This window comes from Pseudorca crassidens, chromosome 11, assembly GCF_039906515.1.
Source record: "Pseudorca crassidens isolate mPseCra1 chromosome 11, mPseCra1.hap1, whole genome shotgun sequence".
In the NCBI taxonomy this organism is placed as follows: Eukaryota; Metazoa; Chordata; class Mammalia; order Artiodactyla; family Delphinidae; genus Pseudorca; species Pseudorca crassidens.
This window is the reverse complement of record NC_090306.1, coordinates 3,961,003-4,032,733: the sequence shown is the minus strand read 5'-3', so window position 1 is coordinate 4,032,733 and position 71,731 is coordinate 3,961,003. Positions and strand designations below refer to the sequence as shown.

The window sequence follows — 71,731 nt, the reverse complement described above, 5'->3', positions numbered from 1 at the left end:
TAGCCAAAACCTTCAGCCACAGTAGAGCAGGACCACTTCACGCCCCCTTCCTGCTATGTACTCCTCTTACGCTCTTAGAGAAGGTCTTATTAAACCTTTTAGAGCTAACGCACCAGTGAAAATGTTTACTCTGGGAAAGAACTTCTGTTTTTCTTATATTTTAAAGATACATGTACTTATTTTTTTATGCATTGATTAATTTATTCATCAGTACGTTAAAGTGCAGAAAATAAAGTTTAAAAAAGATCGCCTCTCCACTTAAGGGAACAGCCATTTTCATGTAATAAAACAGCTATTGCTGATAGTACGTGAAACATGCCAATCCCGGCCCCGTGTCTGATGTATGTGATCAGATTTAATCTTCAGAACAAATTGATGAGGGACGTAATTACTGTCCCTATTTTATAAATGTGGAAAAGGAGGCTCAGAGACGTTCACCGGCCCAAGAACTGGTAAAGGGCAGGGCCAGGGCCCCATGCCCCGTCTGCTCCCCTGAACGCATGTTTCTACATCATTGGGATCCCCTGATGGGGTTTAATGAGCATCTGTTCACCACGCGGTGATGCGGGGCTTCCCTGTGGGAGGAAATCCTGCAACCCATCCCTTCTCATCCTGCACTAGTGATGCCCTGATTCCAAGAGGACCTGGTCTACCTCCATTCCTGTCTCAGGAGAGCCTCTGGGGGTGGAAAGAGGCAGGAATGGAGCCTCCTGCTGGTGGGAGGCCGGCTGTGCAGATGCTCAGGGGCTCACAAAGCAGCCCCGTCCTGTCCCGGGGCCCCTGGAAGCCTGACCTTGCCCTTCACTTGCTCAGGAGGAAGGAGGGGCTGATCTTACCCTCCTCCTTTGAAAGATCCAGCAGGGGAGTGGGAAGTATCAGAGACCAAGCTGGAAGGGAAGGGGAAAGACCGGCACAGCAGGGGTCCAGGCAATAACCCGCCTGGAATTTGCAACCTGGAATGCTGGGGGGACGAGGGTCAGGGGTTCAGGCACGGGAGGGATAAGGCTGGCTTCCCAGGCGTAGGATTTCCCAGGGAAAGTACTTCCTTAGCTCCTAGTGACAAGGTTTGGCAACAGCAGGAGCTGTGGCTTAGGTGGTGTCATTTCTGGATGATCGTTACATGAAAGGGAGCCAGGGTGCAGGAGTTTATGTTCCCACGTCTGACGATCCGTCCAGCAACACATGTGGCTGGGCTGTTCCTTCACACACTTTTGCTTTTGCTTTCCTGGAAGGAGTTCCAGTGTTATCGTTATGTTTAACAGTTATAAACACTCCCATGTATTACGAGCTTACTAAGCACCGGTTTCACTTCTCTTTGCCTGGGAAATTTGCGTTTATCACCCCCAACCAGGGCAATGAAAGCGCTGTACAAACACTGCTTTACAAGCTGGGAGTGACTTGTTAGTCTGCAGCTCCATTATAGCAAGTAAGCGATGCGGCCTCTCCGTCCCTGACTCCTCCTGGAGATGGAAGACTCCCCCTAAGGCAGAGGTAGTGACCCCAGGGAACTGAGAGAGCCCCTTCTGCCCTGTGTGGGGAGGTCTTAGGAGCGGGGAGAAGGTGTTTGCTAGTGTGGCCCAGGGCACTCCCCACAGGAAGAGAGATGTTCACTTCCTCCTAAGTTCTGGGCTGTAGCCTCACTGATCACTGTCACAGCTCTTCTCATATCACAGTTTTTTGGCAGCCTCTCCCCCAAGACTGTGAACTTCTTGTAAGCAAAGTCTCTGTATCTTTTCTGTATCTCTGCATCCCTAGCGCCATGTCTGCAGCAGGGTCTGGTCCCTGGGGAATGCCCAGTGCATGTGTTTCTGACATGCTCAGGAAGCATGTGAGTAGCTTATTTTTGGAAAGACTTGACTTTTCCTTGGTTACAGTCTCATCACAAGTCTTTCCTCACAACTCTAGTACTTCTATGACAGTGGTGTGATCCTGCAGTGTTCTGTTAAGATTACTCACTACAGTTTACAACTTACTACGGACAAGTTTCTCACAAATGGGGTGCGGGGGAGAGCCCGTCCTGCCTTTCCATGTGCTAATGTCTTTGCGGGTGTTCACCTGGTACTGATGTAGGACACACAGAAGTAGTTCTCCCTTACTAAGAAATGTAACTATACTATTTATCAGGTAAGTATAAACCTGGCCTCCGACCCAAACCTTTAGGTATAGGAAAGGTTGGACTAGCATAGGCACCAATGAGTCAGGCTCCATCCTGAACCAATTAGTAATTTTGTACATTCAGCAACTTTTCTCCAATCCCTAATCTGCCCTGGCTTCCGGAAGAAAGTGAGCCAGTTTGGGCTTCATTATCAACTGTGTTAGAGTCCCTTTTTTGTCTTGAAATATATCAAGATGTCAAGAGTTCAACTACTGGAGCTCACCTTTCCTTGACTCCTAAGATGAAAAAGGCACTTCCTGGTGTTAGGGAATTACCTCGATGTTCTTCTTTTTTTTTTTACAGCATAGAGATTTTTTTTTGGTTTAAAAACATTTTTTTAACATCTTTATTGGAGTATAATTGCTTTACAATGGTGTGTTAGTTGCTGCTTTATAACAAAGTGAATCAGATATCCCCATATCTCCTCCCTCTTGCATCTCCCTCCCACCCTCCCTATCCCACCCCTCTAGGTGGTCACAAAGCACCGAGCTGATGTCCCTGTGCTATGCGGCTGCTTCCCACTAGCTCTCTATTTTACATTTGGTAGTGTATATATGTCCACGCCACTCTCTCACTTCGTCCCAGCTTACTCTTCCCACTCCCCGTGTCCTCAAGTCCATTCTCTACGTCTGTGTCTTTATTCCTGTCCTGTCCCTAGGTTCTTCAGAACCTTTTTTTTTTTTCTTTTGGATTCCATATATATGTGTTAGCGTACGGTATTTGTTTTTCTTTCTGACTTACTTCACTCTGTATGACAAACTCTAGGTCCATCCACCTCACTACAAACAACTCAATTTTGTTTCTTTTTCTGACTGGGTAATATTCCATTGTATATATGTGCCACATCTTCTTTATCCATTCATCTGTCGATGGACAGTTTAGGTTGCTTCCATGTCCTGGCTATTGTAAATAGAGCTGCAGTGAACATTGTGATACATGACTGTTTTTGAATTATAGTTTTCTCAGGGTATATGCCCAGTAGTGGGATTGCTGGGTCGTATGGTAGTTCTACTTTTAGTTTTTTAAGGAACCTCCATACTGTTCTCCATAGTGGCTGTATCAGTTTACATTCCCACCAACAGTGCAAGAGGGTTCCCTTTTCTCCACACCCTCTGCAGCATTTATTGTTTGTAGATTTTTTGATGATAGCCATTCTGACTGGTGTCAGGTGATACCTCATTGTAGTTTTGATTTGCATTTCTCTAATGATTAGTGGTGTTGAGCATTCTTTCTTGTGTTTGTTGGCGATGATAATGGCCTGGAATTCATTCAACATCCAGGAGGGTTTATTGAGCACCCCGGGAGTGATGCAGAAACACTTCCCAAGGGAATTGGTAATAGGAACTGGGTCTTAAAGGAGGAGTAGAATCTGACTGAGTGAGGTGGCTGGGAATAATAGTCCACCTTGGGGAAGTGACCTTAGGACGGGGAAGAGCCCACACACACTGAAAAGTGGGCATGTCCACCTGAATGGAGAGAAGGCTGGTACCTGGGGAACATGGGTGGGATGGAATGTCAGGCCAGGTATGTTGGCTCTGAGTGGCACACTGAAGTGTTTGGATTCTAAACCAAAATGTATCCTCAAAACAAAAAAAGGAGGACCTACTTACAGCACAGGGAACTCTACTCAATATTTTGTAATAACCTATAAGGGGAAAGAATCTGAAAATATATATATGTGTATACGTATATATACACATGTATATATATCTCTGAATCACTGTGCTGTACACCTGAAACTAACACGACATTGTAAATCGACTATACTTCAATTCAGAGAAAAAGGTAGAACTATTTTACTGAGAGGACACTGAAAGCCAAGATAAATGAGAACAGTTAGTTAGAAAATGTTAGCTGGCTCCAGACGTAGAACAGAGACCATCAGACCTTGAAGGGGCCTTCAACTTCATCTGGTCCAAATGCCTATTTCCCAGATGGGGAAATTACAGCTGAAATAAAATCAAAACCTGCCCGCGTGCGCTCAGCGGATAAAGCCAGAGCTAGAAACTAGTGTGGTGTTTTTTCCCCGCCCCTGCCCCCTTAATAAATTCAAATCTCCAGACTTAGACAAATCACATCCCAGGTTGCTCAAAGAACTCCCAGAACCCTTGTCAATAATGTTTGAAAAAGCATGGAGAATAGCGGAACTGTTAACAGACAAGAGAAGAACAAAGTTGTCCCGATTCTCAAAAAAGGGGGAAAGGGGCACATTATAAAAACGAAAAGCCAGTCAGCTTGACAATTATCCCTGGCAGAATATTCTAGAACAGAATTTTAAAAAGCTATTTACTCCACGACCATTATTATAATGATAGAAACGAAGGGGGAAATAACCCACAATTTGACCACTTTAACCCATCAACTGAACAGATTATTAAGTAGACTCTTTGTAAGTCTTTAGAAAAGCAGAGATCGCTCAGAGCCAACCCGAAATCTCAGAAAACAAAACACGTCTTCATTTATTCCTTTTTTGATGGGGATGTTGGACTAGTAGAAAGCAGTGACGTCAAAACCATACTTGCTCTTAGCGCGGCGCTTGACAAGATCCATCATAATCTCCTTGTGGCTAAGACGTGAACTGGCTCCCAGCCAGTGGGAACAGCCATGGCTGGTGTAAGAATTGTACCTAGACTGCTGATTAGTGTGTATATCAGCCTGAAAGGACGCTATGGTGGTGAGCCATGGAGGTCTCTCTTCGCTCTTCCCTGAGAGTATTTTTGTCTTACAGGGGACACTTATCAGATTTTCACATGACATGGCCAAGGAGGAATAGCTAATATGAAGGACCCTTGCTGTGTTCTGTGAATTACGTTAACTATACTTTTCCCACAAAATTATCACGCTTAAATCGTACCACCCTGGGAGGCAGGTAGGAATGCTATCTCCATTTTAGAGATGAGGAAATCGATGATTTGAGATGAATCGGTTGCTTAAGGTGACACAGCTCAGGAGGGGAGGGAACAAAATTTTGAATCCAGGTTTTTGTCTGGCACCAGAGTCGGAATGAAAAGATCGTGTGTAATTTGGACAGACCACAGCTATGAGCTTAAATCCACATTGTATCACAGAGCTTAACACCTGCATTTTAATTCTAAAAATCAATTGCATATCCAAGGATTGGGCCGATCCGACCTACCACACCCATGGGAATGACCTGGGGGTTTTAGTTGCCCACAGGCTCCATCGGAAAGAAAAAAAAAACAGTGAAGAGAGTTAACCAAATTTTGGCTGCATTTACTGATAGTGTTTAAATCAAGGCAGCTAAGGGTCCTGCTGGCTATGTGATCAAAACATATTTGAAGATAAATGAGAGAAAAGTAACCAAGAAAGATGCAGAAACTATGTTGTACGAAAAATGGTTGAAGAAGCTGATACTATTTTAGGCTGAGAAGGCCGAAATCATCACATATTCAATGAGAAGTCATATAAAAAAAAACAGCAGAACGGGATCCGGGAGTAGAAGTTATGAAGGGCCAGGCTTTGGCGCAATCCGAGGACGAACTTTCTAACTGTTGGAACTGTCCGGAAATATAAGACAGTGGTCAGTTTGCAGTTACCATGAGAGTTAAACAGACTGGAGAGCCCTCGTTAATGTGGAAGTGGTTACCGTGGGAGCTGAGAGGGAGACAGAGGCCACATGTTCTTCCCTCCAAACCCCAAATCCCGACCCCGCTTAGATGTTCGCTTATCGGAACTTGGTTAGTCGTTAGAGTTCAAATAGTGAATTATTCATCAACTGACCCTTCAAATAATCCTCACACAGATCCAGATTCGTTAAAACAATATGGTTTCTTGGGAAGTAGGAGAGTTCCTACTGTAATTCCTAATTGCATTTGGGGCTACCCGAGTTCAGGTCAGCATCATCTCACTGGCAAAGACCCATCCGTATCAGAATAAGAATCTAAACCTTATCACCAGCTCTGTTTTTGGACACTACTTAGTTAAGAGATTTATAGTTCTTTACTAATACATTTACCCCGAAGTATATTATACGGCTTTCATTCAGTCCGGACCATTTCGCTGATTTAGGGTAAAACAGTACAGTGAGATCATCGCTATTCCAGAAAGCTATTCTGACATGTGCCTGACAAAAGCTGATCTTGGTCATCCAGAAACAAAGGAATTCTCTGGTTTATTAGGAAGTTTGTCCTCACATTTTAACATCAGAGCCATTCTTGCCTGTCTGCCAGCGCCATCTAGTGGTTCAATGAGCACATTTTTTCCAGCCTGGGAGTAACAACCCAGTTTTGAATAATCTAGGAGGGACCACCCTACTTTTCTGGACCCCAGAATATTTGGATTGGAAGAAACCTCTTGGGCCCCAATGTTTAATACCCGTGTATCATCCAGGCAGGCCTTCCCCAAGATCCCACCCAGAGATATCAATTTCTAGTCTAGTCTCCAGAGTGAGTATTAATCCAGGAGGCCAGAGCTCCCAGGAAGAGTGAAAATGAACAAATTGAATGGGAGAGATCATAGTGATTTTTCCCGTCTATTTCCTTTTCATTTCAATGTTTTTAGAACTCAGGGCAGGTTAAGACTTGATGCAAAGGCTTGTGACCGGAGACTTGCAGAGATGTTGCAGAAACAGCCCCGGAGAGTAGGTGGCACTAGATAGGAAAATGCACAAATATCCTACAAAGTGGTATAAGAACTTAATTTTTCTTTAGGGCACTGATTTTTGAGAAGTGGTTGCCGGGCAGATATTGTTCAAGTCTATGCCAATGACAAGACTCGTCTTAAACCATTTCTTATTTAACCCACTGGGCTTTGAAGAGAAGGATATTATGTGTATTCCTGTTCTTGTTTCAGGTTATTCAGGATCGAGGATAATGTTGAGGATATTCTATCAAATTATTATAAGCACAAGACAAGCATCCTCCCAAATGCTACATGGAGATGGAGGTGTTTGGATTGGATGATGCTAAGATCACTTTTCTCCTCTGAGAGTTTCTTATTTGGTGATTTGAGACCGTCCACAAGATCGATAAGGTGTGCCTTTGTATTAGGGGCACCCAGCCCATGAGATCCAGAACTCGGCAGGGTAAGAGCCTCCTTGTTGCTTTAGGCGCACAGGTGAGTCAAAGCAAGGTGAACTGGACCAGAGATCTGATCGCTCCTGATTCTCAGCTACTTCCTGTCCCTTGCATTCTTTACATGGTTTATCTTATATCTTTGTCAAGTCTTACATGTGGCTCTCTTTTTAGTATCCTCCAGTAAATGAAAAGTTCCTCAAAGGCACAGAGTGTATCTTTTGCTTCCTGTATCTCTTGCCTGGCATATCTGACCCCAGCATCTCCTTATGGCATCAAATCATGGGCTGTGAGACCTGGCAGCCACCTTGGAGATTACCTGGTCCACTTACCTCAGCAGATGAGAAACACAGGCCCCAAAAGGGATGTGACTTGCTTAACACCATTCAGCTCATCAGAACCAGAACTTGGATCAGCCCCTGAATCTCCTGACTGTCCTAGACATTAACACGGCACATCCCATAGTGGCAGAGAGGCAGGACGCCTCCCCACCCCCAGCTGGGAGCAGCTAACCACGAGCAAGAAACTGCTCCAAACCCTCATGTATGTGAATATTGCCTTCTACTCCGTAATATGTACGTGTTTGTTTTAACATTAAAATGTTAGAATTATTTTTTCTCGTAAGGAAAATTGATACTGAAGTTATAATGGGAAAGAGTCGTTTGTCTTCCTTGGCATAAAGCTGTAACCCTCAGAGTCAAAACAGAGTTGTAACTTTTATGCTTGGAGCTGAGGAACCGTGAACATCTTTCTGAGTGTGGCTCTGGGTCCCTGAGGATAGAGGTCAGGAGGAGGGGAAACCAGGGAGGGGAAAGCCAAGATCCTATCTTTTTAAAAAATTGATTGTTTTAACAGGCTTATTGAGCTATAACTCACATACCATACAATTCCTCCATTTAAATTGCATAATTCAGTGGGTTTTGGTATAAAGGTGCTTTGTCTTGAGTGAACAGCTACAAACACACATCCCCACACAGCGCCTGATGGAGTAGAAGGAAAGGCGAGATCTAGTTTTTGAATGCCATTTATGCTCCACCCTGCCTCCTCAAAATCTGTAGGGCGTTCTTAATCCACAGAAGCACCCCTTCACTGCTCCCCAACTCCCCTTCCCAAGCTGAACAGAAGCTCTATCCATAGACAATTATTTAATTTTCTGGGCAGAAGCAATGGGCCGCAGTGATGAACTTGCAGGAGAGGCAGTTCTAGGGTTGGTAGAGAAGCGAGCAAAGGGCCAGGGAGAGGGTTGTAGGTGATAAAGCAGGGAACAACACTGCTTTTTTAAAAAGAACATAAATTTGTCCTAGCGGAGTACTTGAATTCCAATTGCGATTGGGTGACGGGGCTGGTTGTAGAAGGGGATGGCTAGAAACCACGCAGAGTAGTGATCAGGAACACAGGTTCTGAGGCCAGGAACCGAGGTTCAGATTCTTGTGTTTGGACAGGTTCAATCATATCTCTGTGCCTCAGTTTCTTTTCGGGTAGAAGGGGTTAAAGAGAGTACCTACTTCACAGGGTTGCTGTGAGAATTCTATTTGTTAATTACATAAAGAGCTTATAACAGTGTCAGGCCCTAAGTTCGTGTTATACCAGGCCCTGTTCCATCTGCACACCTTCTCCTCAAACACATACACACACATACACACACACACACATGCTCTCTCTCTCTCCCTCTCTCTCTCAGTCTTAGGAACTCTGACCAGCTGTTCCCTCTGCATGGAATCCTCTGCCCAGATATCACTCAGCTTGCTCCCTTACTTCCTCAAATCTTAGCTTCTCAATGAGGACCATCTTGAATACTCTCACCATCCCTTACCCGTATCTGTGTTTTTTCTATAGCTCTTATCACCTTACAGCATACTATACAACGTGCTTGTTTATTACATCACGTTATCTGTGTCCATCCCCCCACACCCAAGCCCCAAGCCTGCCCCACCTCATCTTCCCCAGCACGTAAATTCCACAAGGGTAGGGATTTTCCTCTATTTTGTTCACTGATACAGCCTAGGAAGCTGGGGACAGTGCCTGGAACATTGAGGGAGCTTGCTAAATATTTGCTGAATGAAGAACCGAAGAGCAACTCATATTAGATAATCTGCTGTGGTTTCCTGACCTCCCTGGATGGGATTCTTAGGAATGTCTGCAGTGACCCAAGCACAGGCGGGACACCCTCCAGCCGCCCTTTCCACCACTCAGGGCTTGTACTTGCCTCCCTCTCTTCTAATTTTATAAATGATATCCTATTGACGTGCTTTCCTGCTTCCCGCTTCTCACCTTGAAGCTTCTCAAACGCTAAGTCGTTTCTGTTCTCTCTTTCCAGATCATTCCTATTAAGTTCTTTTTGACAATGCGATGACCAAAACCCTAGAGTGGCATTCCTGGAAGGAAAGCACCAGCCAGGAATGTCACAGCCCGAGAGCCTTTTCAGAGTTCTCCATCCTCTAATTAGGATGGCCACACATCTCAGCTGCCGCTTTGGACTGTGCTGTGAGCTGCATGTTGATGTCTACATCTTCCCCCCCCCCACCGCCCCCCCACACCCAGCAGCAAAAACTAATCATCAGTGGTATTTGCAAGAGAGCCTTTCCGTTCAGTACGAGTGAATTATTTAACACTTCATTTTTTTTTTTCAGTTGAATTTAATTCCTTGTCCTGTTTCCTAATTAGGAAGATTTACAGGATTCATTCTGATTTTTTGAAAAAAAAAATTCCTTCCTAGGGACGCTTATCTCGGCTTCAGCAAATGTTTCATCTGCTTATCTCACCTCTTAATTCCTGCTGGAGTTGTTAACTGTCAGACTCCAGCAGCAGGGCTGATTCTGGCGCTGCCTCACTGTTGGCTCTTTTTCAGACTGAGGCTGGGTCTTTATATTCAGGGCCGAGGGGCACAAATGCAGCTTTTTCTCCCTCACTCCTGGACCCTCTCGCGGCCCCTCATCTCTCCCTGTGCCTCTTCCCGTCTCCTGCTTCCCCCTTTCTGTCGAAAACAGCCTGTCCCCCATATACATTCCTAGCTAGCCCCCTCCATTTCTGGCTGTCCATGTGGCCGTTAAAAATAAAAAACAATTATGAAAATAACATTTAAAAAATAGATAATACTATATAATGCATCTCACCAGTTACTTGGTTCTTTTTTCTCTTTCTGTTGTCTTAGGGGAGGTAGAGTCCCCCCCCCCCCCCACCGCAAATTGACCTTGCCATTCTCTTCCTTCATCTGCCTGTTTTCTCCATCTGATTATTTTCTTGCTTTCCAGACATAAGATAGGTCTCCTCTGCTCCATTTCCCCCCCTCTCCTTTCCCCTTGGGCAATTCCTCCCTGCTCTCCTAGCATTCCAAGATCTAATCAACTCAACCAGGTGTGAGGGAGGCTGCCATCCCTCAGGATCCCTGGGCTGGGTTTAGCGTAGTTTAAGTTATCATCACCCAGAACACACACAGGACACACGAAAGATAAAGGAAAATGTCTTCTATTTGTCTGGCTTTCCTGAGAAAACTAGTGACCGTGGTCAGGATGCATAGTTTCTACAGCTGTGGCACTTAGCCTGGAACGATGATGCAGAGGGAAGCCGTCCCAGCCCCAGACCGTGTCACAGAGAGTCATCTCTTGGAAGACCATGAGAGGCTGAGCCCCATGTCTGAACCCTCCCTGGAAAAAGTTATGGGAAAGTGTATAATGTTGTTTCCTATGAGAACATTCTAGAAAGTCCCAGATCCATTCCACTTCTTCAGCAAAATAAGAGGTGGATTATCATCAATTATGAACCCAAATACCTAAGAGGCCCAGGAAGGTAATTTAAACAAGGAAAAGAGATACAGGTCAGGTAACTCAGGTAAAGCTAAGAACCCGTTCCCAGTCCAAAGGGGTCAGTATGACCAGTCGTTGGCACAGGAGGATGGTGTGTAAGGGAAGCTGGAGAAACACATTATTTAATGTGAAATTTCCCAGTTTTAAAATGGTGGGCACTTATCAAAACTTTTAAAATACTTTGTGGGCTAAAGCTCATTAGCTCTCTTTGTGACCCCTGGACTAAAGGATCTAAGGTCCCTTCCCACACTTGCTCTCTAACAGTGGTCATAAATCCAGAATAATAAGAATAAAGATAATTACCAGACTTTTCACAGCTCTTTTCAGTTTATGAAATGTGTTCTCTTCATATTAGGGATATGGCAGTATATTTTAAAAACATATCCACCTGAGATATATATCCACGTCAGCTGTGTTCTCTCCATCTCCCTCTCTGACCACCAGCCCAGGCAACCCCAAGGCTTCAAGGAAATGAAGTATAGCTCCAACCGCCCCCAAAAGTTAAGGACTTCATCCTAATCTTTCCAATTAAACTTGCTTTGTAAAAATCCACTCCACCTTCGAAGAAGAGCTAGTTCCTAAATTATTTAAATTGCTACTGTTCACTTTGCAAAACTTAAAGACAATCACCAAAACCCACCGATAACAATGGATCAATTTCATGACTTATAAATAAATTTTATTCCTAAATAAAAGATTAACAAATTGAATGCAGCAGTTTTTTCAAAGAATAATGAATATGTGACTAAGCAGAGTTTATTTCAAGAAGGTAAGGATGGGTTGAACATTAGAAAACCTACTAGTATAGTTCATTATATTAATGAGTCAGAATAAAAAAGGAATATAGTGATAGAGCTCAAGAGACAGTTGATAAATTTAACATCCTTTCCCAATTAAAAGCTTATAGTGAACTAGGAATAGAAAGGAATTTCTTTAAAGATGATAGCGTATTTAAAGAATATCTAAGGGCTTCCCTGGTGGTGCAGTGGTTAAGAATCCACCTGTCAATGCAGGGAACACGGGTTCAAGCCCTGGTCTGGGAAGATCCCACATGCTGCAGAGCAACTAAGCCTGTGCGCCACAACTACTGAGCCTGCGCTCTAGAGCCCACGAGCCACAACTACTGAGTCCTAGTGGCCACAACTACTGAAGCCCGCATGCCTAGAGCCTGTGCTCTTCAAGAAGAGAAGCCACAGCAATGAGAAGCCCGCGCAATGAAGAGTAGCCCCGGCTCACCGCAACAAGAGAAAACCCGCGCAGCAACAAAGACCCAACACAGCCAAAAAAAAAAAAAAAAAAAATATCTAGCACCAACCAGGGGCAAACGTTTACCACACCTAACTAAAAACTGAATGCTCATTACCTTGTTCTGCATTCTTCAAAAATTTTCTGAAATTTTGGCCAATGCAATACTAAGAGTGAAAACTGCATTATTTGTAGGTGATGTGATTGTTAACATAGAAATTGCAGAGATTGGCTGACAAGCTATTAAAACTAATAAGACATCTTCAGCGTGGTAGGATGTAAGATACACATAGCATTTCATAGCTTGTACGCATGTTACACACATATACACTTGAAATAATCCACTGTGATAGTTAAGTAGTTTTCAATTTTTTACTATTCCAAAAAATACAGCAATAAACATTCTTGTACAGATTATTGTGTACATTTGTCTATTTACCTCCTTGAAATTAGTTCCTAGAAATGGAATTGTTTAATAAAAGATTATGGAAATTTCAAATTTTGATACATAATGCCAAACTAGACTCAAGAATAGTGTGTGTTGGGCTTCCCTGGTGGCGCAGTGGTTGAGAGTCCGCCTGCCGATGCAGGTGACACGGGTTTGTGCCCCGGTCCGGGAAGATCCCACATGCCGCGGAGCGGCTGGGCCCATGAGCCACGGCTGCTGAGCCTGCGCGTCCGGAGCCTGTGCTCCACAACGGAAGAGGCCACAACAGTGAGAGGCCCCGCGTACTGCAAAAAAAAAAAAAAAAAAAAAAAAAAAAGAATAGTGTGTGAGCAACTAAGACCCAACACAGCCAAAAATAAATAAATAAATCTTTAAAGAAAAACAATTTGCACTCTCTAATTTATTCTGGTAAATGGATTGGGATAGGGATCTTCACTTTATCTTTTTTTTTTCCCCTCTTTAATTTTTGCCAAATGCTAAACCAGTTGCCCCAGTATCACTTCTCGAATAATCCTTTCTTTCCCCACTACTTTGAAATAGAATTACTCTACATATTGGAATGAAGGATAGCTATATCATAGTAGGTGAAAAAGTCTGTAGGTATTCTTTGATCAAGTAAAAAAATTTTAATGTGTGGAGGCATAGAAAAATTCAGAAGGAGCTTAAACTGTTCCTTTTTCATTTCCTATGGGTAGATGGTGCTTCTTTGCCTGGAAGATTCTTCCCCTCTTGTAGCTCAGGTAACTTCAATAGGAGGGCATCCTTGAAGTTTTGGCTTAAACCTCTTGGTGGGGGGCTTGGATTGGGGGGCGGCAGACACCCTGTCCTAGGTAGGCACCCTCTCAAAGAACCCTGTACTTGCCATACTACCTGTAGACCATCCTGCACCTTTTAATTTTATCTAAATTACTTCTTACTTTTTTCTCTAGACTCTAAGCTCCATGAGGACTGCATATGGGTCACTTGCTCATTGCAGAGCCTAGCACAGTGTCAGTATCTGGCAAATAACCGTCACTCATTGAGCACTTCCTGTATACCAAACACCATGCTAGGTGCCTTCAATGAGCACACTACACGCTTAGATACTATTATTATCACCTCTGAGCACGAGGAAACCGAGTCGGAAGCTTGTCCCACAGGCTATTAATTCCCAGGCCTGTCTGCCTCTTGGCCACTACACTCCCTATACGGTGATCAATAAATATCGGAGGTCATCAATAAATATCGAAGCTTGAGGATCACTTGGAGGGGACTTTGCTGGAGGGATGCAGCCCTGGAGGGTGGCTGGGCTGGTAGCCCTTTAACAACCGCATTACAACCCAGACCCTCGCAGGCCCCGCCCACTCCGCGCCGAGGCCGGAAGGGAGAGGCACTGGCGGGGGTGAGCTTCCGGGGGCGGGGCGGGGCGGGGCTGGCGCTGGTTGGCCGGCTTCGGCCGGAAGTCGGGAGGTTCGAGGGGGTCCGAAGACGCCGGTTTATGACGGGGAGGCTTGCGTGGAGGTTGTCTCTCCGTTCTTTCGCTCCCTGAGCCCTCGGGAAAAACCCAGCACCCCGACCCTGTGGCCAGCCCCTTCCGCCAGGCTCTCTCCGCTCGATTTCGCCACCGTTATGTGGGAAGCGAATCCGGTGAGTAGCCGGGCGGGACGGGGCGGACCGATGGGCGGGGTTGATGGGAGAGGGCGGGAGGGTTTCCCGGGAACTACGCCCTCCCCCCCAGGCCGCGCAGACCGGCTCGTGAGTTCCGGGGACGCGAAGGCCCCGGCCCCGGGGGCTCGGGCAGTCGCCTTGCGAGCAGTGGAGACGGTTCGGTGGGTCCCCAGCGCCGTGCGGCTGTCCCGTCCCACTGATTGGACTCGCTGTGGTTTCTCCGGCCCCGTCCCTCCACCGTCTTTGTAAACTTGGCGTTTTGCTCTCTGGCTGGAGTTCCTGGGCTTCGGACCTGTGACTGACTTAGGCTCAGGTGTACCTGCCAGCCCCACCCCCATCCCCGTCCAAAGCGAGGGGACTCGCCCTCTGGGTCCTGAAATGGGCCTAAGGGGAACCGCCGGGGCTCCTTTTCCCTTCCTGGTGGACAGCCATGGAAAACTGGGGTGGTCGAGCGTGTGTTCTAAGCCTCTAGATGGTGAGGTTCTTAGATTTTTTTTTTTCCAGTGGACAGAAACTGATGACCTGGAGCGTTTCCACTGCAAGTCTTGTGTCTCCCTCCGGTATTTGCATTGTGTCTGCATGCGTTTTTGTTTACCTTGCTTTTGCACATTTATTTATTTAATATGCCGCCTTCAAAGAGTGGAATCCGCTTGCCAAGAGTATTCCATTAATCTGTTAGAATTGAAATCGCCTAGTTACACGGCAAATAGACACTATTTACGCCTTTGAGTTGACTGGAAAAATGGCAGAATCACGTATCAGCAAATTGTTGACCTAAATATGTGCAACTACCCCACGTGCTGAGATAACTTCCTAAATTTAGTTTAATAACCCTGTTTCCATATTTGCAGTAACTCCTTTGCTGTAATCATTACTTCTTTTTTTTCCCATTCCTGGCATATATTTCCAGATAGAGAGTTTGTCTGTAAATTTGCTTCTGTTTTTACGTTTTTACCCAGTAGAAACTAGTCTGTTGGTCTGGATTTTTTTGGTTGCGTATCATGGTTACATCCCAGGCCATCGAATAGCGATGATCATTATCTAAGACCCCCCCCCTTTTTTTTTTTGGTTCAAACATACAGTCCTTTAAGGCCACATCAGAGGAAAGTAATTGCTGGGGTTCGATTTTAGCAAAGATAATTTCAAATTGTGAGAATGTGCTCTCTCCTTATATATTCAGTGTCACTATCTGTCATCAATAAGTTTCATTTTCTATTATTATATGTGTGTTTGTGTTGTATTCAGTTTTTATTGGCAGTCCTTCTCCTTCCTGGCTTCTCCATAAGATACCCTTTAGTCATCCAAGTACATGTCTTGCCCAAAGTCACATGTCTTAAATCCTTCACCACGTTAGAAGCTCCATATGGGCAGAGACTTTTGTCTGTTTTGTTTACTGCGGTATCCTCAGACTGGGGAACAGAGCCTGACACATAGTAGGCACTCAGTAAATATCCACTGAATTAACAAAGTGGTTGCATCAGTACTAGAAAGAGTCCTTTGCTCCCGTTGTTCATTCTCCCTCCTCCATCACATATACAACAGAACTGGCTACTGGGTCACTCATGTGTTTGTGAGGATTATAAAGGCATTAATGAGTATCTCATATATTTGCTTTGTTACAGCATTATCTCACTTCTTTGGAAGGAAGGCTTGGTTTTCTCCGAAATCTCCCTAATGATTTTGCTTGATTTCAGTAGAGCAGACTGACTTTTGTTAATCGTGGTGAACCTTCCACCTACAAGCCCACATTCTTCTTTTGACCCTTATCACGCTGCTCTGATAGATCTTAATGCTCCTGTGTTTTCTTACCGGTCCTGTTTTTCTTCCTCTGAGCATATGAATGTTGTCAATAAGGACAGTTTCATTTTGTAAAAGTACAGTGAACATTCTGCATATGGATTTCCTCTTGTAATTTGTTAGTTTCTTTCACTAGAAGAGGCATCTGAATAGTCTGTCCAGCTGTGCTTGTGGGATGAAAATTAATTTTAATGTTTCTCTAAGCCAAACACAATTGGAAAGATGAAAACAAACCCCACAGTGCATCCTAAAGATAAATACAGATGACTTTTGTATTACCCACCAATTTAAATTACTGTTTACCATTTCTTCCCATTGAATGATACAATAAATTCTGCTTTGTGGAGGAAGGCCATAGAGAGCTGCTTTAACTGAAGACTTCTGCTAGTTTCTCCCTGTATTTTTTTAGTAGCTTCCATGACTTTGATATGCCACCTGTGATCTGCAAATTTATCTCCTCTTGCAAATACGCCTTCAGTGTGATACTGTATTCCGCTCGCAAGTGTTTTGAGGAAATACTACACTGACTCTGGCCATGATAATGCTCAGAAGCAGTCGCCCCTTCTACGTGGAAAGTCTCCAGGACATGGTTTGAGTATGGAAAATCACCATTGAACTTGGAACATTTTCTTGGGCGGGGGAACCCAAAACAAGATAACCAAGGAGCTATAAATAAACTTTATCTCAGTACACCGTTTTATTTTATTTTTCAAGACAGTCATGAGGCCAGTGATGATTCTGTTCAAGCCTGTCACCGACCAGGCCCCTTGAGGTCCCTGCCGAGGCAGAAGCAGGTTGACAGGGCTCAGGCACTCTGTTTTGGTGTGAGATCCTGGCAGTTCTCCACCCACCTGGGGGGAGGGCATGGCCCTGGACTGATGTCCCCCAGTGTAGGAAAATGGCAGATCTGTAGGAAGGAGTTGGAGTGGATGCCGTCACTGCCTTGGCTCTGTGTACCCTGACTTTGCCCTGCTTTTTTCTGTATCTTTGCCGCTGTCTTCCCCCTCTTTGCAGGAAACGGAGTCAGTATCAGCATTACATAGGAGGAAGTTTCAACTTCTCTCTGACGACAGAAAATGAAAAATGACAAACATCTGTTACGATAACAAATCATCTGTTGCAGTGATAGGACCTTACTTTGTAAAGAGTGATAAACTCTTCAAAATTCCTTTTCGCTTATTAATTCATATGATTAGAACAATCTAATGAGTTAGCTAAGGGAGAAGGAAGTGACTTCCCCAAGATCTCGCAGGTGGGTGAGCCACAGAGTCGTTTAGCACCCGTGTCCTCTCTGGCACCACCCTGCCGCTCGGTTGGGGCAGTGATAACGTTTGTAAATCGGTCCAGCGCTTTACCTGCTGAGCCTCCCTTTTCTCTGTTATTTTATATTCACAGCTGCTTCCACGCTCGCTTGGCACTGTGATTCTCTCCTTCCTCTGTCCAGCCTCTTGAGAGAATAGTCTTGTACTTCTTGGCCTTCGTACTCAGACCTCAGCCCCCCCAGCCCCGCCTCTGCCCCAGCAGCTGACTTGCTAGGGGGTCACTGAGAGTTTCCGAATCACCACACACAGCGCCCACCTGCACACCTCACTCTCTTCTGTCATTTTGCAACAGTAATGCCACTGGAGATGTTTCTCAAAACTCTTTTTTTGATTTCCTGGGACTGTATTCCTTTGGATTTCTTCTCCTTTCTATGATTCATCCTTGAATCATAATCTTGGATGAGCTGCACTGCCTTCTTCTGCCCCTGAAATGTGCCACCTTAGCCTTTTTCTTCTCTCGGCACATCCTTTTTTGGTGAGGCCCAAGGCTTCAGATATCTCTTTAGTGACTCTACCTGCCAAATGGACGTCTTTAGTCCTGACCCCCTTTCTGAACTGGGTGATGGACAGCTCTACTGGTTGTCCCTCCGGGAGTTCAAAGTCAGTATGTCTAAATCCAGCTCCCTCAGTCACTGAGTCATTATTTCGCGCAGTCAGTCAACAAACACTGAATAAACATCTATTGTCTGGAAAACACCATTCCAGGCACTAGGAAGGGGCAGGGCAAACCTGGACCAAGTCAGAGCCTGCCCTCCAGGGCCTGGAGATACAGTTTGAGTGGGGACAGTGTTACCAGAGGGCATCTGGGGGCCTGGGAAGGTTTGTTGAAGTAAGTTACACTTGAGCTAGGTGTCCCAAGTCCCAGGAGTGGTCTTGTGGGAAGGGCAGAGGAAGCAGCATGGCCAAAGGCCACGGAAGTGAGAGACAGAATGGCCGCTACAGCTTGGATGGAGGAGTGACGTGGACAAAGCGCATGTCCTGTGGTCGTCTCGGTGAGGACATCGCGAGAGGAGGGTGGGACGCTGCAAGGACAGCAGCTGGCATCTGTGGGACATCCTGGCTGAGGAGGCAGCGTATGCTATAGACGTACCTTCGGGCTGGAGGGGGACAGAGGTAGGATGTGTTCCTGGCAGTGAAAGTTCTAGAGAATGTAGTGTCTATGAAGGTGTGTTCTTAGGGTCAGCGTACGCTCACGGGTTCATAACTGACAGTTTCATCTTCGTGGCATTCTTTGTAATTGTTCTAGCAATGGGTTGAGCTGAGCTGACAGAGGAGTGTGACGTGCCAGTGTTTGGTGGCTGGGGGCAGTCTAAATTGAGTATGGGGTCATCCAGTACCTCTGAGGTGGGGATTTATAAATGATTGTTCTCTTTTTTAGTGATGAGACTAAGGCTCAAAGTTGGGTGCACTTTCTGAATGAGGACAGCCAGGTTCTAAACCCAGAACTTTCTGGCTCCAGAACAGGTACTCTTCCCAGTCCAACTTAGGATCTAGGATTTAAAGTGAGTAGAAAAGACCCTGTGGGAGAGTCACAGGGACTCAGAGCTAAAGGAAGCGTTCTCGAACTGCAGGAAACCTTGACGTTTCTGTGACACCAGCTTCTGTGCACCTGGACCTTTGCTAGTGACGTAGCCCATGAGCAGGAGAGAAGTACTGTGGCCTCTTCCCAGGGTTGGCACGGCAGATGCTGCACAGGCTAAGGAATGAGTCTAATAGTTCTTGGTATCAGGGGAGAAAAAGAGTTTGGGAAGCAGGCTGGAGGCACGTGTTTGTGGTCGAGGCCTGAGGGATGGGGTGAGGCAGTTTGCCCATTGTGACCCACCTGGTCTGATGCTCAAGCAGGCTGCCGAGGTCTTTGGCTCATGCAGCTCCCCCTCTAAGAGTTAGACCTGCTTTGGAAATAATGTCTGAGGGCAATACAATACTCATGTATTTATTTAGCACCTACTATAAGCCAGTCAGCTCTAAATCCCAGGGTTTACAGTGGTGAGCAGAACAGAACAGGCCCAGCCCACACTGATTTGCAGTCTGTGCAGGGTGGCGACGTTAAGCCCGTAATTACACAGTACCATTGAGCTCCAGTTGTAGTAGAAGCTCTGAAAGAAAAAGTACGGTGACGTGTAATAGGAGGAGCTAGTGCTGGACTTGGAGATCAGGTCAGGCCACCCAGTGAAAGTTACTTCTACAGAGATCTGGAGGACTGAGCAAGAGTTAGCCACGGAAAGGCTGGGTGGGAGGGGAGGAGGGCTGTTCAGACAGCCGAGACAGCCTGAGCAAAGGCCCCGGGGCAGAAAGGAGCTTGTGAGAGAAGCCGCCGTGGCTGGAATGCGGCGAACCAGGAGTTAGGGCCAGCGGGTAGGTCGGAACAAGCCATGTGTGGCTTTGTGGCACATGTTCAGGATTTGAAATTTATCCTTGGAGGAGTGGGGGCCATCGAAGTGTTTTACACAGGAAGTGACGTGAACGTACTTGCGTTTTGAAAAAGATCATTCTGGCTGCTGTGTGGAGCACGAGTTATTTATTAGAGAGTGTACGAGGCAGATGATGGCCTGCCACCGATAACCGTGTCCGCGTCACCGGGAACTGGGAAAGTGTTCGGTCCCAGAGCAAAGGGGAGTTAAGATTGCTGATCAGCCGACTACTGACAGGGAGATCATCTTGGATTATCCAGGCTGGGTCCTTAAAAGTATCCATAGGAGATGCAGACAGAAGGGAGTCAATGTGAGGATGTGAGGATAATCAAAAATACCAAGGGCAGCCGGGGGGCGGGGGATTGGGAGGTTGGGTTGACACATACACACTATTGATGCCATGTATAAAATAGATAACCAACGAGAACCTACTGTAGAGCACAGGGAACTCGACTCGGTGCTCTGTGGTGACCTAAATGGGAAGGAAATCCAAAAAAGAGGGGATATATGTATACGTACAGCTGATTCACTTTGCTGTACAGTAGAAACTAACAGAACATTGTAAAGCAACTCTAATCCAATAAAAATGAATTTAAAAAAACAAAGATATACAAGGTTGCTGGCTTTGGAGATGAAGGGGACCACGAAGCAAGGAATGTGATAAGCTTCTAGAAGCTTCCCAAGGAATGTGATAAGCTTCTAGAAGCAGGAAAAGCCAAGGAAATAGATTCCTGCCCCCGCCCAGCCCCCCCACCGACAGCCTCCAGACAGGAATCACTAGTTGATTTTAGTCCGGTGAGTGGTGAGTCCCACGTCAGACTTCAGCAGAACTGTAAGATAAGAAATTGTGTTCCTTTAAGCCACTAAGTTGGTGGTAATTTGTTCCAGCAGTGATTAAAAACTTAACACAGAGAGGGAGGGAGATGCAGGAGGGAGGAGATATGGGAACATATATATATGTATAACTGATTCACTTTGTTATAAAGCAGAAACACACCATTGTACAGCAATTATACTCCAATCAAGATGTAAAAACAAACAAACAAACAAAATAACAAAACTTACACAGAGAGCATCAGAAGGTCTGTTCGAAGACACTTAGGAACCTATAGTGTAGTCCGGGGTGAGGGTGAAGGGGACTTGGACTAAGCGGGAGAGAGACAGGAGTGGATCAACCCAGGCTGCATTTCGAGTGATGGAGGCTGGGTTCCTGGCCCAGGCAGCCGGGAAGAAGGACCACTTCCACTGAGATGGGGAGACTGGGAAAGGGGAAGATGTGGAGGGGACCAGGAGTTTGGTTTGGGGCCTGTGATAGGTTTAACGTGCCTGTGAGGCGTTCAAGTAAAAAGTCAAAGGGGCAGTTGGATAAGTGAGTGGAGCTCAGAGGAGAAGGCCGGGCTAGAAATGGCTGTTTATGGCCTCAGCCTGTATAGACAGAAGGTGCTTAAAATCTTGGGAGCAAGTGAGATCCCTAGGACAGTGTTTCTCAAATTTTCGGCACCCATGCAGATCACCGATTTTAAACAATATTTTATTGTTTATTTTAATTTTATATTGTGTATTTTAAAAATGCATAATGTTTTTATTGTTAAAAAGATGACATTTTTGCAGCCTCTTACAAAGTATCTAACTTGATAGGTAGCTTGAGATGTGGGTTAGACCCAGACACTTGAATTTTTTACCCTATATTTCTATTAAAATAGGAAATCCCGTGCTGTAATTATAGATTGTCAAGATTTGCAACTAGTGTTTGCTGGCCCTGTTAGATGTTTTGGAATACCAAGATAAAACACAGACTGAGAAATTGTGGGAATTCTGGGACTATACCTAGTCCCTGAAGACTGTTCCTAGAGCTGTGGCAGTTGCCAACTTGATGCACTTACAATATTAAATAACTGTAGGGGTGGATGTTTCACCCAGCCGGAATGTTTGGAAGCAGGGAGTGAATGGATTCTGGGACTACTTCAGTCTCCGGAAAATATCTGTTCGTGTTTTCTTGTGACGTTGGCTGTGTTCTTTATACAGCCACAATAGTAAAGTCAGTCTCACTCTCTGCTGAGTAAAGAAAACCATCAGATTCTGGGAAGAAATCGCAGCCTAGCAATCGAGCCATTTGCAGCACAGTTTGCTGACTTTGAGAAATCTGGTATCTTACTCTCAGCATTAAAATTTGGGGTATTTTGGCCTTGAAATAGTAGGTTCCAGTTATTTACGTTGCTGACTGTATTTCAGCGTCTACTTCAGTAGGCCTTAGGAAATCAAGAATGACCATTGGTATTATTAGCATCATGAAGAAACGTTTTTATCTCATCCCTCCTTTCAGAAACTCTTGTCAGCACTGCTGTCCTTGACAGCTAGTAAACTTAGGTGGGAAGAGTAATCTTGCACACACTGCCGTTGCTTTCCGCAGCATCTGAGAGCACATGCTCTGAGTTGCCAAGATTTGCTGGTATTCAGTTTTCACTGTTTCCTTCCACACTCGGTTACAATCAGGAGGCACGTTGGTGCCTTCTGACTGGTCCAGACGTTTAAAGCATCTTTTAGGAACCCAGCCGCACCTTTCCTTGCTATTCGTATAGCTCATGCTCTGTCAGTCTTGAAGGGATTGCACCTTTTTCAGCCCATGTCACACCTCACAGAAATACCATCGCCTGAATGAAAACTGACTTCCCTTGTACCGTGAGCTTCCACCCACAAGCAGAACAAAAAGTTGTCGAGTATTTCTACCCCGTTACATACTACCTGTGCTGCAAGAACGCATTTGTATTTTTGCTCAGGTAGTTTGTTCAGTTTTAAAACTAAACATGTTGAAACACTCAAGTGGTAATAATTGCTTTTCTATGTCATGTGCCGTTGATAAGATGTGACTTCCAACAGAGTCATTTAATAAAGAAATTTTGTCAGTAGTTTATTTTTTTTTGTTACAACAGTTAAATTGGGCATTAAATTTGGATTGACAGCTTCTCAGCAATATTCAGATTTTTACCGGTTTTAGCTGGGTGATGACCCTTTAGTCTTGGTCCTTTCTCTATCCTTTTCAACAAAGCAAATTGACTTGGGGCTCTGTTAGAAGATTATGTGAAGATTTATTTGGTTTTACACCATTGTATTTGCTGAACACTAGCTGATATGAACTCAGTAACACAGACTGAACATATTGAGATGCTATGAAAATAAAAGGATTTTTGTGAAAATTGTAATTCATCTTATATTTCAGCTTTGCAAACTGTATGTGATCAAATTTCTTTCATTACTTTTTTTGTGTGAAAAATGCTTTTGAACTACTTCCTAATTCTTGAGGACCATGTTTTAAAGATGCTGAGAAAGACAAAAAAGGGCTAAGACTGAGCCCCAGTAACCTACAAGTTATAGGCTGAACCGAAGTAAAGTTGCAGAGGATTGAGAGTTTGTGGCCAGAAATCTAAGATGACCTGGAGAGAGTGATTTCATGGAAACCAAGAAAAAAGTAATACAGGACAGTGGGTAAACTGTGAAATGTTACAGGTCAAATAAGACAAGGTCTGATAAAAGTGCATGGGATTTGGTAACTTGAAGCTCATTGGAGATCCTAGCACGTGCTTCCTTCTGTGTGTGTGTGTGTGTGTGAGAGAGAGAGAGAGAGAGCGAGAGACGGTGGTGGGAGATATTAGCCCAGAAGCTAGAAAAGCTAAATTAGAGTGGGTTTTGGCACGCATGGAAAGTGAAGAAATAAACAGTGTGTGTAGACACACAAAGAGTTATAAGCAACCAAAGGAGATAAAGTGGAATCCTGAAAAGAAGGTATATGATAAGGGGAGCAAAGAACAGATGGGACAAAGCAAGATGATAAACTTAAACCTAACCATATCAATAATCATACCAAAATAAATGCTCTAAACACCCCAATTAGAAGGCAGATTGTCAGATTGGATTAGAAAGCAGGACCCAACTGTAAGTTGTCTACAAGAAACAGACATTGAAAGCAAAGACACAAGTAGGGGGACTTCCCTGGTGGCACAGTGGTTAAGAATCCGCCTGCCAATGCAGGGGACACGGGTTCGAGCACTGGTCCGGGAAGATGCCACATGCCATGGAGGAACTAAGCCCGTGCGCCACAACTACTGAGCCTGCACTCTACAGCCCACGAGCCACAACTACTGAGCCCGCGTGCCTCAACTACTGAAGCCCGTGTACCTCGAGCCCGTGCTCCACAACAAGAGAAGCCACTGCAATGAGAAGCCCGTGCACCGCAATGAAGAGTAGCCTCTGCTCCCCACAACTAGAGGAACCCTGCGTGGGACAATGAAGACCCACCACAGCCAAAAATAAATAAATAAAAAATAAAATAAATAAATTATTTTTTAAAAAGTAGAATAAATAGAAAGAGATATACAGTGCTAACACTAGAGAGAAAGCTTGAGTGGTATGTTAATATTAAAGTAGGTTTTTAGAGATAATATTAGTGATAAAGAATGTCATTTCCTAATGATAAAGAGGTCCGTTAATCAGTAACAATCCTAAACATTTATATACCTAATAATAGAGTGTCAAGATACATGAAACAAAACTAATAGAGCTGTAAGGAGAAATAGGCAAATCCCATTATAGTTGGAGATTTCAATACCCCTCTCTGAATAATTGGTAGAATTAGTAGGTAGAAATAAGCAAGGATGTAGAAGACTTGAACATCATCAACCAACTTGACCTACTTAATATTTATAGACCAGTACACCAGCAACAGCTGAGTATACGTTTTTTTCAACTACACAGAGAACATTTAACAAGATAGACCGTATTCTGGGCTATAAAAGGAGTCCCAATACATTTAAAAGAATTCAGGTCTTATAAAGTACACTATCTGATTAAAATGGAATTAAATTAGAATTCAATAAAAGAAAGATCTGTAAAATCCTCGAGTATTGGTAAATAAATAGCACGCTCTAAAATAACCCATTGATGAAAGAAATAAAAAGGGAAAATAGAACATATGAAAGCATATCAAATTTGTGGTGTGCTGCTACAACAGTTCTTAGAAGGAAATGTATAGCTGTACTGATGCTTATAGCAAAAAAATGTCACAAATCAATGACCACAGCTTCCTCCTTAAGAAATGAGAGAAGAGCAAGTTAAGCTCAAGCAGGAGCAAAGAAATAAAGTTTAGAGTGCAAAGCACTAAAGTGAAGACAACAGAGAAAATGAAACCGAAAGGAAAGAGGGGATACAAATTACCGATATTGAGAATGAGAGAATATCACTACATAGTCTACAAACGTTAAAGGATAATAATGGAATGTTATGAACAACTTAATGTCAATCAGTGTGACAGCTGAGATGAAATGGACATATTTTCTAAGACACAAACTACCAGAGCTCCCTCAAGAAGAAATAAATCACATGAATGGCCCAATATCTACCAAAGAATTTAAATTTAAAGAAAAAGCCTACCCACAAAGAAAACTCTAGGCCCAGTGGTTTCACTGGTGAATTCTAACAAACATTTAAGGAAGAAATAATACCATTCTGCACAAACTTTCAGAATATAGAAACGAAGGTAATACTTCACAACTCACTCTATGAAACTGGCATTACCCTAATTCCAAAACCAGTCAAAGACATTATAAGACAACTACAGACCAATATCCCTAATGAATATAGATGCAAAACTTTGCAAAATTTTTGCAAATCAAACCTAACAGTATATAAGAAGGTTAATGCATCATTATCAAAAGATGTTAATCCCCCAAATACAAGGTTTGTTTAATATTTGAACAGCATCAGTGTAACTCATTATATAAGCAAACTAAAATGAAAAACTGTGATTATTTCAATACATGCAGAAAAAACATTTGACAAAATCCAGTATCTATTCCTGATAACAGACCCTCAGCAACCTTGGACAAGAAGAGAACTTGTTCAGCCTGATACGGGGTGTGCAGAAAAGGTTAACTCAGCAGGCCTGGGTTGCTCAAACCTTGCACATTCTCAAGAAAGGCCTGTTTCCATGACTGTCCTTTGCCTAGCTCCAGAGAACTGAACTCCTGGAATGGTTTGTCTCATGAGTGTATCTGCATGCCTGAGAACTTCAGCCATGCTCCACCAGTCTGTCCAGAAAGTTTATACTAGCAGTGTGGTTTATGGTGAGTTCCTTCCCTCTGGAGATCTGGAACTTCAGCAGCTGAGGACATTCACACAGGCGCTATAGGCTTACATGACCAACTCCCAATAAAAACCCTGGACACCTAGGCTCAGGTGAACACCCCTGATAGGCAACACTTTGCAGTTGTCACACATGGTTACTGGGAGAATTAAGTGTGTCCTGTGTGACACCACTGGGAGGGGCCGCTTGGAAGCTTGTACATGGTTTCCTCTGGACTTCATCCCACCAACTTTTTCCCCTGTGTTTATTTCACTTTGTATACTTTTACTGTAATAAACTGTAACCATGAGTAGAACAGTTTCTGAGTTCCTGTGAACTAGAGTGATCTTGGGGACCTCTGATACAAGGGGCATCTGCAAAATACCTGTATCTAATATCAAACTTAGTAGTCAAAGTCCAAATGCTGGGGCTGCCCTGTGGCGCAGTGGGTGGGAGTCCGCCTGCAGATGCAGGGGACGCGGGTTCGTGCCCCGGTCCAGGAAGATCCCACATGCCGCAGAGCGGCTGGGCCCGTGAGCCATGGCCGCTGAGCCTGCGCGTCCGGAGCCTGTGCTCCGCAACGGGAGAGGCCACAGCAGTGAGAGGCCCGCGTACCGCAAAAAAGAAAAAAAAGTCCAAATGCTTCCCCACTAAGATCAGGAACAAGGAAATAATGCCTGTTCTTTATTCAGCATTGTACTGGTGATTACAACCAGTGCAGTAAGGCATGAAAAAAAAATAACAGGCATCTATATGCTAGAAGAAAGAAGTAAAGCTAGCTAGCTATCTATCTAATGCCTATAGAAAATCTGATGGAATGTCCAAAAATCTCCTAGAACTAATAAGTGAGTTTAGTAAGGTTGCTGGATACAGGAACCATATCCAAAAATCAGTGTATCACTATGAACTAGCAACATTCAATCAAATTGAAATTTAAAATGCAATTCCATTTGCAATAGTATCAAAAATATGAAATACTTAGTCGTGAATCTTGCATAAGTGATATGCAGGACTGTACACTGAAAACTATAAAACATTGAAACAGTTAAATAAGACCTAAATAAGTCAAGAGATGTACCTCATTCATGGGTTGGAATACTGCATATTGTTGAGATGCCAGTTCTTCCAGATAGGTCACTATGCAATCCCAATCAAAATTGAAAAGATCTAACCAAAGCAGTTCTGAAAAAGAAGAATAAATTTGGAGTGCTAACACTACAGTGTAGTATTGGTATCAAGATAGAGAAAATGTTTATTAGAACAGAATAGAGGGTCCAGAAATAGGCCCACAAACAAACAGACAACTGATTTTCTATAGAAGTAAGACTCAGTGGAGAAAGGATAGTTCACTCAGTGTTTGGTCAGAGGTTATGTTTAACCCCCTTGTGCCAGTGAGGCTGCCCCCTGTGTTGAGGGATCTGTGTGCAGCCTTGGGAATGCTGTCATGTCTGCCCCGTGACCTGTTCTGACCGCTCCTGGGTAGACACAGCCTAGAGCTTGTGCACAGCCTTCCCGACTCCCACCGTTGACTATAATCCCAGGAGGGCTTTCTTGGCTGTCCCTGGTTCTCTATATTAAATTTCTGCCTACTGTGCCATTCTGCTTGTATCAGAGCTCCGGGCCTCTCCTTAATTGTTTTTCATCAAAGATTTCCATTTTTTTCGATAATGCTCTTAGACGTGAGGTTCTCTATACTCGGTTACACGTAGAATCAGTCCCCTCAGGCAGAGTCATGGATCTCTTTGTCCTTAGGATGTGCTTTTCCTCCTGCAGTAGAACCCCTGTGTCACTGGAGCTGGAGTTGGGACCCCACTCTTCCCAGAGTGACACCCTGGGCGGGAGGGGTGGTGGCAGCCCCTGGTCTACCTGACTTAGCCCTCCTGCCATGAAACCACTACCCTAGAAACCACCCTGTACCTGGGTGGGAGCAATCAGGGCCCAGTATTCACAGCTGGCTGGGCTTGGACTGGAGCTTCCACCAAATGAGTGGGGACCGGGTAGAGGAGAGGAGATCGGTCCTCTGTGTTGCCTGCCCAGAGTAGACCTTCTGCACTTGTGGGCAGCCTGACCCTTCCAGGGTCAGGAGGGAAAGGGAGCTGGAGGAAAGGGAGCCCCTGTCTTCTCATCTGCAACACTGAGCCGGTGGGGTGGGGAGTGGTGGACCAGATCTCGCCCCAAATGCCTGTTCTGGAGATCTAGTAGATTTTCTTGAATAAATATTTCTCTATTTGCTAGATGATCTTAAGACAGTTTCCAGAGACGTTAAATGTTGTTGTTCTTTTAAATAATGCCCACCAGTTAAAATGCAGTTTTGCTGGGGAGGGGCCCACTGCACTCCTTACTCTGTCATTCCAAAAGTTCCACCCTGTTTGTAAGCTTTCAGTATCCAGTTTTGGACCTTCTTCCTATAAGAGACAAGGAAGTTTGCATTACAACTATGATTTCCTCAAGGTGTTACGTTTATCCTAACAAAATAAATTATATTCTGTGTATTTTAATAAACTCATCAGAAAGGTTTTAACCAATCTGGAAGGTGGCATTATTTTTCTCCCATAGAGCAGGATTTTGATTTTAAGCCCATCTTCCACCCGGCCTTTCAATTTGATGATCCAGATTGATTGCTCCCAGGCTCCATAAATATTGCGGTTGGAATAGCTAGCATTGTAGACAGGTTCCACCAGCATACCCATTGCACTGGAAAATTTACAAAATGCTTTTCCAATTTATACTAGCTTTTTTGTCCTTCTTAGCCTGAAGTGCAGGAATTATCATCGTCTGCCAATTAAAAACCGGAAAAGCATGGCAGATTATGGTGTCGTGGCTGATCTAATTCATTCCACTAACATTCATTCACTGCCTTTTCCCTGGTGGACACCTGGCGCACACTCCTTTTGTTGCCTGTAAGTGTATTCTATCCTAGATCCATTACTACGCTGGTTACAGTATTTTAAAGTTACGCGTTGAAGCTTAACTTAACTCTTTGAGCCTAATTATACAGAATAGCCATTCCTTTGGAGGATGAACTTGTAGAAAACCATGAGTCAGTCTTATGAACTGAGTCTGAGTCTTTGGAAAGAAAACCATAGCATCTGTGAAGCAAAGCAGTCACATTCAGCTTTGGCCCCAGAGGAAAGAAGGAACAACTGTCCATGTAGGAAAACGAGGCAGGGGACTGACAACTTAGGGAAGAGCTGACAGTCCGGAGGCCTCGGGTGTTTCTAGAATCTTCTTTGAACTGCCAGCTCCATGATCCTAGACACATAATTGTATCTTCTCTGCTTCGTTTTTTTCCCCTAAAGTTAATTAGAGAATGACTTCTCCTGTGCTTTGGGTTGTAGAGGAAAAAATTAGTGTAAACTGACAAGGAACTTTATAAAATTTGAAGCACTTCAGGGCACTGGTGGCTGTCTGTGGTGCTGCCCTCTCCGCATAGGGATGAATATGAGATGAGTCTGTCCTACCCACCTCCCCCTGCGAGAGCTGCTTATGACAGGATGCTCTGCAAGGACTTTTGTGAAACACGTCCACTTGTAACCTGGCTCAGGGTGTGGTCTTGGGAACAGTGTGACGTAGCAAAGCACACATGTTGCATGTATGCTGTGTAAAGGGGGCTCCTATTTCCCATTCCCTTTTCTCCTACATGGAACTCATAAGCCACATACTTATCTTAACTATTTCCTTGAATCTCATCCTTCCAAATTTTTCTGGTTATTTTCAGAAGAAAAATAAATTTAAGTCACTCTCGCTTTCTTTGTCTCTCAGTAAAATGAGCAAATTATGTGAACAATAAGTAATAGAAGGAAGAGCAGGTGTTGTGAACAGTTAACCTACACAACTGATCTTAAATTTTAAATCACTGCCTTTTTTATTGGGTTAAAATAGATAAGGTAAATAGTGGGCCCCAAATCTGCATCTCTTGCTCCTAGGGTGTTCTGGTTTTCATTTCTTAGTGGCCAATCCACTTTAAAACATGAAGGAAAAATCCCGAACATAATCACAGAGCATCCCTTGGAGAGAGTTTCCAAACGTGAATGAGAAAATAACAAGTCCCATTCCCTGAGCTCAGGTACTGTGCCTGGTACTTCACTGCGGTACCGAGCATCACCTCTCCCAGCAGCCCCGGGAGGAAGGAGCCTTTCATCTAGGTTCTGTGAGGAGGAAGCTGTGGCCTTAACAAGGCCATGGAAGCTTATCCCACGTTACACCACTTCTGTACACTTTAAACAATGAAATGTAAAGCAAATATTTTCCAAATTACCCAAGTATAGTACATATTCTTTGTTAAAAAAAAAACAACAAAGATATAGGAAATCACATTTTTAACAAATCAGCAGAAACCATATAAGTTTATATGTGTGTATATGATGGAACGCGCGTGCACACACACACACGCACGCACGCACACGCACGCAGAGAGAGAGCAAAGCCTGACAGTCGCACAGTAAGCAAACAGTACTGATTAACCCTGGCGAAGGAAGGTGAGAGGCGCCAGGAATGGAGGTGATAGTCAGAAAGAGTCTAGCTTTATCTTAAAGGTTCTGGTGTTTTGCAAGGAGAGATTTTCATGTATCAGCTGTGCAAATTTAAATTAATAATTTAAAAACCCTTAAAGAATGAGGACAGAAAGCCGCATTCCAGATAAAGTTGAATCTTTGACTAACTTCTTCGTCCCTTTTCTGATGGCCTTTTCTTCATCACAGTCTCCACCCAAGAATGTTTAAAACTTTTCAAAGATAATGTGTACATAATATAAGCAAGATTATAAAGTCACTGATAAGGAAGTATAAGGTAGTATTCTATGGTGCTTACGTGGACAGACCCTGGATCCAGACTGCCTGGCTTTGAATCCTGGCTTCCACGTTGTGTGACCTCCTCATTTATAAATTTGAGGTATTAATAGTACATATCTTAAAGGGTTGTTGTAAGGCCCAGATGACTTATTGTTTGTGCAGTACTGAGGACAGCACCTGGCACATAGTAAGAGCCCTATAAGGGTTACTATTATTATGATCCTAATATTCAGGAAAAACTATGATAAGTGTTGATGTATCCATCCAGACTTTTTCTGTGTGTATGTACATATGCGTATACCCACATCTGTATTTCATGTGGGTAAATATAGATGTATTTTTTATTAAAATCGGATCATACTATTTCTATTTATCGTAACATTCTTTGTACTCAGCACTATATGTTATAAACTCTTTCTGTGCCACTAAATGAAATTATGAATACTTTATTTATTTGGCCACGCTGAGCAGCTTGCAGGATCTTAGTTCCCCAACAAGGGATTGAACCCAGGCCCCGGCAGTGAAAGCGCTGAGTCCTAACCCCTGGGCCGCCTGGGAATTCCCGAAATATGAATATTTAAAACAAAAATCAGTTGTATTTGGTCTTAACTAGTTGTGATAGTGGATCCTTTTGACCAAATACGTGAACATTTGATAAGACAGAAATTTCTTGGCATTAAACTGAGAATCTGGAGTGCTTATAGGTGTTGATACCGCTTACTTAAGTGTTGCGTGGACATTGATATATCCACCTAAGTGTCTGATTGATTGTCTTATTTGTTAAGTGTGAGGATATTCAACATTTTTTAAAATAAAGACCAGATTTTTTAATCGGATCATGGACAGTTTAAACAAAAAATTAAATTTGTGGTTTATTTCATAATCCCAAACTGAATCTTTCCTTTTTCTTTCTAAACAGTCCACTATGGAATTTTTCCTATAAGCAATTAACCCAAAAGACCCAAATCATTTCTGTAGCAGTTGCTGCTAAAAAACTGGAATGTTAAGGCCCATGTCCAAGAAAGATGTGCAGGTGTGATAAGTTAACATTTTAAAATGTTTATCTTCAGAGCCAGTATGAGAGATAGAATGCTATTTGTCAACATCACTGTTGGAATACAGCTCTTTGTGAGAAGAAAAATGATATGTGAAAAGCACACTGGTTATTAAAAGAACGATTTCTTCCTCTCCCTCTTCCCGGCACTTCAGGAGATGTTTCACAGAACAGAAGAATTCTTATCCAAGACTGCAAACAGCGAGACAGATGAGATGGACACGTCGGACACGCAGTGGGGCTGGTTTTACCTGGCAGAGTGCGGGAAGTGGCACATGTTTCAGGTAGCGCCCCTCGGGCGGAGCAGGCGGGGTTTAGACTCACCGAGCACCGTTGTGCTGGTGTGAAAAGGGAGTCCGGGCGGCACCCGAAAGAAATCAAACCTCAGGGAAGTCAGAGGGTGGAACGAAAAGAAAAATCAGAAATTCTTCTGGTCCTTTTCCTTTCCCCAGGTTTTCACAGTGTTTACTTAGAAGAAACGGTGTGTGTTTTCTGTGTGTCCAGAGTGCAAGCGTGACTGAGGGGTACGTGGTCTCGGCACATGGGAGCAAGGCCAGGCCTGCTTTGGTGGACAAAGGGAAGGGGAAGCGACCAAGCCGGTCTTAAACGCCTCTGTGCTCCTGATGTTAGGTTAGAGGGTGTAGAGATGTCTTCTCCTCCAGCCTCACAGCAACCCGAAAGCAGATGCTAGCACTCTGTCTTACAGCCAAAGACAGTGCAACTCAGAAAAGTTACTGTAATTGGTCTTGAGTCACACAGCTCGTTAACGGTTAAGCTGAGACCTGAACCCATATTCAAGAGCTTGTGGATTTTTTTTTTTTTTTTTTTTTTTTTTTTTTTTTTGCTTACAAGGCTACTTAAGGAAGATTTGATTTGAGCCACTTAAGATGTGTAATTTTGGCAATAATTTGGAAACACTGTAATACTTTGGAAAAAGTCCTTATAACCAGTTACCGAAGTTTCTTTGCTGGAAATCCTTAAGCTATTTTCCATATGCTGTCTTAGCTGTGATTCTCCCCGTGTGTTGGGAACTAGAACAGGTGATTAGTAAGTTTCCTCTGTCCCTCCACTCTGTTTCCGTCCCCCATTACTGCCTTTGTGGCCAAGCCATTCCTGTGAACAGCTGGTAAATGAACTTTCTGGTTTGTCTTAAAGCCGGATACCAACATTCAGTGTTCAGTTAGCAGTGAAGATATCGAAAAAAGCTTCAAAACAAACCCTTGTGGCTCCATTTCTTTTACTACTTCCAAATTCAGCTACAAGATAGACTTTGCAGGTATGTCTTTTTCCCTAATAGTTGTGTGTTCTTAGTATGTTGGTATGGTGAAATCTGCAGTTCTGAAAATCAGGATTAGTTGACATACTTGCAAACAACAGAGTAAATCCTTTTTGTAAAAAATTCAACATTTAAAATCTTTTTGAGCGACACTGCCTTTTATAAAGGTTATTTATATGCTTATAGATACTAACATATATGGAGACTGTCATGTATTTTCCTGTAATGCTTCTCTTCTAAGGAACACAAAACACCTCTAAGCCATTGTTTTATTCATCATCCTCTCAGCTTTTCGAAATAGGTAGGATCAGTCAGATTTTAAGGATCAATCAGAGAGGTTACACGCAGAGTCACAGGTAGCTGGATTGAGTTTTAAGACCACAGTTCAGCTGAATGACCCATCTCTTGGTGTCTTTCCTAGAAAACTACTCTTCAATGGACATTGCCTCCTGCCACTTTCTGATTTTGTTGGCTCTTTCACAGATTAACCAGCTAATCTGGAAATCAGCCCCGCTTTATATTTCATCCATGATACATGGGCATGTTTTTAGGGACCCCATGAGAAACCTGTTGGACTCACCCTGCAGTTTCAAGCTGCCAGCCTCAGCTGTTTACTGCTTAGAGGCAAACAGAACCTGGAGGGGGAGACTTTCTTAACAAAAGCGCCTTTGGGCTGCCGCACAGCTCAGGCCTCTAGGTGTTCTTCCCTATTTTCTGTGAGTAGAGTCCTTATGACAGAGTCAGTGCTGTACTGTGGTGAGGGGGGTGTTGAAACCCTAGGAGATTCCTTTGGAGGGTCCAAGGCCCAGTCATTCTGCAGGAGATTTGTCCACTAAGACACTGATGGAATCAGGTCTCTAATGACTGTTGTGCCCCCAGAGTGAGTTTTTTTTTTAAATCAAGAGTTAAAGCCATTAGATTCTTACTCCTGACTAAGCATAACATATTTTACGACGTTAGGCAAATAGGCTGCCTTTAAGGGGGCCCGACATTTGTCTTAGACGGAAGGTGTCAGCAGACACTTCAGTCTTGAGTACACCTGTCAGTGTTGAAGCCATACTGAGCCATCGCGATGTGCAGACATCAAGCTTCACGTAGAGCACGGAGTTCAGAGCTTTTGGTAGGTAGCCCAGCAAGCTGCATTTTCTGAAAGAATATTTTCTAGTAAGCTGTATTTTTTGGAAGTTTTCTCTCAGACGGTGCAGTTTATTTAAGTCTTTATCAACGAATTGGAGTCACATATGATAGCGCCAGCTCCCGCGCCTCTGTGTGATGACACAGTTTCAGAGGCACATGTATTAGCATTCCCCGTGTACCACTTGTGAAGTTAGCCCCCATGGTTCTGCCACAAGCCAGCTCGGCTTCTCTATAAAAATGGTGAAAAGCAAACTCAAAACGAGGTAGTATGAGAAGAATGCAGCACAGGCTTCACCGCATGTGTTGGGATGACCTTTCTTTTTCCCTGCGCGGTGGTCAGACGCCAGTGTGTGCAGAGCCTAGGAGAATACGGAAAGGACAAACGCACTTCACACAGCATTGGCCTGGATGGGTGAACCCCTTTATCTTGGAGTGGAATGATGCCAGTTAGACAAGGTAGACTGACGAGAATCTCACATTAAGACTTAGCACCTAACTTTGTGGGAATGAAGAGGGGGACCTAGTAAATATTGCCACAGCTGAGGAACAGAGGTAAGAAGAAAATGATACTTTAGTTAGTTCATTAGTCTTTCATCACTAGAATCTTTCATATAAGTCTGTGTTGAGTCTAGCTAGGTTTTCTGTTTTTTTGGTTTAGGTGTACAATTTAAAGAGAAGGCAAGAAATGTACAAATTTTTGAAACTCTGTGAATTGTACATGTTTTATCATGGTAATGTATCTTTTTTATCATTTCCAAAATTTTTGGAGAAATCAAAGTAACACTTTTCACTTAAGAAGCCAACCAGAAGATTCAGTACTGTAATTTCTTTCTCTTTCTAGTACTCTTAATTTTCCTAAGTTGAGAACTCTCCTATTTTCAAGTCAGTTTAACCCAAGTATGGTACAGAAAGGGATAGACCTTACATACTGAGCCATGTATGAGGTTAGCTTCCTCCTGTGTGAGCTTAGGTCAAGCAATGAAGCTGCTTTTTATGCCATGATAAACAGATGTTGGTCAAGTATCCCTCATCTACTGTGCTTAGTAGCTACTCCCAAAGCTCCCTGATTCCCTGACCGTCATGTAGTGTGGCTAGAAATTTTCATGACAATTTATAGCACAGTGTGTTTCTGTGACTTATCTAACATCTTTGTCTTTTTGCACAGAAATGAAGCAGATGAATCTCACCACTGGAAAACAGCGCTTAATAAAAAGAGCCCCTTTTTCTATCAGTGCTTTCAGGTATTGTGGAGAGAACGGGGTGGAAAGCAAGAGTGGGCTTTTTCTCTCTCTTGTCTTCCTTAACATTTAACAGAGGAACAAATAAACTGAAAATGTTTCGGTAGGTTATTTTTAATAATCTTGACGTCGATCTTTTCTCTGCGGAATCTCACATTCATTGATGCGCGAGCAGTGCCGTTACTTTCTGCTGGCATTTCCTTTCCTGTTGCCCTTCTCATTCCCTTATATATTTGTGTTTTTCAATCCTTTAGGGCGCTTTGCATGGTAGTTACAAAATGCTTTGCGCTCTCTGCTATAAACCCTGAGCGTAGCCTACTGAGGTAAGTTTTAATTAGCTTGGAAAGACCCTCACAGGACCGTCCAGTTATCTGGGCCATAGATCCTAGGCAGTTACCCACTGTGTCTTCGCCTGCACTGAGCCCCATTGGGCAACTCCTAGAAGTAATTTCAAATCTGTAGTGATTAAAGGGGACCTGGGAAGATGGGGTGCATGGGACAAGGGCACAGCCTCCTGCCCCCTGGATCTGGGTGGCGAGTTTTCCTTTTTCTGTCTCCTGCCGTCTGTAGCCTGAAGAGAGAGTATAAATGCCAGAAGAGAATAAATATTTGTTACTCATATGAATGGAGTTGAAGGGCATGTCTCCTGTTTTCTGGAACGATTCCTCAATCAAGTATTGAAATTCCCGTTGTTCAAAGAGTTTAAAATGAAACAGAAACAATGCTAGCATGTGAATTGTAGGAGACGCCCATTTGTTCCTTTCAAGGAGATATTTTGAAAGGATTAAAGATAGAAATTTTTAAAGTTTCTGTCAGTTAGCTTCTTGAGACCTTTGGCGTACATTTTAGGGTCATGATTTAAAAGTTACTCAAGTACTTATATAATGAATGCTCTAGTACTTCTGGGGAAGGGAGAGAATCTTACTTCCTTACCAGCTACATCACATCCTCATTCTTAAGTGTAAGGGTTTTAATAAAGGAATTACTTATCTTCAAAGGGTATGGAATCTGGGAGAAAAATGAGACACAATAATGGAAAATTGTTACTGTAACTGTGTGTTATTATATCTGGTACCCTTTGGTGGGGAGAAGCACTTAATGGGGTCAAGCACTTTGTTCTCTCACAGACTATACAAGCCATAGAACAAAGATAGGAGAGGGAGAGAATTAGCGACAACAGAGGACAAAAAGCAAGATAATAAAAGTGAAGAACAGTTAGGTAGGATACAGCAGAGTGATGAAGATGAGGAGGTATTGATATACAAATGTTTATTTATTACAGGAATACACTGGGCATTTTTTGACATGCAAGGTGAATAGTACATTTCCTATTGACAAGGAATTTATAATTAACTAAGGCTACAAACATTAAACAAACAAACAAAAATATTTTCCATGGCTAAAAGATACATCAGGCAAAGTAAAAATACAAAGAAAACAAAGAAGACCTGGGAAACGTATTGTTACTCGGTATCCCAGTCAAAGGGTTCACCTGTATAGTATTTGAAGTACTTTTTGGAATCTCTAAGTAGAAGACCAGCAACCCCTTAGAAGGATGAGAACAGAAGAATTCTTTGAAGAATTTGAACGGTTCAGGCAACCTCACTCGTACTAAGAGAAATACAAATTATACCAGATTATTTCTTACCATCAGATTGATAAAAATTCTCATGTTTGACAGCACACTCCTTTGGAGAGGTTGTTGGCAAATAGGTGTTCTCTCCATTTCTGGGGGAAATGCCAATGAGTATAGCCTTCGAGGAGGGCACCTTGACAGCTTCTGTCAAAATCAGGAATAAATATATGCTTTGACTCAGAAATGCCATTTCAAAGATGTTATCCTGAAAATTGACTCGTGGCCATGTACAGTGACAAAGGGACAGACTTGTTCTTTGCAGCATCCTTAACAGTAGCAAAGAGTTGAAAAAGGCTAAATGTCATCAGTAGGGGACTTGTAATCAGTAGGGGTGGTATCCTTGCATATCAGTGGGTAAGAGAGCATCCACGCAACAGTGTCTGCCGTGTGCCAGGCTCTGTGCTAGGCTGCTCTCTCACCTACTGATACGCAAGGATCTCTAAGAACATAGTCAGTGGGAAAAAAAAGCAGCTGCAAAAGACACATGATTATGCTACCATTCGTGTGTGCCAAAAAAAAGGCTTGTGTTAACCTAGAGAAGTTCTGGAAGAATACCCAAGAGACTAAAAGCAGTGATTACTTGGAATGGAGGCGAGAGGTGAGAAGTGAGAAGAGCAAGAGGTGAGGAGACCAAGGACTGGAGTGGGAGGGAAACCATCCACCGTTCACTTTTTTATACCTATTCATCTTTAAATCATACGATTGTGTGATCTTCCCAAAGTTAAAATGAGTTAAAACATACGCTAAAGATAGACTTGAAATTTATGAATGTCTTCCATAGCCTGCAGTCACCAGAAAGGATTCCTATCAATATTATCAGTCACAGCCTTTTGCCATCCAGCTCGCCAAGATCATTGTCTTTTTCTGTGTTCACGTCCAGTGGCTTACACATGGTGGATTACTTTACTGGCTTCTGCGCCGAGTGAGTTCATGCGGACCGTGCCGGGGGATAGTGGACAATAAAGAGAGAAAGGTTTAGGTTTGCGTTAGATCTTGAAGGATGTTGAGCGCGCGGCCGAGGGTTTTGGATGGTATTTAATAGGCAGTATACATCTGTTAAAGAGGTTTGTTTTTTTAATCAAGAATTTTTGATTTCCTTCTTGGAAATTCCTTTTCTTCACCTAAAATCTTCCTCCATTTAAAAGAAATTCTGAAAAAATAAGAAAAACAAGACCGAATTAAACGACTGTTTTTGAAATTTTAATGTTAAGTAGGATTAGACGTTTCCCATCAGATTTCTTAATTCAGCCCCTAAAAAGCTGCACACAAGCGGATATTCAATAAATATTTTAAAATAAAGAAACCAAGGACTACACTTAATTGCATTTGTCACAATAGCGCAGCGTGGCAGTTCAGCTCGGGAGAAAACGTCTAAGTCATTGACAGTGATTCTAATCAGCTTCTAATATTTTGTTTTGTCTTTTCTGTTTAAAGTTATATCTGTGAAAATGAGGCCATCCCCATGCCACTCCACTGGGAGAATGTGAATACCGACCTGCCCTACCAGGTGAGAGCAGCGCTGACCAGCTGCAGGTGGGAGAGATTGGAAAGGACCCCAGTAAAACTGTGCAAACTTCTCTTTCCAGCTCATTCCTTTGCACAATCAAACACATGAATACAATGAAGTTGCTAGTCTCTTTGGGAAAACAGTGGATCGCAACAGAATTAAAAGAATTCAGAGAATTCAAAACCTAGACTTGTGGGAGTTCTTTTGCAGGTGAGACAGTTTCTACTCTGAACCCCCTCCTTGGCCTCTAGACTTTTACAGTCTCAGGGACAGTGAAGCACAAATGTTTAATCATATTCATTGGCAGTGGCACCACCACGTGAGCTGTGTAGACGCACTGTGCGTGTTCTGACCTGGTTTTTCAGCTCTCTTCCTCATCCTCAGGGAGAGCTGCTCTGTAAGCCAGCACCAGCATCCCGTGCAACACTGTCCGACAGCCTCTTCTGCACTGCTTTCAGAGTTTCGAACTGGGCATCGTGGCTGAATCAGCATTACCAGGGGGTCTGGGGAGCTGTTTAGTTCTGTTACTATGACTTTGTTGGCTCAGACTTCCCAGCCTGTAAGTCATTTGCTTGTTTTTAGTTTTGAAGGACATTGTAAAACGTACCTTCAAATTCCCTGCTTAGCCCAGAGTTTATGTTCTAGATTTGAAATCTCCATTCATTACTCAATTTAGGTTGGAAATGACCCATTGGATTGCTTGGTGTGCACTTAACCTAAAAATAAAGCCCATTACAAGAAACTTAACAGGTATTGTCCACATGAACACATCGTGCTGTAGTTTTTTGAATAACATTATAATATAATGTAATAGCAGTAATAAGCATTACTTAAAATAAGTGATTTTCTGAAATACTTTTATTAAATCTGTGTTCAAGGTTTGATTTCTAATATTTTTTAATACAAGCATTTAACCTTTAGTCAGGGAAATTTCAAATAATAGAGTCTAATGTCATGAACCCTGTGTATCCATCATCCTGATTTAACATTTATCTCGATTTACCATCATAATCTATCTCCTCTTTTGCTATGTTATTGTTGTTGCTGAAGTATTTTAAAGCAAATCCCAGGCCTTAACTCATTTCATTCTCATATACTTGAAAATCAGGCTGACTTTTGTTTGGTGATAATATGCGGAATTCTTTGATGCTTCTGGTAGGTCAGTTCCTACAGCCTGAGTAAACTCCAGGTTTTATTCTCATAATAGTTTATATTATAAAATAAGGGTTTTCAGCTTGTATTCTTTGTAATTTTGAGTCTTTGGGCCCAGCCCACTTTTATTTCTGACAATACTGAGTTTAACTGAGTTTAGGTTTTTTTGTTTCTTGGTTTTTTTAAATTTATTTTGGGCTGTGTTGGGTCTTCGTTTCTGTGCGAGGGCTTTCTCTAGTTATGGCGAGCGGGGGCCACTCTTCATCGCGGTGCACGGGCCTCTCTCACTGTCGCGGCCTTCTCTTGTTGCAGAGCACAGGCTCCAGACGCGCAGGCTCAGTAGCTGTGGTGCACGGGCTTAGTTGCTCCGTGGCATGTGGGATCTTCCCAGACCAGGGCTCGAACCCATGTCCCCTGCATTGGCAGGCAGATTCTCAACCACTGTGCCACCAGGGAAGCCCTGAGTTTAGGTTTTATTCAGGGGATAATGGAGGATGGAAGCCTCCGTCTTCTTTGATCTTATTCTCTCAGTGAGTAAAGTAAGTTTTCCTAAAATGTTCTGATGAAGACTTAATTCCTTCTTCTTAATCGGGCCTCTGAGGTGGAATTCCTGTCAGTCTTCCTCGTAATTTGAGACCTCAATTAATTCCTAGTGGTAGAAATTTCCAGCGAATCGCCAACACATCATATACTAAGAATCTCAGTGGAGATGTTTTTACTCTGTAGATGCCATTCATGATGTTATGTGAGGTCGGCCTATAGAAATCTGTGATGGGAAATGAGCCTGCCACCTGCCATGACAGCAGAAAATACTGAGTCGCATTTTAAGGACAGCCTGTCATTCTGATCTGTGCCTGAAGGACGAAAATAAACTCATCCACCCCATTGTCATGTAACCTGTGACTCACTGTACAGGTGGGAAGCCCACATGAGTCCAGCAGATAGATGTCAGTTTGCATGTTGTCCAGGCCTTCCTTCCTTCCTCCCTTCTTCCAGAAACATGTTCCAGAACCAGTTTTGTGCCAGGCACCGTTCTAGGCACTCGGGATGTAAGAGTGCACAGGACCAGAGCTTGGACAGAAGTAGGTTGTGTGTGGGGTGTCACGGAGCACTTCCTAAGCCAGTGTCATCTAGGCTGGATGCGGGAGGAGAGGGGAGGGCACCCCAGGCATCGGGAGCAGCACGGGCCAGAGATCGATGACAAGGGGGAATGTAGAACATTGAGAGGATTTCAAATAGGACAGAAGATAGGATGGGTGGCGAGAGAAGATGCTAGAAAAGGACTCAGGAGGTAGAGCATGCAGGGGTTTGTGGGAGACCCACTGGGTGGTCGTGTGATTTTCTCCATCAGCCTTATGAGTTGGACTGACCTGGCGTCTGGGTCAGAGGGTTGGCACAGGCCAGGCCACGCGGGGCCTTGTAAACAAACTAAGGGGTTTGGGTTTTTCCCCTGGGGTAGTGGAAAGCCATTGCAGGACTTTAAGCACGAGAGTGATGGAGCTGATGTGCATTTTAGAGAAATGATTTATCAGGCTGCGCTGTGGGGAAGGCGTTTGAAGCAGTGGCTCTCGGGTGATTTTGCCCAGCAGGGGCGTTTGGCAATGCCTGGAGCTGTTTTTGACTGTCGTGGGGTAGGAGGCGGGGCCACCGCTGCATCTGCGGGGTGGGGGCAGGGATGCCACGCATCCTGCGAGGCACAAGCCAGGCCACACAACCAAGAGCTCCGCAGCCCAAAACAGTCAGCGGCGCTGAGGCTGAGAGACTGGTTTAAAAGGATCACAGAAGGGTGACCAACCAACTTAGGAAATTGTCTCAGTCGTTATAAACGTGACCCACTGGATGGCCTGAGGCAAGGTGCTCTCGGCACCACTGCAGTGAAGACTGTTCTGAGATATTAAAGATGTAGATGATATTGCCTGGTACTCGATTTAATGTGCGTGATGGGGACACGCACATTAGGGGAGGTGGGGGAGATGGGAAAGATAGCTCCAGGGATTCAGACTTATTTGTTCTCATTGACTGAGGGAAATGGGTAGGAACGGGTTTTGGTCTGGGGAGGACGGGGCGGGGTTAGCAGTTGATACATGGGTTGGGAGCTCAAGAGAGCAGTGTAGGCAGAGATAAAGGTTTTGGAGTTACTGGAAAGTGTGGGGTCATAGAAGCCAAAGGAATTGATAAGATGACCAGGTATTTTATGTCGATTAGGAAAAGAAGGGGGTAAGGACCAAACTCTGAAAGGGATGAACAGAGGACGAGAAAGCTCAGGGAGGAGACTGAGAAGTAACCACATAAAGTGGAAGAAAACCCATAGAATGTGGAGTCACAGGAGCCAAAGGAAGAACGTGGGTGACACAAGTATGTGTCATCCTCAGGGTCACATACGGCAGAGATGCCAAGAAAGATGAATGTTGAAAATGTCCTTTGGATTTTGCAATAAAATGTCCTTGGTACCCTAGGCGAGAGCACCGTTGGTAGATGCTATACTGTGTGTACAGCAAACGTTGACAACTGTTTCAAGGCGCTCGGCAGTGAAGAGTGAGAGACGTGAGAAGATGGTGATGTGGGCGTGGGACGCGTGCTTGGTTTTGTTTTTCGAATTTAAAGATGGGAGAGACCTGAGGATATTTACATTATTATAGGAAAGGACCTATGCAGAGGGAGAGTTTAAAAGACAGCAGAGGGCTTCCCTGGTGGCGCAGTGGTTGGGAGTCCGCCTGCCGATGCAGGGGACGTGGGTTCGTGCCCCGGTCCGGGAAGATCCCGCATGCCGCGGAGCAGCTGGGCCCGTGAGCCACGGCCGCTGAGCCTGTGCATCCGGAGCCTGTGCTCCGCAATGGGAGAGGCCGCAGCAGTGAGAGGCCCAGACAGCAGAGAGAGGGAGGGGTAATGGGGTGGGATTCAGAGAACGCGGGTCAGAAGGAGAGAGACAGAGTGGTCCAGTTAGATATACAGATGAGGATAGGGAGGGGATCAGAGATGAGGTAGGTCAGGGAGTTCTCCCTGATACTTTGTTTCCTTGGAGAAGGAAGCAGTGAGGTCTCCTGCAGAGAATGAGGTGCTAGGGAGGGGGATGTGAGGGAGAGAGAGGAAAAGCAGAGAGAGGAAACAGCCACTGTGGAACACGGAGGGGAGAAAGAGCTAACCTGGGAACCATGGGGTCTCCATCAGTGTCGAGGGCTGAGCTGACGTGGGAACGTGCGGATATGGGGTGGGAACCATGGCGATGTTGTTTGATTGATTCCAGCCTCCCAATTCTAAAGCAGTGATGGGAGACGGTTGGATTGGTCCAGGGTTGGGAAGGATAAGGCAGCAGGAAATAAGAGCAGGGAAGGCTGCTGCTTTGTTAAGAATGCTGATTTAGGTGCGAGGTTCTCCATCCTGGCTGCCTGTCAAAATCACCTGGGGAAGCTCTTTAACCTGTATGGGCATCTGTCACCCATCCCAGAGCCACTGAATCAGAGCCTCTGCGTTCTGACAGTTTTATCTTTAAAAAGGTCTACAAGTGATTCTGGTGTTCAGCCAGGAGGGAGAACCGCTGGTCTAAACTGGACGAACCTATTTCAGTCCAGAGCGCGAAGCTCTTCCTGCTGCATTTGGAATGTGGGGCACACCCAGCCTGGCCCGGTTGGCACCCTAGTCCCTGGGGGGGGAGGGTACTTTTAAGACATCTTTGAGAAGTGGGTGCAACAGCATTTTCAGTAAGTTCAGAGATGAGTGTGGGGTTGGGCAAAGGTGGGCAGGGTGGTGGAGAACCTAGTTTGGTTTCAATCTGTGACTTTCCCTGAAGGTTTAACTGGAGCCCAAGAGGCCCTAGAACCCAATGTTAGCCTTTCTAGATCAAGGTCCTAGTGTGAGTCTCCGCATGTCCTGGGTGCCTTGGCGATGGGCACTAAAGTAAACCGTGTACACCATGGGGGGTGCAGAGCTGTGATCACCCCATCCCATAGACGCTGTACCTATCCAGTGACTGAGCAGAGTTTCAGTGCCCACACTTCCGGCTCTTTCACTAACCACCGCTTCATTTATCTTATCTAAGAGAGACTCGAGTGAATTTTCAAACCAAAGTTCATTCTAATCTGCACCTGAAAAGTAGTGCTGAGTGAATATCCTGATTATAGCATGGATTCTAGTCATTACAGACCGTGAAGCTTAATATTTGAAGGACGTATGTTAAAGACATGTTTACTTAGAAAAAACCCGAATGAATTCACTGATGCTCCACTAACCAAGAGGACTGCCATAGTGGTAGGTGGATAAGCCCCTTAGACAGTGTAACTTGATTTCTACGAGTGGTTGAGAAAGGTCCTTACGATGGAGGCGAGATGGAGAGCTGGGTGCCGGGTGACCATACAAAGGGAAAAAGTAACATCTGGTTAAAAGTCTTATCAAAGAGTAACTTGAATGGCATGCATGCTTTCCTCTTGAGCCCTTCCACATCTCTGTCAGGAATGTGGATGAAAATGTAGGAGACTTGCTTATCACGCTTGTGGAAGGTTCAAAACTAGAAGGGGAAGCTTACTTGTAGGGTGAATTAATCAGGAGTCAGAAAGACCTTGGAAGATTGAAACAGTGAGTCTAAACAAATGTGATTATCTTCTCTTAAAAAGATTTTTTTCTTAGTTAGAAAAGCAACAAATGTGCATTGTAAAAAAAACAAGGCAGACAGTACATAAAGGTCTAAAAAGAAAGTTGGCATAATTTGTTCTTTGTGAAAACATGCTGGCTTTTTCTGAAATAAATGTTGGTTTAATGCACATCCTCCTAACGTCATGCTTAATGGTCTGAGAAGACTGTCTCCAGTAGATGAAAGCGTATGCATTTGAATTTTGATACATGCTGCCAGAGGGCTCTGAGAAGGACATTTCCATTCTCTCATCATTTAAGGGCAAGCGTCCTTCCCCCAACCCCGAACAGTCCCTAAGCTGCCTGCTCTTTATAAATTCTGTACTTTTAAAATTACTATATCAAGATAAAGCTTAATTGAAATAAACCTATTGCGTGAGATTTAGAAATCAGTTGCACAAATCTGGCGAGCGGAGAGAAGCCTGCTTTGGGAAAGCGCCAGCAGTTTTAACTGACTGCAAGCTTCCATCGGTAGCATGATGCCTGGTGCAGAGCGAGCTCAGCTGGGCGCCGTCCCACGACATCTAGGCCCTGTTTCTGTTTCTTCCCAGCGTTTTCGGACTAGAAGGTGTCCAGCAGATTCCTGCCCACTAAAGGCTGTCCAGGGTGGAGAAAGGCCTAGAAGCTATGCCATGGGAGGAATAGTTGAGACAGTGGCGTCTGTTCGCCTGGGGAAGGAAACCTATCAATGTCCAGAGTTATTCCTGGATACTTGGAGTTGTTTTGTGTTAAGTGTTTGGTTGTTCTGTGTTCAGAAGGGAATAACTGAGACGACAGTAGAAGGACCAGGGAGGCAGGTTCTGGTTCACCGTCGGGGGGTGACTTTCTCACGATTACAGCTGATGGCCAGTAGATTGGCCGCTGTGCAGGGCGGGGAGCGCCGGGGGCGGGGCAGCTCTCATTGCAGAGCTAACGGGGGAGGGTTCTTTTTCATCTTTAAGACATCTTTTGAATGAAATATGTTTAAATGAAAATGCAGCCAACAGTTTACAGACACCCATGTACCTACCAATCAGATTTGACATTTTAATATTTGTGACATTTTCTTCATCTTTGTGTCTGGGTTTTTTTTTTTTTTTTAAGATACACAGCATTAGAGATCAAGGTGGAGTGTTTCCCCCATCCCCATCCTCTCCTCCTTCTTTCGCCCTCAAGTTGCTGTGATACCTTCTTATCCATGTTTTTATATTTGTTATACCTATGTTTGTATACCTCTACAATATGCATTATTATTTTGAGACAGAAGTCTCTTTTTGCATCATTCTTTTTACATTAAACATTATTTTTCAAGAGGTATCTATGTTAATACTTGTAGATCTAGTTCATTATTTTAACTTTCATGTATAAATATATAATTATTCATTTTGCTGTGAAAGAATTTTAGGCTGTTTTCAGTTTGTTTGTTTTTTTACTATTACAATAAGTCCTACATTGAATAGCATTTTATGTGTTGGAAGAGGATTGTCCATTGGCAAGAGGTTTGAACTGGATGGCTTCATGTCCCTTCCAGCCCTAAGATGCAAAGTTCCGTTCAGTTTAACCAACATGTCCTACTGTGGGGATAAAAAGATTAAGGCATGGTGCGTGCTCAAGGAATTCACTGTTTAAAGACTCTGTGAACTATGTATTATTTACTGTTTGTAGTGTCATTTTTAGGCATCTGTAAAGCTTGGCTGGTTTAGGCGATCAGTCACTTTACTATGATGGGGCATTGTCTGGGATATCTATAGTTTTTGGTATAATTTTCAACATTCAGTGTCAATATTAACTAATAATTTTTGATGAGATGATTTATGTGTCCAAGATCATTTGAGATGATTTTTTTTTTCCAGAGCTATTTGTCCACTTATGATGTATGTTAAAGAACTGTGTTCTGTTTTACCCTTTCTGTTGAGGTTTGCTCCTTGAAAAATTAATAATGCCACTTATGGTAGATATCTGTGTGTTTTGTGTCTGTGTATTGTGTTTTTAGGAAAAAGGCTCAGCTCAAGAAAAAAAGAGGCGTGCCCCAGATTAATGAACAGATGCTGTTTCATGGCACCAGCAGTGAATTTGTGGAAGCAATTTGCATTCATAACTTTGATTGGAGAATCAATGGTATACACGGTGCTCTCTTTGGAAAAGGTAACTATCAGAACCCAGTTGGAGCGCTAGAAGAGAATCTCCTCTCCTGAGAGAGGATTGACTGTTTGTATCTCAGGGGCTTGAGAGTCACTAAGTTAAAAGTTACTGTACTGGGTTCCTGGCACACCCTCAGAGTTTCTGAGACACCGAAAAGCCACTTCCTGCGTGTGCAAGATGGAAGGAAGACTTTTTACACCTCTACCAGATTAGATAACCCTCCAAGTCCCAGTCATTCAGATGGGGCATCATGTCCAGATTAGCTGCTTTTTGCATTATGACGTTTACTTTCCATGCATAAGTCCTTTCCATGGATAAACCCATACAGTGAACTGTTTTATGTCAAGTACACAGAGCACTATAAAATAAATCAATTAATGTGTACATTGTACGTAGGTCTATTTTTTTTGTTTTGTTTTTAAAAAAATGATAGGTAGGAATATTAATGAGCATGGGGGAAATCCTCGCCTTTTTTCTAATGTTGTGAAAGTCTAAGTTCTCCAGTTTGTGCTCACTACTCAAGCAAATTAAGGAGAGAGGGGAGGGGAAAAGGTAAGGGGTGGACATTTCTTTGCTTGGTCCTTATTTTGTACCTTTCCTCCAGCAAGAGAACTGGCTACCACTCAGGATCAGGAGGTGCTACATTTTTTTCTTTTTTTTTTTTTTTTGTGGTACGCGGGCCTCTCACTGCTGCGGCCTCTCCCATTGCGGAGCACAGGCTCCGGATGCGCAGGCTCAGCGGCCATGGCTCACGGGCCCAGCCACTCCGCGGCATGTGGGATCCTCCCAGACCGGGGCACGAACCCGTGTCCCCTGCATCGGCAGGCGGACTCTCAACCACTGCGCCACCAGGGAAGCCCATGAGGTGCTACATTTTTAAGAGTAAATTAATTTTTAAAATAACGACTTTAAAGGCCATCCCATTTATTTAACTGTAAGAGGATCAGAAAGGTGTTATATTAAGTCCCGTCGGATTTGGGTAATAGGAGACTTTGCAGTTCATTTCCGAAATGTTTTAGGGTAAGTATTCCCTTCATGACGTCAGCCTCCTAGGCCTACCACTTTGGAAGAGTCGGATTCTTCGTGGAGGTTTCCTCTTTAGGCAGCGGACAAGTGAGCTAGTCCTTTTGGAACGTTCAGGTGTGAATAGGATCACACTCTCCAGAAATCTTTTCCTGGATATGGGGTTCTCTCAGCTCCAGAAATATTATTGAGCAGTTACCCGGTAGCACAGAAATGTGGTGTCTTGGGGTTTGAAATCATCTCTGCAGACCCTTGGCTTCACTGTGCTCTCCAGTGGCTGCTTAGATGGGTGGGTGGTGGATGGGGAAAGGATGGAAGGAAACAGGAGTGGGAGGGAGGTCCGAGCAGTGACGAGGCAGGTCCTGTCACTTGTAATCACAGAAGCCATTTGTATCCATCTTACGTACTGGATTTCTTTATGAGGCTCTTTCTGAAAACACAAGTCTGGTTGCTACGTTTTGGTGGGGACGGGGATGGTGGTGGTGGTGGGGACTCTGGTCTGTACTAACAGATCTATCCCAGTGGCAGCCTGCATCACAGCTGTCCATAACAGACGGATTTCTGTTCTTTTCTTTAAAACCTACCGGCGGGGAAATTCCATGTCTATTCCTGTTACACAATTCTGTGTGTCTCTCCCCCTAACAATCACAGTGTTTTTTTTGCTTGTGTTTCATACACTCCTTGGAGTAATCTTGGCTCTTCGGGCTCCTTTTTGTTTAAGGAACCTATTTTGCTCGAGATGCTGCTTATGCCAGCCGCTTCTGCAAAGATGACGTAAAGCACGGAAACACATTCCAGATTCACGGCGTAACCCTGCAACAGCAACATCTGTTTAGAACGTACAAATCTATGTTTCTTGCCCGAGTGCTGATTGGAGATTACATAAACGGAGACTCCAAATACGTGCGCCCTCCTTCCAAAGACGGGAGCTACGTGAATTTGTATGACAGCTGTGTGGATGACACCTGGAATCCCAGGGTCTTCGTGGTGTTCGACGCCAACCAGATCTACCCCGAGTACTTGATAGACTTTCATTGATTTCATTTCCAAGCTTCCATGGTCGAAGAAGTTTTATTTTTCGCAGGGAGATCTGCTTGCCGGTCACCTAGCTGCTCAATGTTAATTATTTGATCGTTTTGAAACAGATATGAAAGAAAGGGGCCGCCCTATAAAAAGACATACTGACTTTAGGGTTGGTTTGTTGTTTGTTTTTGTCCATTACTCATCTTTGTTACAGATCGATACCATTGCTGTTTTAACACCTGGGGTGAAAGACAGCGCTCAGAACGCAATCAGCTGAGTCCCTCCATCTTTAACGTTTACATCCGTGTCTTCAGGGTAAATGTTTTCAGCTCAAATAGACTGATTCATATGTATGTTCAAAAAATAAAAATACAGGCATAAAGGTGTCCCTTCAGAGGAACTGAGCCTTTGTAAACGAATTCTGAGATGATGGTGCACCGATCTACGTGTTGCCTTGTTAGTCTTCCGAAGAGGGGTGGAATTCAAAACCTTGAAGCAGCCTGAGTACCTTGAGGGAAATAGAAACAAGAGAATCGTTGGCAGTGCTGCCAGACAAGCCAGAAGGGGAGGATCAGGACAGGGCGCCCTGCTCCCGGTGCCTTCGGGCGGCAGGCTGCACACTCGGCCTAGCCCTTCTCCTCCTCTTCTGCTGAACTGACTGTAATCAGCCCGCGCGTCATCCCCCAGCGCTCCTGAATTCTTGTACCAAGACTTACTGCACAAGGCTTTTATTGCGTCTTCAGAATGAAACTTTTATTTATTATTTAAAACACATACTTTCCCTTTGTTGTGGGGTCCCTACAATGATTACTTCTAAGAGATTTTTTTTATCTGCCGCCCCCCCCCCACAGCTATTCAGCAATGATTTATAAAATCCACACTTCTAAATCGTGTCTCCCCATTTTGAATCGTCTGCAGAAAGCCTGGGATGCTTGGAACAAAGCTGGGTTATTCTTGAGCAGCAGTTGACAATCTGTTAACTCTCTTGAAAAGTTAGGTGTAATGCATAATCGCGCCCAGTGGAAGTTTGCTTACCTGCTGCATCTGTTTGGCTCTTCTGTTTTAAGGAGGGCTGAGTGATGTTGGAACAACCCCTCAAGCTATTCTAGCAGAGGCTGGACAGCAACGAGGCAGAGATGTTACACAGGAGTTTGGGTGTCAGGTGGGGGAATTGGCCATACGACTGTTAAGTGTTTTTCCAACCTTGATTTTCTATGATTCTACCTGAAAAAAAAAAAACACTGGTATCTTTTCTGAGAAACCTTTTTCTAACTCAGTTTAATACGAAATTCCCTCTCCATCATCTTCACTCCGTTTGGGCTGAAAGGTAGTGAACGTAATTTAACTTCTCAAGAAAAATCCAGTAAATGTCTATGCCTGGGACGCTCGTTCCCTCACTTGAACTGGGAAGGCAGCTAGAAATAATACAAATAAGGAGTAGGGAGCATGATTAGGTGTGTAATTCTTCAGCTGCCACATACCCGCAGATCCTCATCGTAGCCCAGAGTACACGTGATCGTGCAGCCGAAAGTAAGTCGTGCACAGGGAGTACCTAGTGCTCAGGAAGTTGCATGTCCAATGCTTTGCAGTCAAGTGACAACCAACGCTTCCCAATTCTGATGTGCAGACCAACAGCCGGTTTCGATGAAGCGCTGTTAGTGTTTGGAAAGGACACATCTTAGAAACACGCCGAGGTCATCAGGGAAATAAAGGCGGGAAAGTCACCAGGCTGCCTTGTGGGAGGTGGCCCACCGCTGCTCCGGACTCGCTCCCAAAAGAGGACCTTAGAGACATCAGGGAGTCAGATTCTGAAAAGCTCTTTCTTCTGCTTGCTTGTTATTTGCATACAAAATGATGTCAAAATGGTCTGCACTTCAACACGGCTACCTTTTTTTTTTTTTTTTTCCAACTTAACATGATTGCCTCTTGTATCACTTGAATGGGATAACTGTTGTAGCTTTGGGGGTTGTTACTCCTTTGGACACGTGCCGATCTGATCTACAGGAGACTAAGAGCCCAAGGTTGAAACTTGCAAGGCAACCGGTGTGAACTCTGCACTTCGCTAGCTGGCTCATCTCTGGTAGGCAGAGTGCCCTGCGATAGACACTGTGAGTAACAACTGTGCTGTTATTCATGTCTGAGACCCTACTCCAACTCCCCTTTTATAAGAAAGGGCTGATCGTGATCTTTTTAAACGTGATAGTGTTGAGTTCATCAATGTTAGTGTTCTCTTTGTTTTCATCAGTAGATCGAGTTGAGAATCGTATCATCAGTGTAATCAGACCAGACACCGCCGTTTGCCATCTTTTCTCTTGTCCTCACATAGTGTTGGGGGTGGGAGTGGGGAGAGAAACATTCCAGAGTCATGAATAAATGATTTTTAAAATTCTGCATTAAATACACTCCAGCTGATCGTAACTCTTCTTTTCCACTTTGGTAATATCAGCCTCAGGGTGAAAAAAAACTGTGTTTATAAGAAACAGTCTCCTAAATCTTGGCGGTAACGAACAGGAAGGTTTTGTATTAATGCCAAATACAAAATACAACAGACTGTTCCAGTGAGGGTGGTCAAGACTTGGGAGCCATGTTGGATGTATGAATGTATTGTTTCTACGTGGAGTGATTAAAGCTTTCCGTAGCAGGTCCTGGAGGTCTGTGTGTGCCATGATTCCTGTGTCTCATCTCCACCTTGCGTTATTTAAGTTTTCAGCTCAAAGTTAATGGACTCCAGAGGTGGTGGTTTCCTGTAACTCTTATGTAACCAACTTGCAGGTGGGGGAAGACCCTTGCTCTCAATTTGAATCATCACGAGCACTAGCTAAGCATATAACCCGTGGGGAACAGCATTTACTCCGTGCAACTGAAAATTCTGAAATAGACCAAGGCCTGGCGCCTTTGCTCTCAGTGGCTTCTGGCACAGAGGAGCATTCTGGAGGGTGTCGGCCGTCACCCGAAGAGCAAGCTACCTGAGTCCACCAACCTCCAGCCACTCCCGGTATGTCCTTTTGAAGTACGTTAGACATTTCACTTAATCATTTAAGCTTCTGTTGGCCAAAAAGGAAGGTATCAAAGATACCTTAATTGTAGAGCTGCGAGAAATGGAAAGCAGAATGACTAAGGCTTATCTACCCATGGAAAGAGTCAAGATTTCCGTTCGCTAAAACCGTGTCCCAGTCTGTCTAAATGCCGGACTATTATTGAGATTCATTATGATGAAAATTCACCTGAGCTTTGATGATGTAGAAAAGTGACACCTTTACAGAATTGTGCCTAAGCCATCCAGGTATTTGAGGTCACCTCCCGGGTCACCAGGAGCAGTGCTAAAAACAGTCTTAATAGTGAGCAGTCCTGCTCGTGCTTCTGTCCCAGACTGCCCTCTGGCCCCAGGGAAGGAGGTTTTATTTATTGTTCAACAAACATTTTATTTTGCGTAAAACAGTCCACTTCTAGATGAAAGTATACATTCTGTACTTGTAAAGAGAAAAAGGAAAGGTAATGAAAAGATAGCAAGGAAAAGAAAAAGAAAAACCTTGTCAAACATAATTTTTGATCAGAAGCTTTAGCAAAGTGATTTTGCTTCATTTTACCCCTTTGCACTAAATGCAGGAAGAGGTTTGGTGAAACAAGCCGCCCTGCCTCACTCCCTGTGAATAATTGGATCATGATGCTTGGGCACCGCTGATGGAAGAAAGGAACGTTTTAAAGAAATATGAGGTACCTGGTTCTCGGGGGCTGCCTGGTCAGTGAGAGTGATGTATAAGGGAGAGGTGAGCCCAAACGTCTCGGAAAGGTGTTCATAGCTCATCATTAACCTTCACTATTCCGCAGGAGTAGTTTTCTTCTCATGTTTTCCCAGACTCCAGGCTGGGAGCTAGCTGGGGAGCTGGTTTGGTCCCTCTCTTCCCCCGCCCCCCCCCTCCTCTGCTGCCCTGGGCTCCATCCATCCCAGGTCAGAAGGTGTCTTGCTTATTCCTGACACCTGCCGGCTCCTTCCTTGCTGTGACTCAGCTCGGCCTCCTGCTGTAAGATTATGTAATGCGTTTTCTCAACTCTAATTTCCTGGCTTTTGTTCCTCAGCCCTGCAGGCTATGAACTTGGCTTTTATTTGAACTTTCTCCCTGTGTGGCTGTGGATCTAAGAAATTAGCACTGGTTTCTTGTGAGAACGGAGCATAGGGCCTTGCCAAAGACACTTGTGTTCCCTGCAGCCTTTTAGCTTTGCTGTACCTTCTATGGAGACGCTGCACAGCAGGCTGATTCCGGCCCTCATCTCACTATTTAAGCCAGCTCAGGAGAGTCACAGTCCAGAATTGAATCCAGATCATCTCTGCAATCTTAGCCATAAATCCAGATGGTGCTGCTTGTGTTTTCCTGTTCCTGTTTAAGAAATACCTTGTCCTGAGAGGCTCCTTACACTTTAGTATCTCCTTGGGGCACACGTGGAAGCTGCAGGCATTCTAAGTCCACACTCGATGGCATTCTGAGAGAATCAGTATTCCGGCCCAGTTCCTCCTCTTTATTCCTTTAAGAGAAAGATCAAGGAACTTCCCTGGCGGTCCAGTGGTTAAGACTCCACGCTTCTACTGCAAGGGGCACGGGTTTGATCCCTGGTCTGGGAACTAAACTCCTGCAAGCCATGCAGCCAAAAAAAAAAATCAAGCCCCGCCTTTTATTTTTTAACCTCTTTACTGCAGTATAATGGCTTCACAATGGTGTGTTAGTTTCTGCTGCATAACAAAGGGAATCAGCTATACGTATACATATCAAGCCCCATCTTGAGAGTGCCGATCTGAGTTTTCTTTCTGGCTTTGCTCTTTGGCTCCGTGTCACCTTGGATAACTCACCAGAGGGGGAAGGTCACTTCTCAGAAGGTGAAGTTTGTGAAGGACTGACCGGACTCTTGTTAGAAGAAAAGCCCGTGGGTGGATTTCTCTAGGCAACACCTGACCTGACTGAAGCCCAGGAGGCAAGCGTTGGGATGGGAAGGGAAAGGGATTGACCTGGTTCTCCCCGAATCTCCCGCCACTCAGTCTGTTCCCCCTTGAGTTCACGACTCTGAGTTCCCGGGGTGCGCCCGGCAGTGAGCGAGCCCAACACAGCCCTGCCCTCGCGGGACTTACCGTCCAGCAGGAGGACACATCCTGAACTGTCACAAGAGCCACCAAAAGGGAAGCTGAGGCCACTAGGGAGCCTGTGACAAAGAGATCTAACCTATCCCGGGCGTCAGAGGAGGCTTCCCTAAGGAGTGACATCTGGATGTGGAGACCCAAAAGAGGGGTGGGCGTTAGTTAGGTGGATTCTGGATTCTGACCACACCCAGCTACCCTACCAGGCTCCGGGAGATGAGGGACGAGGTGTGGGTAGAGGCCCATGGAGCACTTTTTATCATTAAAGTGAAGGTGACAGGATCAAAGCCACTTAAAGAACCAGAAAGTGTTGCCCTAATGCCTGCACTGGCCCTGGCCCTGGGAGCCGGCCTTCAGGGAGCCCGGCCAGCGCTGGGGTTACCTGGGGACAGCAGCGGGGCTTGCGAAGATTTTTACTCAACTTACTAACTGTCCAGATGCATGTTAGGCAGAGTTGTTACTTCCTGCCCCCGGGCCTTTGCTCATGCCTGCCTGTCTGCCCCCTCCCGCCCTCCCAGAACACACGCTACATACCTCCTTCTGCCTTCAGAGTCCTGTTTATCTGAGGCTTGGGCTCTGGAGTCAGAGGACCTAGTTGAACCCTAGCGCCACCACTTGCCAGCTATCTGACCCTGGGGAGGTTACTTAACCTCTCTGTGCTTCACCTCCTCATGTGTCAATAGGGATAATAATAGTGCTACCTTGCATGATGAAATGACGTCTGTGAAGTGCTTACGATAACGCCTAGGGAAGTATTATCGGGTGTTAATATATAAGACCCCTCCTCTTTCAGGAAGTGTTCTGTAACGAACACAACTCTCACAGTCCTGGGATCCTTACAGGATCCACGCTGCACTGGGGGTTCCTTTTGTTTCTCCTTAACATTTACTTGGTCAATGCCCTTCGGCCAGACACTCGCAGAAGCAGCCCTGGAGCTAAACAAGTAGGGCTGTAGTGAGTGAGAGTCCAGACCAGGAGCGGTGGAGTGTCCCAGGAAGAGGCGCTTAGAAAGAGCTTATTGAGGATTGGGGGGGCATCTAAGGAAACGGGGCTTTGCCCTAGATGGGAGGCTGCCAGGAAGCAGACAGGCAGGTCTACGATTAGGTCTTATCTGCAGGAGGGAGAGACAAGCCTGTGGACAAGCTGCAATTTGTAAAGCAGCAGCAGCCCTCGTGTGGCTGAGGGATGGGTGTTTGGTGTTCTGTGGGTGGCACGCTGACCTTATTTTTGTCTGTGCTTAGACAAAATTACGAGGTGGCCTTGCTGTGTCTCCTTTGGTCATAGTCTCCTTGTAACCTTGCCCAAGGTTGGCATTCCGTGAGTTTATGAGCAATGGGAGAATAACATGGCAGTGCAGTTGCCAGGCGAGGTTCTAAGTGTCAGGGGCTGGTCTCTTTTTCTCTCTCAACCTATTAATTAACTATTTATTTGGACTAGTTTTCTTCTCCCAGGGAAATTGTAAGTGAATATATTCATTCAGTCAACAAAGCACTAGCCGAGTATCTATCTGGACTAGGTACCAGGCACTGTGTCAGGTAGGATAGAGTGGTGAAAACCCTGCCTTCCTTCAAGGAACTCAGAGTCAGGCATAAGGGAGATTTAAAGACTGTCTGTGTCGCTCCATTTTGCTAGTTGAAATGCCTTCTTCAACTTGCCCACCAAGAAATTCTCCATCCTGTCTGGAACTCCCAAACGTCCAAGCCCTGAACCCACGAGGCGGGGCTAGAAACTCAGCATGAAGTTTAGACCTGCCACCCCTCCCCGTACCTTGCACCCCTCGGACTGTGTCTGCCCAATAAAGATACCCAGACCGGGTGTCCTGCGTGTTCCCCGCTGCACCCCTGTGCGGTCCACACTCAGGACGTGTAAGGGAACTCGACATCCTCACATCCCAACACTGGACTGGCTCCTCTCATAGTTTTCTCAGAAGGATATTTTAATTCAACAAACAACTTAATGTTTTCTGAATGGCTTTGCTATGTAGGGTGATTCTGTCTGGGTGGAGGATCGACACCACGATGCTGGGGGTTCCTAATTAGACCGGCATCTGGGCAGTGAGATGCTGTTGAGGGTGGAGCAGCAGGGCACTAGAGGGCAGCATCTCACCCCAGAGCCCAAGCCGCAAAGTCAGGAACTAAGCCTCAGAGAACAGGGTGGAAGGCCCCTCCAGAAGGTACCTGGTCTCCTCTGCCACGAGGTGGCGCCGTCCCTGGTCAAGTCCATCTGGGTCTGTATTCATCCCTTTTGTAATAATTGCTGGGAAAAGCAGGCCCCTTTCCAACAGTAACCTCTTCAAATGTTTTAGAATCTGGCCTGTCGGAAAGCGCTTCCCAGATAACCTCTTTACGTACTATCATTGAATCCTATTTTCTTTCCTTTTGTCATGTGAAATTTTATGTCATCCAGCAAATAATTTGGGGATACTTTCTGAGTCCATAAATACAAAGATACCCTTCAAACCTTCCCTCTTCAGGCATCAAATAAAGTAAACTCACAATCTCGAATCCTGTAACTTCTCTCTTGCCTACTCTCTACCTCATCTCCCCATGAGGCTGCCTCCGGGGATGCCCTGTGTCGTCATTAAGTTATGGAGCCCCAGGGTTTCACCACCCTCCTTGGCACAGATAAGAGACTCACCTTCTTACAACTGTAAAGTCACCACCTCGGAACACTGCATATCTGTGCTCTTTACCAAATGTGTGTCCAGAAGTTGGGCCATAAACGTAGCTTAAAATTGGAGTCTGTGACATATCAACACACATTTCTGAAACACTTTCTCAAAGTCCGAGGAATTGAACTTGGTACACTGCAGATTTTTTAAAGGTAAAATTTCATACCGTTCCTGTGAAACTGAGGTGGGGTCAGGTAGTCATTTGTCACTGCTGCGAGGACAGGAAACGCTGACTCCCGAGGTCATGTGTCAGTCTCAGAGCTGGCAGAGGTCCCAGCCACAGGCTTTGTGATCATGGGGCCAGCGATCCGTCTTTTACTGTAACTTCGTTGTAATGTGGCTATAGCTGCCTGCTCTGGGCTCTGATATCCTCCATTTAAAAACTATATGTATTACAAGATCAACATTTAAAAAATATGTGTGTCCTGGGTTTAGCATTTTCTGTTTGCAAAGCAATGTGATGTAATGAAAAACATAAGTTTCAGAGTCAGACCACTGCGTGTTACAGACGCAGCTTAGCCACTTTCTAGCCACGTGGGCTGGGAGAAGTCGCCCAGCTTCTCTGAGCTGCTGTCCCTTGTCTTTTAACGCTGCTGTGAGAATCACCCGAGACTGGGCTATGAAAGCGCTTGGTACAGTGTCTGATGCACACTGGCTGCTCCACACTTAGATACAGTTTTATCCCTGGCTGAGCTCTTCCCAGAGGAGGGCATCTATCAGGCCAGGGTGAAGGCCCAGAGGCCTGGGAAAAGTGACAGTGGAGAGCTAGTGTCAGATCTCAGCACAGGCCTTCGTCTCTCAAGGAGCATAAGAGCACAAGATGCAGGAGAGGAAAACCAGGCACGGACAGGCCAAGCGGCACGAATAAGAATCCATCTGTGACCGAGATTCCATCCCCCGGCTTCCAGACAGCCTGGTGGGCTGGGGGCGGAGCAGGTTGTTGATAAGAGTTCCTTCCAGCCTGAGGACTCTCTGTTGAGAAGTCTTCGTACATTTTCATCATCAACAGTGACAATAGCGCCTAATGCTTTGGCTCTTCCTAGATTACCGTGGCCTGCGTTAGGAACCCGCCATCAGCGACTGTCAGGTCCTCAGGGCCAGTTGTAATTTCTCTTCTCGTTTCTTCTGGCAGAATCTAGCTCATTGTCTTCATATGAGCATGTATATGCGTTGGCTTTACAGTGACCTGCGTTAACTTGAATCTCATCTTGGCTCTTCCCCAACCTTGGCAAGTCACTTCCTCCCCCTGGGCCTCAGCTCCACATCTGTAACATGAGGGGGTGGTCTAAGGCCCATTCTAGCTCTTGTCTTCTGTGATCCACAGCTCTCAGTCTCTCAGAGCCGCCAAAAATAAAAACAAGGTCACTCCTGCAAAGCAATTTATGTTCCCAGTTCTCCCAGTTTAGCATCAGACTTGGACCATAAAAAGGAGGGTAGACAGAACACTAAATAATAAGCAAAGTATACTAAAGGATGAAGTAGCAGAGGTTGAGGGTATTTCAGTGGAGCCAGAGGTTTTTTGTTTTTTGGTTTTTTTTAAATATTGGCTACATTACCAGTGCTGTACAATATGTCCTTGTAGCTCTTTTATTTTATTTTTATTTATTTTTGCTGAACCGGGTCTTAGTCGCGGCACATGGGATCTTCGTTGCGGCATGCAGAATCTAGTTCCCTGACCAGGGATCAAACCCAGGCCCCCTGCACTGGGAGTGCAAAATCTTACCCACTGGACCACCAGGGAAGTCCCTAGCCAGAGGTGTTTGAGAGAAAGTGGACGCTCTTGCCAGGTGACCTTTGAGAGTCTGGTCCATTGTAATAAGAGGAATGATACCAACCGGGGGTGTTCCCTGCTGCCATGCAGGTTAGATGACATCCACAGGCAGGGAGCATCCTCATAGGGAATCTAGATTTCAAGGAATTCCCCCAAATGTCTGGGGCTGTGAAGCATAAGGTAACTGGCACAACTCTGGGTGCTAAGTCCCCACCTAGAGCAGAGGGAGTACAATGGCTTCGCAGGAGCTGGCTGGCTGACTTCATGCCTTCGTCTTCTATGTGAGAAAGCAAATTGCAGGGGAATGACATGGGGGGGTCATTCTGAATAAATTCTAATGCGTATGCAAAGTTAGATCACTCAAAACTAAATGCTCTTAATTGTAATAACAATTTACACAGCACAACTGTCTGGAATCTTTGCGGCTGAAACCTGCTAATCTAGGGAAAAGACTCAGGACTGAAAAACAGGCATTTGCCTTGTTTAGCATGTAGCCAGCTCCACAGGTACATTGTCCATTCACTTGTCAGTAGCGCAGGGTGCACTTTGGAGCCCAGGGAAGATGAAAGTCTGTTTACCGTTCGGACTAATATGACAGTGAAGAAGCTTCACAAGTGTATGGCGATATGGGGCAATGGTTGTTACAGTAGCATTTGGCGAACTTGAATAAAGTATTTTGGATGGAAGTAATGAAACCAGATTCACCCACTCATTAGCCTTTAATTCACTCTCATTTCCTAGAGAAAAAAAAAGGAACTAAGGAGTTTTGGTAATGTGAAGTTTCAGCTATTAAAACTACCAAATGAATTCTCGAAAGTAGAAACTGTTCATTGTCGCTTTAGTCGTTAAACATCACAACAGCGTCCTACCGTAGAGCACAAAGAACTATATTCAATATCCTATGATAAAGCATAATGGAAAAGAATATATAAAGAAAGAATGCATATGTATATATCACTGAATCACTTGGCTGTGCAGTAGTAATTAACACAACATTGTAAGTCAACTGTACTTCAATAAAAACATTTCTTAAAGAAACCACAGAACATTGATGACCGTCCACTATGTGCCTGGGGATAGCCTTTCCCGTACCAGGCCCAGTGCTAGAACTGACTTCAGAGATGAACAATGGATGGTCCTTGCCTTCCAGGAGCTCTTGGCCTCACAAAGAGACACACAGGTCAACAAATAAATGATAATTCCTTGTGATAAGTGTTGATCAGAGAGATGAATTCACATGTCCTGGGAAATACAAAGGGGTCAGACGCACCTGGAGAGCAGGGTAGGTTTAACCTAAGGGTAAGGCCACTTTCTACCTCGATCTTGAAGGAAAATACAGGTGACAGAGTGAAAAAAGATAGTCCAATCCAGGCAGAAATGAGCGTGGGTGAACATGCGGGGCTGGAGGGGGGCTGTGTGTCCGAGGAATAGTGAGCAGGCGTGGCAGCCACGTGTGCTTGTTTGGGAAGCAGAGAGTGGAGCAGCTGAGTCAGCGGAGGTACGGCCAGAGGGATGGCTTGGGCCAGGTTGGGATGGGCTTTGTGTTCTAAACAAAGAAGTTTGGATTTTGTCTGGGGAACTGACCAAAGGTTTTAGGAAGTTCAGGCACAGTCGGCAAGACTGGATAAGTAGAGATGTCGTTAGTGGAGATTAAGAAGACGGAACACAGAGCATCGCTGGAGAGCGTGGTGGACATTCACGTTTTATTTACCTGGTGCTGTTCCCGTCTCCTGGGAACAGCAGACACACCTGGGCGCACCTGTTCTCTCCTGACCCAAGTTGAATAAGTGACCCTTAACAAGAGCTACTTTTTTAATTTAAAAATAATAAAAATATTTTAATACAAAAGGCATCTCCTTGGCTATAATGATTGTTCTCAGGGTGGATACCAGATACAAGCTAGTTCAATCATATTGTCTTATTTTCTCCACTGTCCAGAGTGTTTGACCAACCTATGGGCATGTGACCTAATCTGACACCTTCCGTGATAATTCTGAATTTTGACTTGTCACTAAGGGTAAGGGCCTTTTTTTTTTTTTTTTCTGATGCTGAATCTGTCAAGTTCCAAACCTAGAGATGCTAATGGTTATGTCTCTAATATTTGGGAAAAGCTCATCTTCAGTAGGAGGAAAAAAAAAAAAAAAACCTAACATATGGAGAGAAGTAGACGTGAGAGACGGAAGGAAGAAAGTTCCGGTGGCCTTCCAGCCTCTGGTGCCAGGCATCCCTGAAACTAGTTTCATCCCTGCCTGTCCTCCGGTTTGATTAACACGAGCCAATAAATTGTCCTCTTTGCCGTAGGTAGTTACTATTGGGTTTCTGACACTTGCAAAAGAGAGTCCTGACTGATGCAGACAGGAAGATAATGAAGTCTGACCTTGATCCATTGCAGTTTAAAAGACTCTTCTCTGGGTGCTAATGGAGCTCAAGGGGAAGATCAGGACCAGGGATAGAGGTTTGGAGGTCACGTTTGGATTAGTAGCTTGTCTGAGCCATGGAAGCAAATGAACTCCCCCAAGGCGAGCATAGGAAGTGACTGGCGGTGGGAAGTGACAGGCGGTGGGGAGGCATCGTGAAGAATGCCAGCATGCAAGGGCACAGGAGGACCAGCTGCCTCGCTCTCAGGCCTTTTCTGATTTCACCCAGCTCTTCTGTTCTCGTGGTCCTCCGCGGGGAGAAGGCAAACTCCAAATCCACGAGGGGCCGCCAGCGCGCTCGCTCTCTCACTTTTAACTGTTCTAGGGCCACATCTTTTGAAATCTGCCTCCTATAGCTTTTAGGCATCAGAGCAATTCTAATTCTTCTTCCCCCAAACGCTCTTCCTTATATTTGAAATCTGTGATCTCATAGCTTCGGTCTTCTTCTTCAGGGTTAAGTCTCTCACGTCTTTCAGCCGATACTCATCTGACGGTGATTGGATTTTCCTGAACCCTTCGGGTCTTTTTCATGGATGGTGGTTCTGGTGGTTCTGTAGATAGTTGCATTGTTGGTGTGCTCGTGAGAGGAGGTGAGCTCGGGGTCTTTCTGCTCCGGGTCTTAGCTGCTCTCTGAACTCTTCTAGATGCTTGTCCATGTGGCTTGGGAAGGGTGGCGTCTGGAGCAGATACTGTTTCCGATTTAATGTGCCCAGCACGGAGCACAGTGGAACTAATGTCTCCCTGACCTGAGCACCATGCTGGTTGAACGGTTGGGAAATACTGCCCTTGTGAGCAACCAAAAGGTCCCAAGGCTTTCTTTTCTTCTAGAAATTGCTGGGAAGCCAGCCGAATAGAATCCATAGTGGTGATCGTGTTCGAGCCTAAATAAAGGCCTTTACTTTCTTCTCTGTGACATTATTTTTCATATAAAAAGATGATCATCGTAACATTGTCTTTTAAGACCAAATACAAGCACACCTCATTTTACCGCACCTCGCAGATGTGTTTTTACAAATTGAAGGTCTGTGGCCACCCTGTGTCGAGCAAGTCTGTCAGCGCGTTTTTCCAACCGCATTTGGCTCACTTCGTGTCTCTGTGTCGCATTTTGGTAATTCTCACAATATTTTAGACTTTTTCATTGTTATTATATCTGTTATGGTGATCTTTGATGTTACTGTTGCAAAAAGGCTACAACTCACTGAAGGCTTACATAATGGTTAGCCTTTTTTAGCAGTATAGTATTTTTTAATTAAAGTATATATATGGGTTTTTCTCGACATAATGCTATCGCACAGTTAATAGACTACTGTGTTGGATAAATACAACTATTACATGCACTGAGAAGACAAAAAGTTCACGTGACTCACTTTATTGAGATGTTCACTTTATTGCTATGGTCTGGAACCAGGCCCACAGTTTCTCTGAGGTCTGCCTGTAATTAGAAACAACATGCCTGGTCAAAACAGGAGAATGAAAAATATATTTCAGTACATACATAAGATGGAATATTGTGTGTCTGTGAAATGGTCTTCCTGAAGGAAGGATTTAGGAGGTAGTAAATGGATTTAAAAAAAAAACTGCTAGTACCACCTCAAATTATTTAGGATCAAATTAAAACATAACATTGATTTCTCTCTTTATTCCTCATTTTGCCACTTGCCTCTCCCTAAGGAGGTGGCCATCTGGGTGGGGAGCAGACTTCCCTTGCCCCCTAAAACTGCAGTTGCAGAATGAACTTCTGTGGGTTTTAATAGCGATGACGTGGTCCCAGGGTGCATCCTAGTCTATTTATTGTCTTTGGGAGAAAATCACTAGCCACCTTGCCCCTGCCTACATCCAACAGCTTGTCCTTGGCCAAAGGCAATTGCACTGTCTTCCATGTCACTAAATTTGGCAGAAACTTGTTTGCGTGAAAATGAAGGAACGTGTCTGTGTCCTGTTACCTCTGTCAGTCCACGATGGCAATTGTGTCTGGAGCTCTGGAGGAACTTCTTAACTGTCTCCAACCCCCTAAAGGGTTGTGATGCAGAAGATGGTGCCCAGATGCCCTCCATCCTCTCTGAGGACAGACCAGAGGGGCCAGATTGAAACTACAGAACAAGATGTTTCCGGAGACATCAAAAAGAATTGTCTATCGTGGTTTGGTTTTATTTTATTTTATTTTTAAATTAACTTTTATTGGAGTATAGTTGATTTACAATGTTGTATTAGTTTCTGCTGTACATCTGTCCACTCTTTTTTAGATTCTGTTCCCATATAGGTCATTACAGAGTGTTCAGTAGAGTTCCCTGTGCTATACAGTAGGTCCTTATTCCTGTCATGGTTTTAAAACGCAGAATTGGTGACAAGGGCAGCTGTGGAATTCCTTGCCTTGAGGATGTTTAAGGACAGGAGAGACAGGCAGCTGGACTGGGCAACCTCCTAGGGAAGGTGACGTAGCGAGGTCGCCCCTTCATGAACGACCCTCCAGGCAGATACGCGCTTGTCCTTAGAGCTGCTCTCATGGCTGATCACGAGGTGGGCTCGCGCCTCATCTCCCCCGCTGCCCCAGCCTCTAACAATGTTTGGGGCAAGGAGACTATCTGACGTGGCCCCTTGTACATAGGAGAGACTCAGGAAAGGTTTTGGAGGGAATGAATCAGTGCAGATGAAAAGTGTCTTCGGAATTCCCTAGTTCCTCACCTCTCCCTCCTTTCAGCCCAGTCCCCAGCTCAGGTGAGCTCCCAAATCTCTTCCAGCTCAGGAATTGTACTAGTCCGGGTTTGCTTGGGTTGTCACGACACGCTTTCACCTTTCTTGGCAAACACAGATCTCACAAGTCACACCTAAATGTGAATTTCCTAACAGTTAATAGCTGCAGAATAATATACATTATTCCAGTGAATCCTCACAATGTTGTGGACTGGCATCATGATCCCAACTTTACTGATAAGCAAAAAAGCTCAGAGAGACTGACACGTCCCAGGTTCAGTAACTAACAAGGATGTAAGCTCACATCTGTCTGACTCCAAAGCCCGGCACTTAAACACAAGGCCAAGCGAGTTCTCTCACCCAGGAATATACAAAATTATCTAAGTATATGGATACCTATACCTATATCTGTACCTGTATCTATACATATACCTATATCTATATATCTATCAAGGAGGAAAAGCCCAAGAGACGTTAGTCCTTTGCTTAGTCTCCTGTGATGGGATAGCAAGTCCTGCTCACCAGGGTGAGGGAGACATAAGTTGCATCGTATGAGGGACTATATCCCCGCCTGCACTGGAGACCAGTCCTGGAGTCCGGCCGCCTGAGTCTAGCTGGCCCCAACCTGCTCTGCTCAGCCTATAAGGGGAGGCAGGTCCCCACTGTCTACCGGCATGGGGGTCACCAGGTACCTTAGGGATGCTTGGCGCCCTGGTACTTGAGTGTGTGTTACTGCCGGGCCAGCGTGGGCCTCAGCATTGCGTCCACCCGCAGGGCCAGTTTCCGTCACCTCCCATCTGGCAGCTGAACCATGGGAAGCAGGATCTCTGTCAACAGCCCAATTTTATGGTTTATATTTCTCTCCTTCAGTTGATTTGTTCTCATTTTGGGTCACTAATCCCCTGCGGGGAACTGATGATCAGACTCAGGTCACAGAGGACCAAGGCTGTTATGGATTTAACTGCCACATCAGAAATAGCTAATGCTGAAATCCGGTGCATGTTACCTGCGGGCCTTGTGCATTGAGTTCTCCTGGCGAATCTCTTACTTTTTGACCAAATATGTTGGTCTTCTGAGACTCCTTTTTAAGAAAGTTATAAATTCCCTCCTTGTCATTATGGTGTAATTCACCAGGAAAGTATGATTTAATTTGCACACAATTTTCTTGGATTGAATGAATCAGCCGGAAGCAATTGTCTCTTGAAGGTTTGTTAGCCCATCACTGGAGAAGACGGTCTAATTAGCATTTTAGGGCAGGGACTGGCCCGTTCTAAGGTGAGGGCTGAAGGGGAAACACGGGTTTATTTTCAGTGGCACTGGCCTTGGTTTCCAAAAACTTTCATCCTCTGTGCTGAAGCGAAGACAGGGCAGGGGGAGCTGGGACTTGGGGCCCCTACTTTGAAAGGGTAATGAGCTCTGGGAGTACACCCGCCAGACTGTGTAATTCTCCGTGGGTGAGGCCTGTTGCCATACACTCGTATCCAGGGCAGCGCAGTGCCGTGATTAGCAGTGTGGACTCTGAAGCCAGGCACCCTGGGTTCAAGTCCTGCTAGGAGCACTCGCAGGCTGTGTGGCCCCTCTGTGCTTCAGCTGCCCTGCCAGTAAAGCATCACCTGTCTCCCGGGGCTGCTGTGACAGCTCGATGGGTCAGTACCCCTCAGTGTTAGAGCACAGCCTGGACTGTAGCAAGTACTTTACATCTAACACGGTGCCCAGTGCCTCCTGGGCTCACACATGTCTGTGAATGAATAGAGCAGCCTTCCATGGCTCACCTGTCCTAATTCCCAAGGATAAGGCGTATCCTTACCCCTGGATCAGAAAGGTAGGGACACATCTCTAGAAAGAAAAAACTGACTAGTGGGAATGACTGACCGGGAGGAGAGTGAAATCTCTTTGTGGTTCTCGTAACAATCCTGACTCTCCTGGGTCTGGGAGTCCGGGGTGTAGTCCTGCGTATTTACCAGGAGCTGGAGGTGGGGGAGGGAAGGGGCTCGTGAGTTCTTCAAACCAGAGAAAGGACGATCTTCTGCTCTGAACGTGCGCGGGTCCACGCTGGCTACAGCCGCCGCCGTCCGCCAGAGGGCGCCCTGGGGTTGACGTCCCATAGACAGTAACGGCGCCTACCCCTCCAGAGGGTCTCAGCTGAGTTTCTCAAGGACTGTCCTTGGTCTCTCTTGAATTTTTACCGCCTGGAGCCTTGACACTATCAGCTCCCCTCCCCGCTTCTTCATCCTCTTTCCTGTGACCCCGAGCCTCTGGCTAAGGACTATGCCCTTCTGCGCTTCACAGTATTTAGAGATCATGGTGAACGCGATTCTGTGATCCCTCGGAGTAGATTGCCTGGTGCTCTTCTAAGCATCATCGCTGTGGCAGATCGTCTCACTGTCAGCCTGTCTTTAACATGTGTGTTTGCATGCACGTGCGCATGTGCACATATACCCACTTGTATGTAATTTACAAGTGAGTATACGTACATGCACTTGAAAAATACGGTGTTTGTACTCCTGTTCCCTTAAGATGCCTTGCTTCTCCTACTGCTTGAGGCTTCTGGCTTTCTGTGTTCCTTCTACCTTCCCAAGATTGCAATCTCCAGAACACTTACCTTGCTACCGGACCAAACTTGGGTCCCCTTGCTCACGGGCAGTAAAGCCGTTCTACTGACCCTGGGCTGTAGGGAAGGAAAGGGCAGGGTTTATTGCAGGTGCCAAGCAAGGAGTCCAGGACACCTAGTACTCCAAACACCCGAACTCCCCCGTGGGTTTCAGGAAAGGATTTTTAAAGGCCAGGTGAGGGAGAGGAGTCCCAGAGTATGTGATCAACTTGTGCACAGTTCTCCAACTGGCTGCTGGTGAGGTGCCAGGGCAGTGTCCCAGGGGTTCCCATGATCAGTCCTCAGCCTCCGGGAGTCCTGGGGTCTATGTGCTCACGGTCATCAAGTAGTTAACTTCTCCCATGTGGTGGGGGGTTTCACATCTGTAAAACAACTCAGGAAATGTGCATCAGATACTATTATCTGGGTCCTTCAGAGAGGAGCTACAGCAGAGGGTACAGGGAGGGGTCTGACCCCGAAGGCCCCATAGGTTCCTGCTCGGTTACAACCTTGCACCAAATGTGAGGTGTAGTTCAGTGCCTGGAAGCGAAAGGAAAGAAAAGGAAAAAGTTGTCCCGTCTCGCATTCTGCTAGCGTGAGGATGCTTTATACTTTTCAGGGAACGTTAACTCTACCAGGAGGTGAACTTGTAATTCCTACCAGGTGAGCTAGTTGACCATACCTCACACACACCGCAGGCACACAGACCATACCTCACACACACCGCAGGCACACAGACCATACCTCACACACACCGCAGGCACACAGACCATACCTCACACACACCGCAGGCACACAGACCATACCTCACACACACCGCAGGCACACAGACCATACCTCACACACACCGCAGGCACACAGACCATACCTCACACACACCGCAGGCACACAGACCATACCTCACACACACCGCAGGCACACAGACCATACCTCACACACACCGCAGGCACACAGACCATACCTCACACACACCGCAGGCACACAGACCATACCTCACACACACCGCAGGCACACAGACCATACCTCACACACACCGCAGGCACACAGACCATACCTCACACACACCGCATCTACTGGGTAGTATACTGTCTCCACACGTGTTCTCCCCGAATTCTCCATCCTCCAGATGCCAGGGTCCTCAGGGAAAGAGATGGCACTTTTCAGCTTTTCTCCCCAGCCTCCCTACCAGAGCCTGAAAGACAGGCATTAGTTACATGAGGTTAGGGTAGTCATTTCCTTGATTGGTTGTCTGTGAGGGTTGGCGGGTGGGGGGACTGTGCGTGTTGTTTGCAAGGAGCAGACGTTTCTGCCGGCTCAAGAGGAAAAAGGGGGTTCATTGCAGGATGACGTGAGAGCTGGAACTGGAAACAGTACCAGGATTCCAGCAGTTTTAAGACACCTGTCCTCCTTCTCTCTGCCTCAGTGTCTCTCTCATGACACATTTTCTCATCTCTGTGTATCTGCTCTTCTTCCCTTTTGTCCTTGCCGGTCCATCTCCTCCATCCTCTCCAGCCTCAATCCTGATGGGCTTAACCTGCTCCTACTGCTTTAGTGGACAGCACGCTTCTTGCAGACTGCCTCATGGATCAGGGCCCAGACTACGATTGAGCTTCCCGGGGTCCGATGCATAATCATCTCATCAGTGGCCACTCCCGCCAAAAAGACTGCCTGGCTGCGCAGCTTTGAAGGCTGCAAGGGCAGTGCAGCTAAACGGAACAATGAACACAGCAGGAACATTGCAACTCACAGCAGAGCATCCCTGGAAAAGGGCACTGCTACCCTGTAACAAACAAGCAAAAGAGTGACAACTCCTGTGATCTTTTGGGCCAAGTTTGTTTCAAGCCCTTCACACATAGTCACTCATCTGACCATTTATGACGTAGTGTTAGGGTTGCCAGATTTAGCAAGTACAAAGACAGGATGGACACCCCTGCAATATTTGGAACATACTTATGTTGCAAGAAGGGGGACCGTTTCCAGGGCCCGAGAGTGGGCTCTTGTCTAACACTCAGAGATAAGTTGTCTGAGGAGACACACGTGCTGACAAAGCTAGAGACTTTATTGGGAAGGACCCCCCGCCCCCTGGGCGGAGAGCAGGAGGGTAGGGGAACCCGGGAGAGCTGCTCTGCCACGTGGTTTGCAGTCTCGGGTTTTACGGTGATGGGGTGAGTTTCCAGGTTGTCTCTGGCCAATCATTCTGACTCAGGGTCCTTCCTGGTGGCCCACACATCGCTCAGCCAGGATGGATTCCAGCGAGAAGGATTCTGGGAGGTTGGTAGGACATATGGACTGGAGGCTCCTCTCTCCTTTTGACCTTTCCTGAATTCTTCCGGTTGGTGGTAGCTTGTTAGTTCTGTGTTCCTTACCAGGACCTCCTGTCGTAAGATAACTCATGCAAACCTGGCCAGGGCAGGGGGTTTTAGTCAGTGGTTCCCCTAACACTTATACTAAGGAATTATTTGTTGTTTATCTGAAATTCCTATTTAACTGGGCACATTGTACTTTATATGGTAAAAGCCTATTTATCCCCATTTTACAGATGAGGACACTGAGGCACAAGGAGACTATTTGCCCAAAGATACACAGCTAGGAGGTGGCAAAGCCAGTTTGGCTTCATTTCCTGTGCTCTTAGCCACGGTGCTAAGTTGCCACTTTAAACCTGTGTTAATGGCAAAGACATGCAAACACACACACACTTTCTAATAAAAGAGAGTCTTTTGTGCAAAATAAAAGAGTCCTTTCTTCAAAAATAAAAACCAAACACCGCAGTGTACTTAGCGTACTCAGAGTCCAGGCAAGAGACAGAAATCACAGCGGAAGTTTGAACGGGGAAATTTAATAAAGAGACTTTTGACTGTAGAAGGGGTTGGCAACTGTGAAAGGGGTCCAAGAGAAGTCTAAGGGGTAGAGAGCCAGTAACTGCAGGAAGCAGCCACTTGGCTGGAGACTGAGGGGAAAGTGAACAGGGAAGAAGCTTAGAAACTCAGAGTAAAGGGCCCACATGCACGCTGGCCTCAGACCCCAGAGGAGAGTTACCTGTGTCACGGGAACACGCCGCTTGCAGCATGGTGATGGGTGATGGCGACCAGGATGGAGACGCCCACTGCTCACCGCCAGGGGCAGCCTGCCGCCCCTGTGAGCAGCCACTGGGATGCCCGCTCTCTTGCAGCTGCTCTGAGAAACAGACAATGGGAAGGGGAAGAAAAAGGCCCTTCTTTCCCAGCCCTGCATTGTCCCACCCACACGCCTATTGTCCAAACCTCACGTCCAGCCAGCTGGCAACAAGAAACCTAGCCTGTACGGTCCAGCTCCAGTGTTACAAAGCAGGAGAAAGATGGGGGGTTTGGAGCTGAAAGACATTAAATTAATAACTGGCACAGATGGAAGGTAGATTTTTCATCCCGAGGATGGAAAGAAGCCCCAAACATCGTCATGCAAAAGGGAGATAGATTGACTCAGAGAGGCATTTGCACCTGAAAAACCGAAGGTTCGCGTGAAGACAGGGTGTTATACAGACCGCTGTGGGGGACACGCAGAGTGCTGAGGGCTTTTCCACCGAGCAAATGCCCGGTGCCGCGCTACGGCAGCTGTCTTTCAATGATTGAGTAAAAGCGTCAGTGACTAAAAGACAGATCGCTCTTTTGAGAGCCTCTTTAGTTATTACTTTCAAAAATGGTGAGACGCTTGTACTGTGCAAAATAGCATTTGCCCCCTGAAATCTTGACATTTCTGGAGAGTGTAAGACTGACGTTTGTAGGGTCTGGGGCACAGACTTGCTGAGCGGCAAAGACCCCACTCACTGCCTGAGGGTGTGAGTCTGAGGATGATGAATGAAGACAGCTCTTTGCACGTGAAGGAGGGGAAGTCAGGCATCCGTCCGGTCTGCTGCCCCTGCTTGCGATGGTGGCCTATTTGTGCAGTCAGCAGTTACTGCTCTCTGCACAGCCCCGACTTTCCTGCCTCCATAGCAGCTTCTCTAATTGCAAAGTGTCCTCCTTGATTTGCTCTCCAGACCATCATGTCCGTGCCGCGAAGTGCTGACTCTCAGCCTTGCTGGGCAAATTGAACACATCACTTTGAAATGCCGGCGGTGCCAGGGTCAGCCCAAGGCGCCCTCTTCTGTATTGAAGCACGCTTCCTTCTCCTGCCCACCCCAGCACTGGTGTCTCTTAGTATTTATGGGACGTCTGCCCCCAGCTCTACCAGGTCCGCATGAATGGAGTCAAGCCCCAGGCCATCCTGTAGGCGTGGAAATGCGGCCTACCTAAAGCCCATGCTTTAAATGCACCCTCCTTAAACTTGAGACCAGGGTGACATCCTACTCTTTCTTCAAATATCTAAGTGTGTTTTAGGGATTTTATACTTCTAATACTTACTTGAGAAGCAATATAGCACAGCGCTTAAAACCATGAGCTAGACCTCCTGGGTTCAAATCTCGCCTCTTACGTTAACCAGATTCATGAATTGGGGAGAGATTTTTCATTCCTCTGTGTCTAGTTTCCACATCTATAAGATGAGCATAACAATAACGGTGTCTATTTCAGAGGGCTATAATGAGAATTAATGTACATAAACGGGACTTAGACTAGAAGCCACTGCTTTGGGAACTTCCCTCCTGCCCTAAAGAATTAGAAGACAGGGGCTTCCCTGGTGGCACAGTGGCTGAGAATCCGTCTGCCAATGCAGAGGACACGGGTTCAAGCCCTGGTCCGGGAGGATCCCACATGCCGCGGAGCAACTAAGCCCATGCGTCACAACTACTGAGCCTGCGCTCTAGAGCCCGCAAGCCACAACTACTGAGCCCGTGCGCCACAACTACTGAGCCCCTGTGCCACAGTTACTGAAGCCCACATGCCTAGAGCCTGTGCTCGGCAACAGGAGAAGCCACCGCAATGAGAAGCCCGGGCACCACAACAGAAGAGCGGCCCCCACTCACCGCCAACTAGAGAGAGCTCGCGCGCAGCAACAAAGACCCAATGCAGCCAAAAATAAATAGATAAATAAATTTATTAAAAAAAAAAGAATTAGAAGACATTGAACAACAGGGAGTGTAGGACTAGGATCTCTGAAAGAAGAGAAACAAATTAGGGGAGCCCTGTGGTGCCCCAGCTGACTGTCTGGAGGCAGTTTACAGGCTGCAATGCAGGGCAAGGGGATACAAAGGAAGTCCTGCAGTCTCATTAAATGGATCAGAGCTCAGAGGTTGGGGAGGCCGAGGCAGCTAGAATTCGTGGTGCAGAGAAGCCCCAGACAGCTGCAGAGGGGTCCCCTCCAGTCTATGGCTGATGACCTGCCTTTCTGTGCAGCAAAACTCCACAAGCCTGAAGAAATAATCATCAGGAAGAAGTAGGTTGAGCAATTACCAGAGCTCATACAAGGCTGAGGATAATTCCCGTTCCACTGACCTGAATGGAGAAAAATTACAATACGCAGGACATCGGGCAGAGTTCTTAGAAGGGTCATCCTTCATAGTAGAGCTTTGCTCTGGACCCACTTTAGCAAGCTTAAAAGCAAGCCTCTAAAAGAATAAACATACCTGCATATAAACTTAATCATATTCCAGGACAAAACCCAACATCCTTTAAAGGAGTACAACAAAATCCAGCACTCAGCATCATAAAATTCACAATGTTTGTCATACAATAAGAAATTACCAGGGATCCAAAGAGGCAGGAAAATATGACCCACAGCCAGGAGAAAAAATAAATTGATAGAAATAGATCAAAAAAGGAGAGCGATGATGGAATTAGCAGATAAGGACCTTGAACAATTATATATATGCTAAAAGAGGTAAAGAGAAACGTTAACATATGGAAGAAGAAAATGGAATATGTAAAAAAAATCCAGATAGAACTTCTAGAGGTGCAAAATATAATGTCTGAAATGAAAAGTATACTATCAAGCAGTATG

The 71,731-nt window shown here is 45.2% G+C and overlaps 1 protein-coding gene across 6 annotated transcripts; it reads left to right on the top strand.

The window, feature by feature from the left end:
- The first annotated feature begins 14,087 nt into the window (after positions 1 to 14,087).
- PARP11 (poly(ADP-ribose) polymerase family member 11) lies at positions 14,088 to 51,201 on the top strand. 6 transcript variants are annotated; one of them, XM_067695443.1, is made up of 9 exons: positions 14,088 to 14,310; positions 14,836 to 14,891; positions 31,976 to 32,104; positions 32,976 to 33,096; positions 35,399 to 35,474; positions 38,542 to 38,614; positions 38,694 to 38,824; positions 46,362 to 46,513; positions 48,255 to 51,201. In XM_067695443.1, the coding sequence occupies exons 3-9, from the start codon at positions 31,979 to 31,981 to the stop codon at positions 48,569 to 48,571; spliced, it is 996 nt and encodes a 331-aa protein (XP_067551544.1). In that variant the 5' UTR covers positions 14,088 to 14,310; positions 14,836 to 14,891; positions 31,976 to 31,978; the 3' UTR covers positions 48,572 to 51,201. The 6 variants fall into 6 exon arrangements, with proteins under 6 accessions (XP_067551544.1, XP_067551543.1, XP_067551546.1 ...); XM_067695444.1 differs by lacking the exon at positions 14,088 to 14,310 and adding an exon at positions 14,426 to 14,492; XM_067695442.1 differs by lacking the exon at positions 14,836 to 14,891.
- Positions 51,202 to 71,731: the final 20,530 nt, after the last annotated feature.

Bases quoted from the DNA above. Each gene is read 5' to 3' on its own strand.
- PARP11 (XM_067695442.1), top strand. The intron at 32,105-32,975 runs GTAGCGCCCCTC...TTTGTCTTAAAG, and splicing joins GGAAGTGGCACATGTTTCAG to CCGGATACCAACATTCAGTG. The intron at 33,097-35,398 runs GTATGTCTTTTT...CTTTTTGCACAG, and splicing joins CTACAAGATAGACTTTGCAG to AAATGAAGCAGATGAATCTC.